The following is a 68820-nucleotide window of genomic DNA, read 5'->3' as shown; positions in this document are numbered from 1 at the left end:
TAATTTATTGTAAATGCATTTGACTTGTATCAAACCGGAGCGCCGGAAACAGCCACTCCCTTCCTCTGTCCCACTCACGGCATGCCCACCGACAAGTGCTAGGCCAAAACCAAAAGTATACTTCTTTTGAATTATTTTTTTATTTTTTATTGATTGAACTAATTAATACTCTACACATTTTTTTTTTGTTGATGTTGTTTAAATATTTTTTTTTTTAAAAAATTTCTTATCCGATATTTGGAGTTCACAAATTCTCCAAAAAGGCAGGTAAACGTTAATATATTGTAAAACGAGTTAAAGATATCTCAAAAAAAAAAAAAAAAGTTAAAGATACCTCAAAAGTATTAAAGTTATCCTTTATATATACTTCAAAAATTCCAAAAATAAATTTTATCTTACAAAAAATAAGAATGTATTAGAATAATAATAATAATCATATTAGCCTTTATAGTATGTAATCATGAATTTATAAAAAAAATAATAATAATAACACATCAAAATAAAATTCAACCCAACCACAAATTAAAATAGTTATATTAATCTTCAAACTGACCATCTTACAATAATATTAACGTACACTTGTCTTACACAACACTTATTTTGGAAACTTTTTTTTTTGGAAGAACAACTTTTTTTTTTTGGAAGAACAATAATTTGGAACTTTTAAGTTTAAACTGATTTTTATAGATTAAAATTGGTTTAAACCAGATAAGTACTACAAGTATATCATAATTCTAATATGAGTTGATTTAGACCTTAGATTATAAAATTTTTAACTTCAGTACAGTAAATCACTCTCATTTCACATTAAAATGACAACAAGAATATCAATGTTGACACTAGTCTTTCTCATATACTTTAGCTCAAGTAGTTAGAGCTTCCCTCCCGATTTCAGGAAATCCTGAGATCGATTCTCACCCCTACTCTTGTGGCTTTCTAAACACCAAAACAATAAATAAATAAATAAATAAATAAATAAATAAAGAAATACTTTGACTTCGATGGTCCGCACATTATGGTAACAATAAATGTTGACAATTTTACTGACTAATACTTCCTCCGTTTTCTTTTAGATGCAACACACTCTTTAGCACGGTAATTAAGAAGGGTGGGGTTTATATGATATAATAAACTTTAAAATAGGATGAGTGGTTGTTAGGAGTGTAATTTAGTGGGCCATGTGCTTTAAATAAGGAAAATAGTATAGTTTTTCCTAAAGTAACTTTCCTTTTATAGTGTGTTGCAAGTATTGTGACATTTCCTTTTTAGGGAAGTGTTGCAAGTAAAAGAAAACGGAGGAAGTATCTCAGTTTTGGTGATTAATTATAGCACTGTGGTTTAATTTCACTTGTGCTCGTGTTGTTCGCTTACAACAGTTTTATCACATAATTAAGTGCTGTCAATTTTTCGTGAGAATTAAATTGTGTTTGAGATTTTCTGAACGAATTAGGTGGCCGTTTCACAAATCCTTACATGACACACATTTAGTGAGTAATGTGTTTATGAGCAGTTTCCTTACCTGACTGAAGCTTTCACCCTCTATTGTGGTAATTAGAATTTATAAGTTATTTCCTTTTGCCTAATTTAGGGATGTCAAGGCTCAAATTGAAGAAAATTACTCTGCATACTGTTGTAAAACCTTTGAAAGAGGTGTGGGTCGTAATTTGATTTGATCTAATTACTTGATTTAACTAAACTTTGACTTTTTATGTATGCTAATTTCGCAAGTAAACATGTATCATATGAGGTAGAAAATTTTTAAATTACCAACTAAAAATGTCACCATTTTCGAATTAACCACCCGTTTAATTTTTTATTTTAAATAACCATCCTTAAATTAAATAAATGCTCAGATTACCATCCATTTCAAAAATCCGGTGGATTTTCCGCTTGTGGGTCCCACCTAATGTTTAATTTGACCATTTTGACTTATTTTCCCCCAATTTCTCTCTTTCAAAACGTTCTCTTAACTTTAATACACATTTCCTTCACCAAATTCTACCAAATTTCACTATAATTAGGGTAAATTGGTAGATTTGGGAATTAGGGTTCATGGAATCTTGAGATTTCGGAGTGCTCTAAACATTGTGTCTCTTAGATGATATTGAATGAAAATCGAAGCGACCGCGGAGCGCTCGCTTTGAATTCAAATCGAATTGGGGCTAACGAAATTGAAAGTTGCGGCGACTACGATTCACTCTTGCCAGAACTTAGCTGCTACAATTATCTCCTTTTTGTGGGCTGCAGTTACGGTTGGAGAGGGGGATGTGAGTTGTTGCGCGACTGTTTGCGGCTGCAGATGAAGTGGGGTTGGAGGTGGGTTTTGGCTGGGTTGAGAGGTTCGGTGCTGCAGAGTAGTTAGTGTGTTGAGTTGTTGTTGTAATAATGGATTAAATCAATGAAGGAAGCAGCACGGAGATGAAATTGCTAGCGAATGAAGTAATCATTGGATCTCATCAACAGCACGAAGGTAATGGTCAACTTCATTGCGGTCACAGGAGAAAATCATCTTATCATCACGTGCTTCCTCGGAAAGAGTCGGTACTACAAAAAACCCTAACAAGTCGCCTTAAAGGCGACTCCACAGCCACCAACACAATAGCTTCCAATTTTAGGAGTCGCCTCTGAGGCGACTCGATAGGTTTTATATAAGTCGCCTATTAGTCGTTAGATGCTTTGTTGCCTAATAAGTATGAGGCGACTCGATAGGTTTACGCACCTTATGTACAGGTGACTCTAAAAGTCCGACTTATTAAGGGGCTTTTTAAAGTAGTGAGTGGAATCCATTTGGAGAATGATCTTCTCCGCCGTCTCAACCACCTTCTCTTCGCCAAAGCCGCCATCTTCAGCTTCGCTTCGTAGCGGATCGGAGACTCCATTAACAAAGCTTCAAATTCTTCAATTCAAAGATTGATTGAAGAATAAATTTGAATTTGAGTTTGAATTCTGGCAATTGTGGAGAGAGAAAGAGGAGAAGAAGAAAGAAGGTTTTTAATAGTGAGGGGAGGAGAGAGAAAATGAATGAGAAGGGTGACAGTGTAATGGTGGTGATATGTTTGTTTTTTGTCTGAAGTTGTAAAATTTGGGGGGTTTAGAAATGAAATTAAATTGGTGCGTTGAATTCAATGAAAGAAATGATGATAAATTTAGTGAAATATATTAGTGAGAGGATTTAATCAAGAGGAAAAAAATATAGGAGGGAAGTTAATTAGGTAGGGCCCACAGTTACCGGATTTTTAAAATAGGTGGTAATCTGAGCATTTATTTAATTTAAGGTGTGGTAATTTAAAATAAAAAATTAAACGGGTACTTAGTTTAAAAATGGTTACATTTTTGGGTGGTAATTTAAAAATTTTCCTATGAGGTATTATTAATATATATTTATGTGTATTTTTTGGATATAAATAATTGAAACATTGATAAATTAAATAAATTATTCATTTATGGACAGTTTAACTATGATTTTGTTAAATGAAGATTCATATTTGATATTTTAAGTATATGAAATTGACAAATTTGAAATGTGCATTGCATGCAATGTACACTCATATAGATCCAATTAAAATTCAACCACTGACAATTTTATTTAGGTAATAATAAATAGTATTACACAGTAGTACTAGTGCATAAATCAAGTACGTCATCTGAGACTTGTTTATTTCACTAGCACGTATTACATACGTAGTAATATATTTTGATGTAACTTATTATATAAGCACACCAAAAATGGCTTCTTATTCTTGTTCATTTCCTAGAAGCTTTTCGAACTTTTGAAGCTTCATAGTAGGGAATTCACAGACCATTTCAGTAACTTGCGCATGATACTCGTTAGTCTTGCAATCATCAGATGCCTCCAGATTAATATAGTACGTCATGCTACCAATCATGTTTTCTCGTTCTGCTCTTACAACCTTCTCATACTTCAGGTTTGTCCCCTACAAATTACAACGAGAATTAAATAAACATAGTAAACCAGAATAACACACGACATGCATGTTAAGAGGATTAAATTCTTGTAAAAGACGGTTTGATAGATTTAATTTGTTTGACGTGTACTCAAGTATATATTAGTTTTACAAAAACTTACATGTTCCTTGTTATACTCAGCAACAGCCCAAGCAGCAACCTCTTGGATCTTTCGATCCTTTGCGTCGACAGGGTATCGACCTTCAAGGGTGTTCTCCTGTTGATCAGAGGAACTCATTTTTGCGTATGATTTTGTGTTATGTAGGGTGTGTATCGTTGTATTGTATATTTTGTATGTATGTGTTGTGGTTTTCCATCTTTTGCAAACCCTCTCTATTTATAGGATAGGATATGGAAACAATAATTTCTTTTTTAATTCGATAAGCCTATGTGGCATATTGAATGTATTCTTGTTAATATGGACTACCTCCAACATAAAGTCTTTTTTTAATCACTTCCTATTTTGATTATACATGTTGCTTCCATGATATGAGTGCACTTCATTTGTTGTTTAAGCAAAAAGATAAAATATTCTTTATGATCTGTTCAACATATAAAATTCTTCCCCTTTAGTTTTGGTTATCTATTAAATATTGGCATAAAATTATGTTGATTGTATTGTAGTTAAGTTGGTTTAGTTTCATTCTTTTTGTGATATTTCAATATAATACCTCCGGTTCGTATATATACTTCGTATTATATATATAAAAATTCAAAGTTGCATATAATACGAACCGGAGGCAGTACTATACTTCGTATAATATATTTTATGTGTGAGATGTTACAACATGGTTTGGCCCCACTAATATAAATTTTTTGATTCCGCCACTGCGTACATCATCCAAACTATTTTGAACATTCAGCAAGACAGTAACGAAGGGACGAAGTACCATTTTTTTATACTTTTCTCCAACCCTTTGAGTAAAGGCCAGCAGGGTAATAAAATGAAACCATACTCTAATTCTCTACACTAGTATTAGAAAAAGAAAGCATTATAAACCCTCAAAAAATAAAGGACATTTTGTGAAAAACTACCTTATAAAGCACTTTTTTTTACGAGAAACTACCTAATAAAAAAAATGTTGTAAGAAACTACCTTATAAAAGGATAAATGTTGTAAGAGACTAGCCTTGGTCGAAAAATCATCGTTGACTTTTGTTTTCCGGCGTTGATCACGTCACGTGCCAATTAAGAAAAAAGGAGGGAAAGGGTGAAGTAAAAGTCACGTGATTGACACGTGATGTGGTCAACGCCGGAATTTGAAAGTCAACGGTGACTTTCCGATTAATGGTAGTCTCTTACAACATTTACCCTTTTATAAGGTAGTTTCTTACAACATTTTTTTTATTAGGTAGTTTCTCGCAAAAAAAGTGTTTTATAAGGTAGTTTTTTACAAAATGTCCAAAAATAAACAAATGATGACCCTCCATCAATCAGCGCAAGACAAGCTATGTTTGCCTATTCTATATATATTATCTCAACTATAGACTTAACCAGATTTCAATTAATAGTAATATCAACTTGATATATAAAAGAAGTAAATTGAAATGTCTCCTTTATTATTTTAGTGTAAGTTGATGTATGTAAAGACCTTTTTTTTTTTTTTTTCGTGTATGTTCATATGATGAACACAGCTTTAAGAGAGAGAAGGAAACTTATCTGGTAGCCAAGTATTATTAGACGGCAGACACTATAATACTTGCTGGCACGTTGAGTAAGATTCGAAGTGGGTCCCACTTTTAGTAATTAAATTCAATATACTACAAAATATCATTGAGAACTTGGTACAAATTATTATAACTCTGTATTTATAATCACTGCTTGCTTGAATTATAATATTACTTCCCAATTTGAAGTAAACACAAATTTTGCATAGAAATTGTTGACAATATCAAAGTCTTTGAATTACCATTTAATTATGTGTAAAATATAATAGTCAAACTCCTAAAAGAGTGGCTTCATCATGGTGATTTGTATAAAATAATAGCTAAAATCACAAGAGTATGTGGCTTCAGCTTTAATTATTTTTGACATTTGCTACCACTAAAAACGTCTCTCTTCAGATTCACTACCAATTTAAAAAAAAAAATTTACTTTGCTACCACCTTAAACAGAGTTTGTTAAAAATAACTACCTTATGCCTTACACCGTAATAATTTCCGTCACTTGGGTTGTACCACCGTCTAGCCACCTTCTTGCCACCCTCCCACCTTCCAGCCTCCCTGCTACCACCAACAGCGACCCTTGTCTCACCACCGCACACAACACCTCCCTCCACCGTCACCACCGCAAAATCTTGCAGCAGCACCCACCTTCATCGTCGAGGCAACACCACACACCGCACCTCCTCCATTAGCACCAGCATCGCAAAACACCACCACGCACAGCGGCACATTCCCCCTTAGCAGCAGCACCAACACCGTCACCAAATTGCGACCAACCACGAAGCCAACCCCCCCCCCTCCCCTTGAAAACCCGATCCAAGCCCCGATCCCAGCCCCCTCCCCTTGAATTGGGTTTGAGATTTGCTCAATTGAGGTTTTTGGCTGGGATCGAGGCGGGTTTTCGAGGGGAGGGTTGTCGGTGGTGGTGGTCTAGGTTTGAGGGTTAGGGTGGTGTCGTGGTGGTGGTGAGGTCTGGGTTCGTGGGTTTTGGGTATAGGGTTGTCGGTGGTGGTGGTCTGGGTTTGGGGGTTTTGGTGGTGTCGTGGTGGCTCGTGGGTGAGGAATAGAGAGGGGGGTGAGGTCGCCGGCAGGGGGGGAGGGGGAGGGACGGGTGGCAGTTTAGGGGAGGGGGTGGCAGTGGGCCGGGAGGCTGGGTTTTTTCTTTTCTTTTTTTAATTTTTTTTTTTTTAAAAATAAATTTAACGGATTCCGTTAAGTGGTAGTTATTTTTAACAAACTCTGTTTAGGGTGGTAGCAAAGTAAAAAATAATTTAAAATTGGTAGTAAATCTGAAGAGAGGCGTTTTTAGGGGTAGCAAATGTCAAAAAATCCTAAAATATATACAAGTTTGTATTTTTTTTCTACCATATTAAACCAAACAGTTAAGTTGACTTGTATCAACCCACAGCTAGCGCCGGAAACAACGACCCCATTCCTCTATCCCACTCACGGCAGACGGCAGCTTAGCCTTCCTCATTCCCCATTCCCACTTCCCTCGACACCGACAACTGATAGGCCAAAACCAAAAGTATACTTCTTTTGAATTATTTTTTTTGTTTTTTTGTTGATTGAACTTATTAATACTCTGTACATTTTTTTTTTGATGTTGTTGTTTAAATAATATTTTTTAAATTAAATTTCTTACCCGATATTTTGGGCTCACAAATTCTCCAAAAAGGCGGGTATACGTTAATTTATTATAAAACGAGTTAAAGATATCTAAAAAAAAAATTTAAAGATCGGATATCTCAAAAGTAATTAAGTTACCCTTTATATATACTAAAAATTTCTAATAATAAACTTTAGGGAAATTCTCTCTGGTAACCACAAACTTATATTTTTTCTCAGTGGTAAAGTCTGAAACTTTTGATTATCAATGGGAATCACAAATTAATATTTTTAAACAAATGGTAACATTAATGATATTAAAACATTATTGAATAATTAATCATGGTTAATTTTGGTGAAGTAATAATAGATTTATATTAGTACCCTTTAAATATTTCAATAAAAAAAAACAAAAAAAAAAAAAAATCCAAACCCTCCCAGCCACCCACCAACCGCCAGTACTCCCCCTATTGCCGGCGCTCGGTTCGGCCCGGCTGACAGCGTCTCAACCTCTTCCCCCGCCAGAGACCACACCACCGATACCCCAATCCCAAAACGAACTCTCTTCCCCTATTCCCGCCCTCTCTCTCCTCTCATCACCACCAAAATCTCTTCTTGGGGACGCCAATCAGCCATCCTCCCTTACGCGATTCCCTCTGATTTTTTTTCCCGATTCCCTCTTCTTCCCCGATTCCCTCTCTTTCCTCGATTATTGGATGAGATTTCTAGGGTTTTTGGGGGCAAAATTACCAGCAATTTATATCCAATTGTTGTTTGCTTGATTTAGGGTATTTTAGGGGGTTTTGGGTCGATTTTTGCTCAAAAATCTGAAGATTTGGCTTGGATTTACTCGAATATTAGGGGTTTTTGGCTTAGATTTGCTCGAAAATGGGGGTTTTGGCTTAGATTTGCTCAAAAATGGGGTTTTGGCTTGGTTTTGCTGTTAAATCGATGGGGTTTTGCTGATTTGGCCGTCTAGAGGTGGGGGAGCTAAGGCTGGACACCGATGCGACGGTGGCTGGTGGCTTGATGAGTGGAGGGAGGAGGTCTGCCGCTGGGGCGGGAGATGTGGTGCAGTGGCTAGAGGTGTAGTGGGGAGCGGGAAAGAGAAAGGAAGAAGAAAGAGTTGGTTGGGGGTAGTTGTGTCTTTTTGTAGTTCAATAGCTAAAACATGGTTAAAGAATTAATAAATTGTTTAACTTAAGTTACCATTGGCTTAATTTATTAATTCGTGATTACCATTGATAATTAAAAAATTCAGACTTTACCACTGAGAAAAAATTAAGGTTTATGGTTACCAGAGAGAATTTCCCTAAATTTTATCTTACAAAATAATTAGAATGTATTAGAATAATAATCATATTTGCCTTTATAGTATGTAATCATGAATTTATAAAATAATGATAATGATAATAATAATAACACATCAAAATAAAATTCAAACCAACGACAAATTAAAATAGTTATATTTATCTTCAAACTGACCGTGTTACAATAATATTAACGTACACTCGTCTTACACAACACTTATTTTGGAACCTTTTATTTTTTGGAAAGAATTATAATTTGGAACTTTAAAGGAAAAACTGATCTTTATGGATTAAAATTGATTCAAACCAGAGTACTAAGTACTATATCATAATTCTAATATGAGTTGATTTAGACCTTAGATTATAAATTTTTAACCTTGAGTACAGTAAATCACTCTCATTTCACATTAAAATGACAACAAGAATCAATGTTGACACTAGTCTTTCTCACATACTTTGACTTCGATGGTCCGCACATTATGGTAAAAATAAATGTTGACAATTTTATTGACTAATTATAGCACTTTGGTTTAATTTCACTTGTGCTTGCATTGTGTTCTTCATTTAGGCCCTGTTCTCTTCACCTTATTTTTGCTGAATTGAAATTATTTTTACTGAAACAAAATTATATTTGCTAAACTTAAATTATTTTACTGAACTTAAATTAATTTTACTAAACTGAAATTATTTTTGCTGAACTGAATTTATTTTACAGATTTTCTATTATAATTCTTTTTTAAGAAAACTAAATTTCACTGAACTGAACTTATTTTTACTGAACTGAAATTATTTTTACTAAACTGAAATTAATTTTACTAAACTGAACTTATTTTTACTGAACTGAAATTATTTTACTTAATATTATTTTCTTAAGGTGAAGAGAACAGGGCCTTACATGACATATTAGGTAACCGTTTCACAAATCCTTACATGACACACATTTAGTGAGTAATGTGTTTATGAGCAGTTTCCTTACCTGACTGAAGCTTTCACCCTCTATTGTGGTAATTAGAATTTATAAGTTATTTAATTTCCTTTTGCCTAATTTAGGGATGTCAATGCTCAAATTAAAGAAAAAAATTCTGCATGCTGTTGTAAAACCTTTGAAAGAGGCGTAGGTCGTAATTTGATTTGATCTAATTACTTGATTTAACTGAATGTTGATTTTTTATATAAGCTAATTCGTAAGCAAACATATATCATATGAGGTATGAAAATTTTTAAATTACTACCAAAAAATGTAACCACTTTCGAACTAACCACCCGTTTGATTTTTTTATTTTAAATTACCACCCCTTTAATTAAATAAATGCTCAAATTACCACTCATTTTAAAAATCAGGTGGATTTTCAGCTTGTGGGCCCCATCTAACGCTTAATTTGACCCTTTTGAGTGATTTTTCCCCGATTTTTCTCTTTAAATACGCTCTCCTAACTTCAATTCACATTTCCTTCACCATATTCTACCAAATTTCACTATAATTGGGGTAAATAGGTAAATTTGGGAATTAGGGTCCATGGAATCTTGGATTTCAGAGCGCTCTAAACATTCTACCTCTTAGATGAAATTGGATAAAAATTAGAGCGACAACATCTTAATTAGGGAGCGCCCGCTTTGAATTCAAATCGAATTGGGGCTGACGAAATTGAAAGTTGTGGCGACTTCGATTCACTCTTGTCGGTGCTTAGCTGCTGCAATTAGCTCCTTTTTTGTGGGCTGCAGCTACGGTTGGAGAGGGCCGAGGATGCGAGTTGTTGCGCGGCTGTCTACGCCTGCAGATGAAGTGGGGTCGGAGGTGGGTATTGGCTGGGTTGAGAGGTTCGGTGTTGCAGAGTAGTTGGTGTGTTGAGTTGCTGTTTTAATGGATTAAATCAATGAAGGAAGCAGCACGGAGATGAAATTCCGAGCGAATGAAGTGAGTGTTGGATCTCATCAACAGCACGGAGGTAACGATCAACTTCATTGTGGTCGCGGGAGAAAATCATCTTATCATGTGCTTCCTCGAAAAGAGTGGAATTCCATCGGAGAATGATCGTCTCCACCGTCTCAACCACCTTCTCTTCGCCAGAGCCGCCATCTTCAACTTCGCTTCGTAGCAGAGACACCATTAACAAAGCTTCAAATTCTTCATTTTAAATATTGATTGAAGAATAAATTTGAATTTGAGTCTGATTTCTAGAAATTGTGGATAAAGATAAAGGAGAAGAAGAAGGAAGGTTTTAAGTAGTGAGGGGAGGAGAGAGAAAATGAATGAGAAGGGTGACAGTATAAGGTGGTGATATGTTGGTTTTTTTATCTGAAGTTCTAAAATATGGGGTTTAGAAATGAAATTAAATTAGTGTGTTGAATTCAATGAAGGAAATGATGATAAGTTAAGTGAAATATATTAGTGAGAGGAATAAATCGAGAGAAAAAAAAAAGAAAGAAAAAAAAAGAAGGAAGTTAGTTAGGTAAGGCCCACAGTTACCGGATTTTTGAAATGGGTGGTAATCTGAGCATATATTTAATTTAAGAGGTGGTAATTTAAAATAAATAATTAAACTGATGGTTAGTTCAAAAATGGTTCAATTTTTTGGTGGTAATTTAAAAAAATTTCTATGAGGTATTATTAATATATATTTATGTGTATTTTTCGGATATGAATAATTGAAACATTGATAATTTTAATAAATTCTTCATTTATGGACAGTTTAACTATAATTTAATTACAGTTGAATTTGTTTTTTTTAAAGGTTGGATTAATAGTTAAGCATATACCCTTATTTTTTCCATAATCAAGTTTTCAATCTTTTGCCTTGGTTTTCGAAAAGTTGTACTTTGTTGCAACTGAGAGCCTGTTCAAATTTACTTAATTTCAGTTCAGTTCAGTTCAGCTCCAATCAATTCAGTTCAGTTCAGCTCTTAATTTCTCTCTCACATAAAATATTCATTTCAGCTCAATTCAGTTCAGTTCAGTTCAGCTCCAATCAGTTTAGTTCAGCTCCAATCAGTTGAGTTCAGTTCAGTTCAGTTCAGCTCAGTTCAGTAAATGTGTATAGACCCTAAATTGAACCAGAGGTAGTATAATAAATTGGCAAATTTGAAATGTGCATTGCATGCACACTTATATAGATCCAATTAAGTTCCAACCACTGACAGTTTCATTTAGGTAATAATAAATAGTATTACACAGTAGTACTAGTACATAAATCAAGTACGTCATCCAAGACTTGTTTATTTCCCTAGCACGTAATACATACGTAGTAATATATATTTTGATGTAACTTATTATATAAGCACACCAAAAATGGCTTCTTAGCCTTGCATATATATTGTTGAAGATTAGTTTGCAACCGGGGTGGGTTCATTTCCTAGAAGCTTTTTGAACACTAGAATCTTTCTAGTAGGGAATTCACAGACCATTTCAGAAACTTCCACAAAATAATCGTTAGTCTTGCAATCATCATCAGATAACTCCAGACCAAGATAGTACGTCGTGCTACCAAAATCGCCTTCTATTTCTGCTCCTAAAATCTTCACAACCTTGAGGTGTGTCCCCTACAAATTACAACGAGGATTAAATAAACATATTAAACCAGAATAACACACGACATGCATGTTAAGAGGATTAAATTCTTGTAAAAACGGTTTGATAGATTTTTGTTTGACGTGTCAAGTATTAGTTTTACAAAATCTTACATGTTTCTTGTTATACTCAGCAACAACCCAAGCAACAATCTCATCGATCTTTGGATCCTTTGCGTCGACAGGGTCCTCCAAGGGTGTTCTCCTGTTGATCAGAGGAACTCATTTTTGCGTATGATGATATTGTTTATGTAGGGTGTGTATTGTTGTATTGTATGTATGTGTTGCGGTTTTCCTTCTTTTGCAAACCCTCTCTATTAATAGGATAGGAAAATGGAAATAATAAATTTTTTTTTTAATTCGATGAGGCTCATAATTTCTTTTTTAAGTCGATAAGCCTATGTGGCATATTGAATACATTCTTGTTAATTTGGACTGCCTCCAACTTAAAGTCTTTTTTTAATCACTTTCTATTTCAATTACCGAGCAAAGCTTGTGGAGTTGGTGGGGAACTCATCTTATGACTTTAATAAAAAAAAAATTAAAAAAAAAACTTCCTATTTTAATAATTATACATGTTGCTTCGATGATACGAGTGCACTTCATTTGTTGTTTAAGCAAAAAGATAAAATATTCTTTACGATTTCTTCAAAAAATAAAATTCTTCCCCCTTAGTTTTGGTTATCTATTAAATGTTGGCATAAAATTATGTTAATTGTATTGTAGTTAAGTTGGTTTAGTTTCATTCTTTTTGTGTTATTTCAATATACTACCTCTGGTTCGTATGATATGCAACTTTAGTGTATTATTTGTGAGAAAAAAAATATATTCAAAGTTGCATATAATACGAATCGGAGGTAGTATTATACTTCGTATTATAATATGTGTGAGCTATTACAACATGGTTTGGCCCCACTAATATAAATTTCCTAGTTCTACCATTGCGCACATCATTCAAACTATTTCGAATATTCAGTAAGACAGTCACGAAGGGATGAAGTACCATTTTTTTATACTACTTTTCTCCAACCCTTCGAGTAAAGGCCAGGGTAAGAAAATGAAACCATACTCTAATTCTCTACACTAGTGGTTAGAAAAAGAAAGCATTATAAACCTCAAAAAATAAATAAATGATGACCCTCCATCAATCAGCGCAAGACAAGTTATGTTTGCCTGTTCTATATGTTATCTCAACTATAGACTTAACCAGATTTCCAAAAAAAAAAAATTGTATGTTCATATGATGATCACAACTTTAAGAGAGAGAAGGAAACTTATCTGGTAGCCATATTATTAGACGGCAGACGCTATAATACTTGCTGGCACGTCGAGTAAGATTTGAAGTGGGTCCTACTTTTAGTGATTAAATTCATTACATTACAAAATATCATCGAGAATTTGGTACAAATTATTATAACTTTGTATTTATAATCACTGCTTGAATTATAATATTACTTCCCGATTTGAAGCAAACACAAATTTTGTATAGAAATTGTTGACAATATCAAAGTCTTTGAATTACCATTTAATTATGTGTAAAATATAATAGTCAAACTCCTAAAAGAGTGGCTTCATCATGGTGATTTGTATAAAATAATCGCTAAAATCACAAGAGTGTACGTGACTTCATTACGGTTGCTGGCGGAAAATTTCCAGTTTCTCTTATTTAAAACGAAATCTGTTTCTCATGGGGGCATTCTTATAAATAAATCAACAACTTTTTCATTATACAGGGATAAGAAGCCATTTTTGGTGTGCTTATATAAGTTACATTAATCCCTCAAAAAAAAAAAAATTAAGTTACATTAAAAATGATTTCTTAGCTAAATAAACCTAATTTTTTTGGTGTTTAGAGAGCCACAAGGGCGGAGGTGAGAATCGATCCCAAGATCTCTTGAAATCGGGAGAGAAGCTCTAACCACTTGAGTTATCCCTCACTCTCAGCTAAATAAAACTAATTAGTTATGCAGGGCTACGTATGTATTACTTCCTCCGTTTCTATTTAGTTGACGCGTTTGATTTAGGCACATATATTAAGGAGATGAGAGAGAGTGATAGAGAATGAAAAGGCAAGTGGGGTAGCTTGTAAATACAAGGTAAAAAATTTACCTAAAAAGAAAACGTGTCAACTAAAAAGAAACTTCCTAAAAAGGAATACCCGTCAACTAAAAAGAAACGGAGGTAGTATGTACTAGTGAAATAAACAAGTCTTGGATGACTTGATTTATGCACTAACACTACTGTACTGTGTAAAACTACTACTACGTATTACCTAAATAAAACTGTTAGTGGTTGGATCTTAATTGAATCTATTTTAGTATGCAAGCACATTTCAAATTTTCAATAAGTACTCATTCATTGTTCATTTATTCACTTCTGGCTGGTTTAATCTTTCTTTGGTGGCACATTTTTGTTGTTAGTATGTGCTCCTAGTCTCCTACGAATAAAAATTATCCATACAAGAGAATAAGTGATTCTGCATACAACGATACAGTACGAGCTCTCCCTCTTTTTTTTTTTTTTTTTTTTTTTAGAACAATATGTTTGAGCTTTTATGTTTAACACAATTTACTTTTGTTAATTTTTTGTAACTAATGTAGAAATATCCTCAATCCCTAATGTTATCTTTTTCTCTTTTTTTTTTTTAATTTTTATTTTATTTTGAAAAAAACAAAATCTTTAGACTTTTAAGCAATTTTGCCACAAGTTAAATAAAGTCTCCTTTGAATATGTTTCCTTCTCATTATACTTTTTTTTTCTTTAATTCTTTAGTCTCAAGGAATTAATTTTAAATATCTTTGTTTATGGGAAAATCTATACTACTTTTCCCATTTCTTTGTAGTTGCAACACATACTTTATCATAATATTTAAGACAAGCGGACCTCACATGATATAATACATTTAAAATGGACTTAAGTGTTTGTTATGAGTATAATCAAGTGAATTATGAGCTTTAAATATATACCATAATACAATTTTCACCATAAAAATCTTCTATTTATAGTGTGTTGTGATTATTATGGCATTTCTATTTTAGGAAAGTGTTGCAATTATAAGGAAACAGAGAAAGTATATAATAAACCAATTACTAAAGTTATCACGAGAGATTGTTATAAACACCCGGGTGAGCGGTGCACCCAAGGGTATTGTTTGCTCATTTTAATGATTATTGCTCATTTAATCATTAAATGAGCAAAAAATACCATTGGGTGCACCATGCACCCGGGAGTATATATATATAGTTATTTTCACAAAAATACACGTGTCGTATCCACAATAAAAAAAATTCCTGCCATTAATGTTATACTTTACAGTTAATTGATCCAAATTTACATTCTTATTAATCAACAACTCAAGTTTAATGTTATACTAAATTAATCCCTAAGTCGTTGCACCTCTGGCCCACCCTCATGGCTGGGCTGCAAAATAAAGTTCTATAGGGGTCAGTTGCTCATCACCAGGGGGTACGGTCAGTGGCCGACCAAGTGTAGCACCATGTTCATGAGCCATGGGCATAGTCTTGGACGTAGGGATGCCTACGTGGGCTATAGCACACTAAGAAATGGCTAGGGTGGAAGGATTCGGGTGAACTCGAGGTCTTGTGGATAAACATAGAAGGTTCGATAAGGTTAAGCATGTGGGTTACGGTTGTGATCATGAGCACCACGTTAGAGTATCCACTAGTGCATTGTTCGAAAAGAGAATAACACAAGAGTACCACATATGTTACACATCATATATATATTACACATTATATATGTTACTTTCCCACATATATAACACATAATATATTACATTAGCACATAATAACAAATATGATAAATTACATAGCTAAATAGAATTTGTCCGCTCCGCTACCACATAATATATTAATAACACATAATTAGTCCGATAATAATACACCAAATAACATAATTAGTCTGATAATTAAGATCCTGTTCCCTTACGTTGAAATTCAGTGTAGTTCACTTCAGTTCAGTTTAGCCAATGAGAACAGGCCCTGGCCTAAGTGTTACATCAAAGAACTATTGACATATCATCGCCATGTAGTAAAACGTTAAGATTTTATCAAAATATTGAAGCGGAAAACGTTTGTCACCGAATTTCCCGTAACAGTGAGCCTAGCATAATAATTTACGTTGAAGTAACTATTAAAAGTTACTCAAGTGGCATAAATGAATGAAAAGGAGACAACCATACCCTTGGGTGGTGGGTTTATCACTTCTCCAACTACTCATATACTTCGTATATAACATTCTCTTTCTTTGTTTTACTTAAAAAAACTCTATAATTCAATTAATTCAAATAAGATCGGATCAGTTTTTACAGTTTATGTAAAACTATCTTCAAATAAATAGACAGTACTTCGTATAGTTGTAAAAATATATATTTTATGGATCCGGTTGTGGATGATAACATATGAAATTTGTTAGATCTGTAGTAGCCATACAAGCTAAGCAAACTCAATTGAAAGCTTGATTGATTGGATTTGTATGAATAATGAAACGACTTAGGGTCTGTTCTCATTGACTGAACTCAGCTGAACTGAACTGAACTGAACTGAACTCAGCTGAACTGAACTGAACTGAACTGAACTCAGCTGAACTGAACTGAACTGAATTTAGCTGAACTGAACTGAACTGAACGGAAATGAATATTTTATAAGAGAAGGAAATTAGGAGCTGAACTGAACTGAACTAAACTCAGCTGAACTGAACTGAACTGAACTGCACTGAATTTCAACGTAAGAGAACAGGCCTGAGTGCTTATTTTTGGTTGCATTTATTTGACATAGGCAATAGAATGAAATTCCTAGCTAACAAGTTAAGTGGTTAGATCCCTTGTTGTTTGGTTAACTTAACAGGATATTTGCAAAATACGGAGTATATGAATTGCAAATCCCAAGGAAATTTGAGTTACCGTGCATTATTGCATTCAAATAAGGAGTATAAAGAGAAAATTCGATCAAGTTTATCTAGTAGATAAAAACTAAAATTCAATCTTTTATAATACTTCAGTCTTTTTTTTATGTTTGGCTCATTTAAATGTTCAATTTCAGTAAAGAGAAAAGTTTGACCGTGACTACTCACCAAGTCACCAATAAGGAGTATAAAACAACAAAGTTATGTATCAAAAAGATTTGAAATCGGCTAATATGAACTATAATTGAAAACCTACCGTGAGAGGTAGTGTAACTATGTAAATGTATTGAAAACCGTGAAAAAGTCAAAGAAAGACATTAATGGTGCAAATTGATGAGTGCATTGTATTCTCGAACAATATAATATATCTACAAGAATAAAAAAACTTGTTACGCGATCAAATGATCAATCAGTATAATTAGACGAATATATGTCACTAGGCCACTAACGCATAAGATTCGAAATATAGAGCAAAAATGTGATTCTTGATTACAAATCTTATCCTATATATTGAGAGGGTTGCTACTGCAACACACACTACAACAACAATACAACATACACATACACACATATATTACATCGTACGAAGAATGAAGAAGAGATCGATTTGCTCGGCTCAACCGAGGAAGAATCTTGGAGGCCTTGAGCCTGTTGAGCCAACCAATCCTAAGATCCAAGAGATTGCTGCTTGGGCTGTTGAGGAGTACAACAAAGAACAAGTAAGCTTTTTTTTTTTTTTCCTTCAAATATGGGACTAACATGACTAGTACAGTAGTACTCCCTCCATTTTTTGCACTATTCATGGTTTCCCATAAGAAAATATATAGTCTCGTGGATACTTGCTTGTTGGAATCGTCTCAATAAATAATTTTTACTTATTTAAATATTACTCGTATTAGTTGAAGTTATGTATTGACATAGGAGTGTTCAGAAAAAACATTTCACATAAATATAAAAATAAAAAAACAAAGGGAGTAGCCTACACTTTTAGAGGATGATGTTAGGTTGCCACCTAACTAGGTGACCTACAAAGTGAACTCCAAGCCTTGGGAGGGTCCTCGAGATGGAGTCGATCCGAAGCTCAAGTCAATTACCATGGATGATTAGGCCTCGTAAATTGTATGGGAAACTCACCTTGTAAGTTGTAACTTATTCAAGCCCCAACTATTTTCTGCTTATATGTTTGAGAGTCGGGAATTCCTTTATTTAAGAAGGGCTGATTTGTAAGAGATGTTGTTACTTCTTATAAAATAAAATAAAATAAAATAAAAAACAAACAAACTTGGTCGATATCTTCAGGGGAATTGCTATATTGTTAAGGGATGACTTGTTTTTACAACATATGTGTCTCATATATATGTGTAATTTGCAGGGAACATGCCTTGAGTACGAGAAAGTTCTGAAGGCGGAACAACAAGTGGTTGCTGGTATGATGTACTACATTGAACTCGAGGCGGCTAATGGTTGCTTGATGAACAAGTATTTTGCTAAAGTTTTTGATCAGTCATGGACCCAAACTAGAAAGCTCGAAGAGTTCAAGTGTATGAGCCAAGACAATGAACGTATCGCCGTTGCCAACTAATCTTCAACCACTCAATGTCACACGCATTCTAAGATAATGTGCAATATTGCAAGTTAATAAATAGGACATAGGAGTTTGATATATGTACTTGTTACATCAAAACTACTATGAACAACTTCTATTTCGAAAGTCGTCTTGCATGACCTAATTATGTTAGGTAAACTAATATGAACAATCTAATTATAATGAATGAACCATCTTTGCCATGAAGTATTTTTTCCGTTGCTTGTTTGGTTGTGGATTTATCACCTACACTAGTGATGTGGTCAATTGTAATCAGATCAACTCTAGAGAAGTTCGGTGTATAACTAAAATGTTAATCAATTTAATTAATTGTATCAGATAAGTAACAGTTTTATTGGTTATCTTTATTATATAATAAGTTAACTCTTGAGAAGTTTTATGTCTACTTAAAATACATAAAAGACACCTTTTTTTTTTGTACTACTCATAAAAAAAAACTCGTACAGTGTAATGTTTATATAGAGTAAAAGTAAGAATTATGGGATCTTTATCATGAAATACAAATGAACAATTCTGCAATACATTCCCTAGATACTAACATCCTGCTCTCCACCATAAACTGTACCTTTTGCGAGGCTGTTTTCTGATTCTGAACTCAAATGAACATGTAGCCGAGGCCCTCGGTAAATTCTGCAATGCGCTTGCGAGCGTCATTTCATTTGCTACTGAAACTCTTTGGTACCCCTTGCTTAAGATCAATTGCTCCAACACAAAAGCATGTCTCAACAAAAACTGTATCAGATTTACTTCCAGCTCCCTCCCATAGTAATCATCAATCTCAATTCTTTTAAGATGAGATCTGCAACATGAAGGAATTACTGCAAGAGTTTTTTTGAAAAACTCTTGTTCCGCGAGTGTCCCCTTACAAATACAAGGCTCGCCTTCATTCAATCTGCATCCTATACAACAATTTTTTAATCCCTGCAAAGTTGATTGCAACCAAAATAAACTTCGTTACACCATTATTTGAATTGAATTTATTCGATGTACGCAAAATTAATACCAAAGTAAAGTAAGTCACAGACTAACCGCAGGAAAAACAAGTGTTTCTAACACCGGCGAATGGTTTAGAAATGCCAACACTACATTATTCCAAGAGTTACCGTAATAACCCAGCTCCAGATATTTCAAATTATCAAACATTGGCAGTTTATCCTCTACACTACAAGCCTCGAATTCCTTCAACCAAAGGTGCAATCAGTCAATCTCACATTACATAATAATACGTAGTACATTTTGTTTTTATATACTCCCTCCTTTTGCAAATGAAATTTAAATTTTTTTTTAGGATCCCTCATGTCTGTTTATATTTTCTGTACTTGAAGCAGACATGAGGGATCTTGTGCAAGATTCCAAATGAGACAAAGAAAAGAAACAAGGGAGTATATAAAATAAAATAAAAATAAAAAAAATCTGGGAGCAACTAGAAATTTAAACAAACCTCTGTCCAAATGCCTTGCAAAGATAAATACTGGACGTTATTGAAGACTTTGATAAGGCTAAGCATTAGTGGAAGAGAATTATCCATCAAACCAGTGATATCTCGGATTATGAGTTGTGCTTCAACCAGATGATCCATGTTTGTAATAGAATGCTGTGCTGGTAATTTACCAGCATAATGAAGATACTCTAAATTAGGAGTATCAATATGCAGAAAATCAGTGTTTCTACGTGTATCATCAAGATGAAGCACAACTAAACTCAACCTCCGAAGAGAAAGTGAAGAGATGTTTAGGGTGAAGCCATGATTCCAAAATACTTCCACTCTGAGGTCTTCAAGTAAAGGGCAGCTTGAAATTAATCTTGGCAGAAAGCCATGATCGTTAATGACAGTGCCAAAGAGGTGTAGTAATTTCAAGTTTGGAAGACGAAAGGATGGCATAGTGGAAGCTTGGTCAAGACCAAGGTTGACATCAATCTTGAGCACCTCCAATGTTTCACACATGAAGATAGCTGGTGGCAGCTCACCCGGTTCCCTTATACGAATTCGGAGATGAAGCTCCTTAAGGCCAATACGGGTTATAGCAAAAGAGATCCACGCATTTATTTGTGTGGACTTCAAGTCTGGGAAACAGCCTTGAACACATCCCTGAGGACGATGTTTGGAAATAGTATAGTATGTGTCGATGAAGTCCATGCCTAGTTGAAGTTTAAAGGTGGTGAGATACTGAGAGCGGTGTGAATGGAGGACGGTATCAACAAAAGAGACAAAAACAGGGAAATGTTGTGTTGCATATGGATGTTGCAAACAATTAGATATAGGTGAATCACTCAAGTATAGGGTCGTAACCCAAGGAAATGCACGTCTAATTCTTGTGGACAACGTTGAAGTAGCAGCAACATCCTTGGTAGGAAGCATAGAAAGTATCCGTATTAACAAATCAACAGGCAAACTGGATAGTCTATCTAACACGACTAGGCTACTATCTTGTAAGGTGTTGCATCGTTTCGAACTGAAATCCATAGTCCTGAAACCAAAACATCCCTGCTTATCAATCTAGAATCAATGACTTAATTTACCCAAATCTAACTTGTAGAGATAATCACAATACGCTTGATAAAACTTATCCCATAAAATCGAAAAAATAATAACATAACAGGTTCAAATTAGCCTAAAGCAGATTAAAAGTTACCCTGATATTCGATTTAAAACCCATCAAAACAGAAAAATACTAACTTAATACAACCTTGAATCCTCAACTAAAGTAACCTACTAGAGTATACTCCTAAATTAATCAAAACAGAACAGAAAAGAGGTGTAATTTCATAGTTCAATTCTAACATTAAAGGGTGGTGCAATAAATTAGCAACAAAATTTGATTCGAAAAAATACATAATTTTAGGGGAATTTGATTCAATTATGATATTAAGCTCATAATTTTCTTTTATTTTGGTTATGATGGTTGAGTTTTCGAACCCTACACATAATGCACTGACAATTAAACTAAATTAAAACAAAGATAAACCCCATATTGTGATATTGATATGATGATAACAAAAACAAACAACTTACCTCAGAAGCTGCTTCAATAGGGGATACAAGTATTCGATTGAAGTGCGATTCAACGGAGAACGTCAACTGCGCTTCAATGGAGAACGTTGGACGGTGACTGTGAGAGAGGCAGAGTTCCAACAAGAAGTAAAATAATGGATTTTTTTTTTATATGAAGTAGTATTTATAGGTAATGTGGGGATAGAGGTCGTCAATTGTGCAAGGTTATATACTCCCTCCGTTACATATTACTCGTAATAAATCGCATCAAAAAAAAAAAAAAAACATATTACTCGTAATAAAAAAATAGTTTATGTCTCACAAATAATACCCCTTTGTTACGAGTAATATGTAATGGCGGAAGTATTTGCTTAGTGTATCACCTCTTTAATTCTTGGGAAATTGTTCGGTGTATCCTTGAGGTTTAGAAAAATGCATTGTGTTTTAAAACCTAAAAGTTTAGGCTTTAAAATGATCATAAAGTACAAAAAATTGATGTAAATTTTTTTTTTTTAACCAATTTGATGTAATTAATGCTTTTAAAAGATTTTATTACTATATAAATATAGAGTATTAAAAGGAAGTTAGTGTGTGGACATGATTTTAGTTTGATAAGTCAATAATATGTGCATTTTTTTTTTACAAACCTCAAGGGTACAGGGCACATTTTTTCTAAAATTCAGGACTACACATAACAATTTTCCTTAATTCTTTTTTAGGGTTGCTGCCTTATCTATTGTTAGGCATAGTAGAGGAAGTCGATCTCTGGGTGACTTGAATGGCAATACGAACAACTAGGCGCAACAAGATGATCAAACAAGTCGAGTGAAACATTGAACAAATAACTGCCAAAGCAGGCATTTATATAAGATAAGATGTGCTTCTCATATTCATAGTGTAATATTCCGTAAATTTCTGTTGGAAGCCCTAACATACTTGAGAATCTGACAATATACAAGCAAAATGAGCAACTTTACTTGTTCCACCATAAATTTTCTTGCTCACTTTCACGTTAATAATTTGCAGAACGCAAAGATAACGAATTCACAATTGGAAATTGTTTGCCAGGTCAATTCATGTCATAAAAGAAGCAAGTACATATTCAGATGCTGCACTAGATGCGAATTCTGGTTCAGCTGGCTTCTGGACATTAACCCAGGCCTCGAACATATTGGTCTAGAGTAGAGTTGAACAGCTCGTACCTAAGAAATTGAGGTGACATGTTAGCATGATTAGTAGCAGATAACAGTCATTTTGACAAATGCAAACTTAATTATGAAGATAAAGAGAAATTTGAGTGGGTATATAAAGGCATATATATGGAAGGGTAAGTAACAACTTATACTAAAATTCAGCACCAGGTTAATGAAGGCTAAAAAGTGACCAAGGCAGAGGATAAAAAGCAGAAAATAATGCTTTGATGAAAGAATACAATCATCAAAGAATACATCGAGCCTGTGATATACATTCATATTTCGCTTGTGGCACAGATCAACAAACCTAGAGGATCTTTCTATGCCCTCTACCTTATAGGAACTGCAATTTTGAGGCTCATTTCAACCCAAAATTTAAAAAGTTCACATGCTCCTCACTGACGTCTAGCACAAGTTGTTAATCAAGCTTGCAAAACCTTCCACATACAAAGTACTGAACTGATCTATGACCTATTCAATTATAAAGTTACTGAGCATGCAAGCAAATTAAGGTTTTAAAGACAGAACTAGAAAAGCCATGAGTTCCAGATTGGACCAGATGCCTTCTAGCTAAGGAAATTTTAAGTTTTTAACAGCATACCATCAGCTTTACAGAACAGTTCCACAGAAAAGAAAATGTTCCATATTTAATAATTGTGCAAAAAGAGACTATGTACATAAAAGCTTTAGAATCAGAGTTGCTTAATCAATTGACTCACGCACTAGACAGCTCATGTCTCAAAGAGGCTGGACCGGCGGAGGTTTCAAGTTCATACAGAAAAGCATAAAAGTATAAGCTAAAAGGGCATAGGACTAGATAGCTGTTCAGAAGGCCCTGTTTCTGATGTGCTGTTGGATCAATACTACTGTGTCTGCTGATTTCTTTTGTGTCTCCAAGGTAATGGAGGCAACACCTTGCACTTGAAAGAAAACGATTCCAATTCCCAAATCTTCCTCTTTGGCTATCAACTATCCTTTAGAAAACCAAATCACTAAATTTCATTTTCAAGTAATCCGTTTTTTTATGCCTTATCCTAAGATCATCATATATACAGCATTACAGCTGAAAGCCTAAAGTACCTCTTAAAGATAAAAAAAAAAAAAAAAAAAAAAAAAAAAAAAAAAAAAAAAAGGGGAGAAGCTTAGAGGAGGAACAAGGCCTAGCTAAGATTTTTAACAAGTTAAAGCTTCTTCAATATCAGTTTTAAACTTATTTGTAGACATCAACTACCAAGCATTGTTAATTAAGTAAGAGTGAAACCAATCTAGAGTTCTAGACATTTTAAACAAGTCATTATATATGCAATCACAAAAGCAGCTAAAATATTCAAGGAAAAAGTCTGAAAACTGCAGAGAAATCATAGGTCAAGGAATGAAGTGGATCATAAAATTACAAGAAAGTTGTGGATATACAGAAAAATTTATTCACAGACAAGTCAAATTCATAGCTCTATCTGTAATGTTTCTAAAATGTATATCACTCACTTGATTGGAGTTCCAGGAGTATAAAGTGGATTCTTGACAACATATTCAACATACAAGTTGTAAATATACTTCAATGATTCTCGTAGATCACCAGTCCTAGGGTTCGTGACCAATATAAGCTGCCCACATAGAGATATAACGAACAAAAATTAGTACGAATATAAGAATCACAATATATTATATCGAAACAGAATTAATAATTGTTATGCAATTATACATCAGTTACGCAACACCCTAAACTACAAATATATAGGTAGAGGTCCTCAAAATCAAGTACAAATGACCTAATCTAAACACAAAAATCAATGTATAAAAGTAAGTATTCAATCGAATGTCCTTTTATGTTGCCCTTGACTTTTTATTAGTTGCCATGAAGCAAACCTATCTATGACTTTCTAATCAAGGGAATCATGGAAAAAATAGTTGCATAAATATTGTTTCAAATGTTTGACCCCACTCTCTCCATCCACCATAGACAGAAGCCTCTTGAGTAGAGCTAGGGTAATGGTATGTGAAAACAAAAGACTAATATGAAAGTAAACTCAAAAGAGCAAGGACCAAACACTAACCTTACAAAAGCTACGACCAGAGAAAAGTTGCAAGATGATATAAATTAAGGTCAAAGGAGGTATTTAAGCACTGAAAACGACTTCTAGGGGTTGATAGTCAATATTTCCTTCAGTATGCATTTGCAAAGTTTATTCTTTGAATGCATGATATATACAACTGCAGTTCAGACTAATCTGATCAAACCAAACACGTATATTAATTTGATCAAACCAAACATGTATATTAATCTGATCAAACCAAACATGTATATTGCTTAAAACCGAAACAACTAGCACCCATGAAAGGTTCCCGATCTCAATAACTACTTGTACATTTGATGACTTGTAAGCGGCATCTGTTTTTATTATCATTTTCAATTTTAGATCCCATACTCTGCTTGGCCATATTTGATTCAGAACTTTTATATATGCTAATAGTCTAAAGAAAAGAAAATTATAACTTCGTATGTATGTTACAAACAGTATCTCCAGGAGGTCAAGACAGTAAACAGTCACATATACTTTTATAGTCATTCAGCAAGATCCGGCTGCGTTGACAATGGTGGATGTTGACTCGTTATAAGAGCAGAGCACTAGCAGGTTTTGAGTTAAAAAAGTAGCCCATTGACAATCCTTTATTTGTGTTCTGCTCCAAAAAATTAGAACAAAACCTCTCAAGCTAATGGTATCAAAAGCTAAACAATCTAAGGACTATGCCCTGCATGAATGGAGCTATATTGCCTATATATATGGGGTTTTCATTAAATATGATGAAAGATGCACAACAAAGTAACAAACTAATATTGCAACAAAGATCAACCAGCTAACATTAAAAAATATTTTCAAAGAAATACAAACAAATTATATACTCCAAAATTGCAAGTAAAAGCATTATAATTTACCTTTATTCCTGATGGAGTTTCCATGAAACTAAGTTTGTATGTATTGGTGCGGAAACTGTGAAAAGAACACCCCTGGCCAGGCAATTGAGGCACCCCAAGGTTAACCTTATCGGCACTGTTCAAAGATCACAAAATTTCAAGCATCAATAGCCCCACACACAACATAGTCCCATCAATCAAAATGCAACAATGAAATCGAGCACGAATCCTCCAGGGGGGGGGGAGGAAGAAAAGGAAACCCATTAAGAATTTAACATTGAAAGTCGGCACTTCGAATAATAACTCAGGTTAACATTCTCCACAATACTCACAAGATCACATCACTATAATCAAACAACTCTTCTACCATAACAAAAAAATAGTTTGGCTTCACATTCACCAAGTAATAAAATCAACAATTATTCATAATTTAGCTTCTGGGTTGTTCTCTAACCAATCAAATCAACACCAAATAATCAAAAAATTCAACAAAAATTCCTTAAAAACCTAGAAATTAAATTCCAAAAAAGGGGTAAAATTTCACCTAACAGGATCCATTTTAGCAGTGAGAGATTTGAGGGAAAAAAGGAGACCAAACATGAGCTTCTGATCTTGCTGAGCATCCAAAGTATGAAGTGAACGATTCCATTCTCTGTAAAGCAAACAAACCCCATTTCTATTGAAAATGTACATCATGTGCGCATTGTTTCCAGACGCTGTTACCGCCGGAGGTGATGGGTTTATCTCTGTTGTTCCAAAAAACTGCATTTTCTTTCTCCTGAAAACCTAAACAATTTTGCCCTCGATTTGATTATGATCAAAGAAGATCACAAAATTGTACCTATTTTCTAATGATTGGGGAAACAAATTGAAATGGGGATTGATTAATTTCGCAGAAATTTAAAGATATGGGAGAAAGAATTAAGCTTTCTTACTTACCAGAATAGTACTAGTTGACAATGGAGTTGAGCTAGCCCAGATGTGAGAGAGAGGAGGAGGAGATGATGAGTGATTTTCTGTGTTGATGTATTTGGAAATTGGAACCAAGGTTGGCTCAAGATTATAGAGCCTTAGGGGTGACAAGCATCAACCCACCCGAAACATATGAACCCAATACCGTACTCGAAACTAGATAAATTTGTTTCTACCACAGGTACAAAGTAACTCGATTTGATTTGAACGCATCAATTATAAAAAAAAAAAAAATGTTACAGACTAGGTTTTATTGTGTCAAAAAAAAAAAAAAAAATAGATAAGGGATTTTATTGGATCGGAACTTTTTATAGGTCAACTCGATCCAGGTTAGACACTTTAGGAGTGGGAGAAGGGTGAAAATTGGGAATTTTTTTCGCAAAGTGTTAATAGTGATTTCAAATTGAATATAGTTAGGTCGTAGTTGAAGTTCGTTGAATTTGAATTGACTTGTCGGGAATAAGTTGGGCTTAAATTTAATTCAATAACTTAACTAGCCCTTCAAGATTTGATACTTCATGTAGAGTTATATGCCTATAATACACACATTTTGAGGTAATTTTAAGGTTTCGGGGCCCGGTGGCGAAAAGCCATGAAACCCATAGAGATACATCTCGGGGTCATATAATGTCGTTTAAAACCATATTTGATCATTATAAGTTGTCGTAAACGTACGTGGTAGGCTTGAGTTTACGAAATCAATGCAAGTTGTGAACAGATAAAATGACCGTTTAAGGGCATATTTGATGGTTCCATCGACCCAATTGGACACCCGGAGGGTATTAGAAACCATGGTAAACATCTCGGCAATTTTTATTTTCAGGCGAAAAAAGGTAAAAAAAAATTACAAAATTGAAGGCTATAATACAAGTTTTTTGAGGAAAATTTGAGGTTTTGGAGCCCGGTAGCAAAAAACCTTGAGACCCTATGGGATACATCTCGGGCTCATATAATGCCGTTTGAAACCATATATGATCATTATATGTTGTCATAAACGTTCGTGGTAGGCTTGAGTTTACGAAATCAGTGCAAGTTGCGAACGAGTAAACTGACCGTTTCAGGATATATTGGATGCTTCCACCGACCTAATTGGACTCCCGAAGGCTATTAGGGACCATGGTAAACATCTCGGCAATTTTTATATCCGAGCGAAAAAAAAAGGTAAAAAAATTACAAAAACGAAGGCTATAATCCACGTTTTTTAGGAAATTTTGAGCTTTCGGGACCCAGTGGCGAAAAGTGTTGAGACTCTAGGAGATATATTTCGGTGTCGTATAATGCCGTTTGAAACCATATATGATCATTATATATTGTTATAAACGTCTGTGGTAGGCTTGAGTTTACAAAATCACTATAGGTTGTAAAAGAGTAAAATCACCGTTTAAGGGCATATTGGATGTTTCCACCAACCCAATTGGACTCCCGGAGGGTACTAGGGACCATGGTAAATATTTCGGCAATTTCTATTTCCGGGCGAAAAAAGGTCAAAAAATTACAAAATTGAAGGCTATAATCCACGCTTTTTGATTAAATTTGAGGTTTTGGGGCCCGGTGGCAAAAAGCCATGAAACCCAAAGGGATTCATCTCGCGGACATATAATGCCGTTTGAAACCATATATGAGCATTATATGTTGTCATAAACTTCCGTAGTAGGCTTGAGTTTACGAAATCACTACAAGTTGTGAACGGGTAAAATGACCGTTTAAGGGCATATTGGATGGTTTCATCGACCCAATTGGACTCTTGGATGGTATTAGGGACCCTGGTAAACATCTCGACAATTTTTATTTCTGGGCCAAAAAAGGTCGAAAAATTACAAAATTGAAGGCTATAATCCATGTTTTTCGAGGAAAATTTGAGGTTTCGGGGCACGGTGGGGAAAAGCCTTGAAACCCTAAGGGATACATCTCGCAGACATATAATGCCGCTTGAAACCATATATGAGCATTATATGTTGTCATAAACTTCCGTAGTAGGCTTGAGTTTACGAAATCACTACAAGTTGTGAACGGGTAAAATGACCGTTTAAGGGCATATTGGATGGTTTCATCGACCCAATTGGACTCTTGGATGGTATTAGGGACCCTGGTAAATCTCTCGACAATTTTTATTTCTGGGCAAAAAAAGGTCGGAAAATTACAAAATTGAAGGCTATAATCCATGTTTTTTGAGGAAAATTTGAGGTTTCGGGGCACGGTGGCGAAAAGCCTTGAAACCCTAAGGGATACAACTCGGGGTCATATAATGCTGTTTCAAACCATATATGATCATTATATGCTGTCATAAATGTCCGTGGTAGACTTGAGTTTACGAAATCACTGTAAGTTGTGAACGGGTTAAATGACCGTTGAAAGGCATATTGGATGGTTCCTCTGAACCAATTTTACACTTGGAGTGTATTAGGGACCATGGTAAACATCTTGACAATTTTTAGTTCCAGACAAAAAAAGGTCAAAAAAAAATTGAAGGCTATACCACGCTTTTTGAGAAAATTTTGCGGTTTGATGGCGAAAAGCCTTGAGACCTTAAGAGTTACATCTCGGGGTCATATAATTCTGTTTGAAACCACATATGATCATTATATGTTGTCCTAAACGTCCGTGATAGGCTTGAGTTTATGAAATCACTTCAAGTTGTGAACGGGTAAAATGACCGTTTAAGGACATAATGGATGGTTCTACCGACCCAATTGGACTCTTGGATGGTATTAGGGACCATGGTAAACATCTCGGCAATTTTTATTTACGGGCGAAAAAAGGTCAAAAATTAAATTACAAAATTGAAGGCTATAATCCACGATTTTTAAGGAAATTTTGAGGTTTTGGGGTCCGGTGGCGAAAAGTGGCAAAATTGAAGGCTATAATCCACCCCATAGTTCGAGTACAGGCCGGGTTCAGATCGTTGTCTATTAAGGTCAGGTCCTCGGGTCGGTTCAGTTTTTGACAGCTTTAGGGTCTCAACTCTCAACACTTTTCGCTACCAGGCCCCGAAATCTCAAAAAAATTCTCAAAAACTATGGATTATTTAGCTGTCAATTTTGTAATTTTTACTCGTTTTCGTACATGACTCGTGTATTGGTTATAAGCTTTCACGGGGCCTTTACGTTGCCGGATAATGGTCATATATGGGTCCACACAATATCATATGATCCCAGGATTCATCCCATAGTGTTTCGTTAAGTTCAAACACTAGCTCCCGACACCTCCTAAATCGCTCCGATTTCGTGTATTATACTCTTATATGACTTATATCACAATGTCACTTATGTTCCATTCACTTAACATAACCCCAATTGTAATTTTTTATATTCAAAACTTGAGTCAAAATTGAATTGACTTCTCGGCCCAAACCGAAATAATTCATGTCAAAAGATTAATGACATATACCTCATCTCACCTAAATCAAATTGAGCCGAACCAAACTAAACCTAACCCGAACAACATGTTTGTTTGCCGCTAGTCCACCACGGTGGGCTTACAGGCCGAAAAGATACGGACTTGAAGTCCCCTAGACAATTGTAATTGCAATTTGCAAACAGTTTAAGAGTTCTGTTAACTCAAGAAGACTTGTAAGTTGTTATTGCGTTGGTTTGTTGTTACTTTCGAACAGTTCGCCGCACCAATCTCTGTGCTCAACTAACCTTAAACCCCTTCTCTCCCCTAATCTCTCTCTCTACTCTGATTAACAAACGCAGTCGCCTGGAATTGCAGGCTCAACAAAGGTGATACTTTCTCTCTTTCAAAATCACAAACTAATTAATCAGAAGTGATTTGTCAATTTAATTTCAGTGATTGTTCATGCTATATTTAGTTTTTTCATGTTCAATTTGTTATTTTGTACCAGAACAATTTTAGGATTGACCCCTTTTTTGTTAATTTGATGTCATATGGATGTATAATATGAAGATTGAAAAGTTATTGTAATCTTGGAGTAAATTGAATTATTTGTTGGTTTGTTACTGTGAAATTTGTTAATGGTGTTTAATTACATGAAATTATCTTATTTTTGTATCAAATTTATCAACTTTGCACTATGAATTAAATTGGTAAAACGTGTACGGGATTTGTGATAGCCAAATTATTGCTAAAATAGACTTTTTGTGTGGAGTACTTGTTTGGCTGTTAAGTTTTGTTGAATGTGAAATTATTAACAGTGGTGCTGAAATATGACACCCCGGGATCAGGATTGGTTTTTAGTAATTAGTATTATGCTTCTTAGATTTATTGTTGCAAGATTTTGAACTTTGCATAATTAAATTTGTTGGCCTATCAAAATATTTGAATAGGGAGCTAAAAAGGTTCAAATTTTACAAAAGGTGAACATAAATTGTAAGTTTACAATGTGTCTTGTCCAATTATCAGTTGGACAGTTCAATTGTTGGTAATATTCGTCTGTAAGTTTACTACGTTTCAACTTATATTGGCTGTGGAATAATTGGAGTCGTCGTTTTAAGTGCCTATGTTGGATCCACAAAACTCTGACATGGATATGGACACTTGACACTTCGTCAAAGATGAGGAATATTTTCTTAAATAACTAAGTCTGATACTAGGATGCCGAGTTTGAGTAAGCTCTGCAACAATGCCTTCCTAGGGCACTAATTACTATAATTACCTTAAGAGGTTTTGTTCTCTGCAGGAGTGAAATTTTAGTATTACTTTGTCCATGGCTGTAGCAGAAAATCATGGGGGCATATCAACTGCTCTGAAGTTGGTGGACATTGAAGGGAAGGGAAGGGGTCTAGTTGCATCTCAGCCGCTTAAAGGAGGACAAATTATTCTCCGAGACTCCCCAATCCTCACCTACTCCTCTTTTCCTCTGAAACAACGACAAGGGGTTTACTCTCGATATTGTGGTCATTGTTATAAGCTCTTGGTCCCAGGAAATGGGACATTGGCATGCCCTTCATGTTCTCATCCTGACGATGCTGTCTTTTGCAGCTCTAAATGCCAGTCCTCGGCCCTAGGCTTCTCACACACACCATGGGTTTGCCAATCTCTTAGCTATTTAAGAAATTGCCCTGTACTGGTTGACCAACAGCCTGAGGATCGCCAGATCCAAGCTCGTTATTTGGTGGCTGCATTCAATCTTGCTATGGTTTCTCCTTCCTCCTTTCAGACTCTGATAGCACTTGATGGAGGTGGGCCCCAGGGTGCAGAGAAAGATTCTAATGCTGCCATTTTTCTACACTCAATCATCTCATCGCTACCTTTTCCTGAGGGTCTATCTGCTCCATCAGTAGAAATTACTGCTGCTCTATTGTCCAAGGACCGGTGTAATTCCTTTGGACTCATGGAGCCTTTATCAGAACATGGAGAAAGATCTGTGAGAGCATATGCTATTTATCGAAATGCTTCATTCTTTAACCACGATTGCCTGCCAAATGCCTGTCGTTTTGACTATGTTGATGGTGGAACTGAGGGAAACACTGATATGATTATTCGAATGATACATGATGTTCCTGAAGGCCGAGAAATTTGTTTGAGTTATTTCCCGGTCAATTTTAGTTATCCTCAAAGGCAGAAAAGGTTGCTAGATGATTACGGGTTTTCTTGTTTTTGTGATCGATGCAAGATTGAAGCTAAATGGTCCCATGAGGATGAGGATGAGGATGAGGATGAGGGTGGTGAGGATGAGACGATGGAGGAAGAGGAGGAAATGTTACCGTCAGATGGGGAGAACAATGAGATTCAGGACGATGGGGATGATGATTTTCCTCATGCTTATTTTTTTGTGAGATTTGTGTGTGACAAAGAAAATTGTGGAGGCACTTTGGCTCCTTTGCCACCCTCTAACTATAATAACACAAGTAATGTCATGGAGTGTAATGCGTGTGGCAGTTTGAAGAAAGAAGAGTTGTAGTATGATGAGAGCAAATTATTCCGGAGAGGTATCTTTTGTTTACCCTTTTCTAGTTTTTTTCTTGCAAAGATTACAGTATGCTAATGTTAGTTTCTCAATACAATGTTGACAACAATGTTTACTCCCTTATCCCTATCATGGTTTTTTTTGTCCACTCTTGACTCGGTTTCTTTTCTTTTGTTTATTTAGTTTGTGTTTTTCTTGCTGTGCATTGCATCAAAGATTGCAAAGACTTGAAAAAAAAATTCATATATGACAAATTTGTTTTGCGGCCATAAGAAAGTTATGATGTATTCATAGATTAGCTGGATGCACCTTTAAGATTATTCTGTGTTCTATTTCAAGAATGATTTAGCTAAGCAAAATTATATCTATAATGCTACTGGAGTACAGGGTGACTGATATATGCATGATCAAATATTTAATTACGTACTTATGCTGTTCTTGATGGGAACTTCGTGAAGATTCGTCTTTGTTAAATTCTTTTGCATTCAAATTTTCTCATGGTAGAAGACCATGCTAATTACAAAAGCAGGTGTCATTGTGATAAATCATGTGTTGTCTCACCTTTTTTTCCCCTCATTTGGCCCTGTGATCTATATGAATGAGCAGGTTTTTTGGAGCGGACTTTGTCTCACATTGCAAGACTAGGAATGTATGTTGGTCTAGACCGCTGCATCTTGGCACTGCATGCCCTAGGACAAAAAGTTATTGTGAAGAACCTGAGATTGAGAATTGCAGCTTTAATCTTGATTTTCCAGCCTATTAACATGAGCTAGTGGCTCCCCCTTATGAGGCTATAGAAGTCTGAATTTATTGTTTGCTTTATTTTTAGTGGTAAGAACTTAGAAGTCTATGATCTTATATTCAACAGTGTTAATTTTGTATGCATGGTAGTTGAAAACTTGAAATTGATACAGTGAGTTTTTCATGAATATGACAGTATTTATAGCTAAAAAATCAGTTTATTCTGAAAAACAACGCAGATGAAAATTTATTTTCACTAATATCATCTGGGTTTAGTTCCCACTATTGCTCAATACATTTTGATTTTTACACATAGCATTGAAATATCAATGGAAATAGCCATTTACGAGAGATTGTTATATACACCCGGGTGCACCGTACACTCATAAGTATTTTGTTCTCATTTTGATGATAGTGTATGGTGCACCGGGGTATATAAAAAAATCCAGCCAATTACAGCATTGATATATCTCAATGGTTACTCATACATTCGGATCAAAAAAAAAAGTATACTTCTTATGCGAGACGTTAAATTCCCTTCAGAAAATAAAGTCACACTCAAAATGGGAAAAGACACCTAATTTTAAATGGCCTCAAACAAAAACTAGGGGGAAAAGGAGATTGCATAAAAAGTAACACTTGGGTAACCTCCTTGTACTGAAGCAATCACAAAAAAGAGATGGAATAATAATCATCAAGCAAAGGATACATATATCAGATTCTACTGAAGCAACTACAGGCTTGTATGTAAACTAAGTATGTAGAAGCTATACACATCGAAATAGGCACACGCAAATCCCAAAAACACCCAACATTTAACAAGATTGATACATAAGCTTCAATTCTCAAAAGGCTGGGTAAAGAACCCTACTGAAACTTTTAATAAACTGTAATAACAGCATCACATTACTGCTGAGCACACTGAACTCGAGGTTCATCTTCTTCTTCATCATATGCCTGCTGATGCCTTTGATGCTGCTTGCGTCTCATCTCCTCCTCCATGTTAACATCATGTAGTGTGGTCTCCTCACACTCGTCCAGCTCCATGTCCGAAATCTGTTTCTTGGGATTCGGTGGTAAGACTTTCTCCAAAGCTTGGGATTGGTCAAGGGGTAAGGAATTGGGAAATTCCACAGTGAAGTGGACATATAATCGCCCCTTCATGAAGGGCCTCTCATGATGTGGCATACCCTCATCATTGATTGCTTTGTATTGATCGGGCTTGATGACCTCTCCAGGGTTAGATTTTATCAGCAGCTGTCTGCCATCAAGATGAGTCAGGACAAACTGGAAACCGCAAAGTGCCTCAGTCAAACTCAGCTTATGTTCAACATAGAGATCATCAAACTTCCTCTTGAACCTAGGGTGTTCCTTTTCTTGCAACACAATGACGATGTCCCCAGTGACTGTATCTGGCTGCATCATCAGAGTAACAAATAATTTAGTTATACATCAAAGTCGTTTTATTTTATCCAAATCCGAATGATCACAAAACAACATTAAGCGTTCTTTTGAGTCATTGGGACAGAGTAAAAATTTTAGAAAGAATGCCAGTATACTGTATTTCGCTTTGTTGGCCTGACTACCACTTACAGCCTCATCTGCTTGTCCCTGGAATACAATTCTCTGACCATTCTTCATCCCTTTTTCCACATGCACCTCCAAAACCTTCTTCTCAAGAGAAACTTTGTTGGCCTTGCACTGTGGGCATTTGTCCTTTTGACTGATTACCTCCCCTGCATTACCAACATGACAACATATGATATGTAAGAGGGCCCTATGACATGTATGGACATAAACGAAACGTTTTCAAGAGGATGAAACATATACCTGAACCTCTACATTCTGGACAGACATGCTGCATTTGCTGAATCATACCAAGCCCAATTTGTCTAGAGCTAATTTTTATACCTGAACCTTGACAGCCATGACAACGACTAGATGCCCCACTTTTTGATCCTTTCCTGCAACATACCAGATCATAAGATATGAAAAAATGAGCTCCAATTCACAATTAGTATAACGCTAGTGTTGCATCAAAGTACTAAGTTATTGACTGTAACCGAACCGTTATTTAAATAATTAGCACACACAAATTTACAGTTTTACGTAGCTTAATAGACAGAGCAAAACCTACAAAAGAGCAAGCTGTACAGTGTCAAAAAGGATTTTACGACTAGTATAAGAGGTTACTACAAATTACAAATATAAATGATGATTATATGCAAAACAAACCAAGACCGCATCCAGGTACAGTGTACTTTTACAGAAAAATTAATCTGGCATTTCAAACCTATTGCAGTAAACACTTGACCACCACTCTTAGAGTGAACACATTTTTATGCAGTCAAATTGGCCTTTTCAATTATGAAGTTTTCCCCCTGCATTTGAAAGTAGGATGATTTATGTTATGCGCAAATAGAGGTACCTCTATCTCTGCTCCACATCCCACCAGATACAATGTTCATATGTCCTTTTTTCACAAAAAATAAAATCAAAGATCTAGACTGCACCATCAAACCAGACTTATAAAACTAGAAAATGGGGGTTGGAAATAGCGTAGAAGAGCCAATAGGACTTTCATTGCACCAACACGCTATATGGATCCTAGAGAAGGATAAATCAAGATATATAGCCTTAACCCTAAAAATAGGACTTAGGACTTTTTAGCTAAACAAATAAAATATTACCCTGAGATGTCACATTTCGATTTCATCCCAGGAATCCAAATCTATTTGAAAGTAAATATTTGATAAGCAGATAAGCACCATACCCTTTACATTTAGGACACAGAATATTCCTAGAAAGTGATAGTTTCTTTGAGGTCCCATTGTACAAGTCCTCTAAGGAAACCTTCAAAGTTTGAATCACATCTTCACCTTGCTGCTGCCTTCTAAATCTTGAACTGCTACCACCACCTATGAAAAGCATATGACAGAATCATCATCAGAGGGCTTCATGTAAACCTATTTTCCCCTTTATTTTGGAGGGGCTTTGTGACATGAATACACTATGCTTAGGGGGAAAGGAAAAAAAAAAAAAACTACTCACCTCCAAAACCTGAAGGATTAAATAATTGTTCAAAGATATCGAATGGGTTATGAGAATGTCCGCCACCACCCATTCCTTCCTTAAGAGCATCTTCCCCATATTGGTCATAGAGGTCTCTCTTCTCCGGATCGTTAAGAACTTCATAAGCTTGAGCCACTTCCTTGAACTGATACAGGAGTAACCAGATGTAAGAAAAGACAGGAAGGGGCAAATATTATTAGAACAATTTATCAAGAAAACTCATGAAAAGGAAATCTAACAAGTAAAAGTTGACAAATGAGAGTATGATATTGACACCTAAGAGGTCATCCCAAAATAAGAATGCAAATGAAACAGAGAGATGAAATAATATATATCATCTTGAGCTCCTCCACGATTTACATCCTACACTATTGGTCTCAATAATCTCTCAAAATATGAAAAGTTTTCAAAGTTTTTACCATACATAAGGCCATAAACTCCATACAGGGCATATTGTGTATATAAATATCCTAATCCCTTCAAAGACTGGAAGCTTTGTCAATTGGGTGTTGATATGAATGGAAAAATACATGGTAAAGTCAAAACAAGCCCTCAAACTGTAGGTTATGAATCGAAACCTAAGCATTCTCAATAAATTTTTTCCCACAAAATATAACACTACAGAAGCACTACCCCTCAAATGTATTAATATTTAAACAGCTTTTAACTCATTTTAAGTAATTGAACAACTAAAACAACTGCATAAGGATATGGGATCCTATATCTACATAGCAGTTCGCACATTAATAACCATCACAGATTGATTACTGCAGGAAAGCAACAAAAAACTAACAAGCCTACAGATGTAGGACACATTATCCAGAATCACAAAGAAGTATGGAACTATGGAAAAAACAAAATATCCATAAAAGATATTAGTACTAAACAGCAACCTTGTAATAAAACCACAATTAATTTACCTTCTCTGGATCTCCGCCTTTATCCGGGTGATTTTTTATTGCAGCTTTTCTGTATGCCTTCCTGAGTTCATCTTGAGTGGCTTCTTTTGAGACACCAAGAAGTTCATAGTATTTGGTGTTATTGCTTTTCTTCGGAGCTCGCCCAAACATGATTATACTTTACAACACTCCGAAGCTCGCTGCAGTAGGAAAAATAATGAAATTAGATGCAGTAATACCAAAATCTACCAAAATCCTTAAAACATTTACGGTGCAATAATAGCCTAGTAGGTCACTATGAAAATGTTACAAAGAAAAGCATTTAATTCTAGCAATTAGCATCTCCACTACAGCACCACCAAAATACTCTGAATCCTATTGATATAAGACTTAACCAAAACAATTAGAACCCCAAATTACACATTTAAATAACATCAATGGACATTACCTATAAAACCAAAGCCCTTAAGTCACAACAATCATACAAGTCCACAATTGTAAATGATAAGCTTGCCAATCATATCCTTTTAGGCATTTATCCAATTTCCTTCTTGGGTCAATTCACCCACTAAATCAAACCCCAAAAGAAAAGCCAACAACGGAATGAAATTCTATAGGTCATTCTAGCTAAAGTATACGAAGTATAAACCACCTAATCTCACCCCTGAATCCGAAAATAAAATCTTTTGATTTAGGGGTTGAAATCTAGTCATTAAAGCACTAAAGATACACCTTTCGGCGGAACAAATTAAACTGCCTGCAAACACCTAATTCATTCATAATTATATCCTCGCATTTGAAGCAATTTTTCAGCAATTGAGGCACTAAAATAACTAAACCCAAATTTCTCATCCTTCTTCCTGATTATAACAGTAAAGTCTCCTCTTTCTTATATGAAATTAAAAACCTATGTTAGATAATAATCTTGTTATCATCTCTTTAAAATTTACAACCTTCCCACAAACATAAAACCCTGATTATAACAGTAAAAACTCATCTTTCTTATATAAACCTCTGTTAGATTGTTAATCTTCTAATCATCTTTTAAAAATTTAAACCTTCCCACAAACATAAAACCATACAAATCCAGAAAATGACCCATTAAATCAACACAATAAAATAAATTCCTGATCAAATACATAAATATGGATAAAAATTGCAAGGTCACCAGCGCACTGTTACATACCCTAATTCAAAAAAAAATTATAAAAAAAAAAAAAAAAAAAAAAAAAAAAAAAAAAAACCCAAAATAAATCAATCAATTAAAACAAAACAAAAATAGGAGAAAAGTCCAATTCTTGCGGAAAATAAAATAAACCCAACAAAATCAGATAACAACCAAGAAAAGATCTAAGCTTAAACAATATACAAGAAAGCCTAATTAATCAACAAAAAACATAATTAATCAATACCCAGAAAAAGCGGAATCATACCCAGAAAGAGGAAAAGATTAAATCTTTAAACTCACCGAAGAAATTCGATCAGAAAAATTGTTCCAAGTTGAAGTAGATGGAAGGAGAAGATAGAAAGAGGGAGACGAAAGACGTCTCTGCTCTTTGGTTGAGTAGTTGGTGCGCAGCAGCTGAGAATTAAGGTTTGAGGGGTTCAAAGAATTGTGGTACCCTAACTTTTTATAGTTTCACGATTAAAGAGAGGCTCCTTTGATTTTACTCGAGAAATGACTTGTGCTTGTGCAAGATTCCTAGTGAGTCGAGTTTAAGTATGTAGACGACCTTTTGGCTTTTAAAAGTTTGGTTGTTCCAACCTCCAAAAGATAAAGTGACGTAAATAAGGTTCGACTTTATGTATTCTTGGCTCGAGTTTACGTGTTTCATACTCTATTAATTACTTATTAATTATTACTAATACGGAGTAGTAGGTTTAATATCGCTTAACACATCCTCATTATTATAGCTATATAAATTATCCATTTAATCAATCGAATCCTGGAATGTATACTTAATAAAAAGATACTCATACGTAAATCGTAACAAGTTCATAGATGCAAGGCCTGCAACCATTATAGGTCTCTATATACACATATATGACTGCAGACAATATGACATTTTTCATATAACCAAATTTATGAACGATATTTTATCAAGTGGACTGTAAACCAAGTGTACTAGTAACTTTTATGTGATAATGGTTATGTCGTTGGGGGTGACCAAGAAGATGGTGTTGGTTAACAGTGGGGTGGAGGAAACTTTAAGGAAAGAGGATGAAGTAGTTAAAATGAGGACAGAGTTAGGAAACGATATACCAGTTTATTCCCCTTCCTTCTTATTCGACATTTGATGTATATTCTCCGTTTTTATTTACTTGCAACAAACCTCTTTGGCACGCATTTTAAAAGAGATATTATATTTAGTAAACGGGTAAATTAAATCACAAAATTGACCATCGATAAGTAGAAATGGATAAGTTGCTATGGTTAAAATTCCATAGCTTAATTAATTCGTTTACCTAATTTAATCAAATCATCGAAAAGTGTAATAAAAGGTGTGTTACAACTATTAAAAAACAAAGGAAGTAGATATTAAGGATATGTTCTCATTGACTAAACTCAGCTGAACTGAACTGAACTGAACTCAGCCGAAGTGAACTGAACTGAACTGAAATGAATATTTTATAAGAGAAGGAAATTAGGAGCTGAACTGAATCGAACTGAACTGAACTGAACTGAACTGAGCTGAACTGAACAGAACTAAATTAAGCTGAACTAAATTTCAACGCAAGAGAACAGACCCTAAATGAGCTGGCATGCCTGACATTAGCAACATTGTTACTCATTATTACTAAACAACCACTTGATTGGCAAACTTGGTTGATCTAATAGATCAACTGAGGCTCCCTCACGAGTTATCTTTTTTTTTTTTTTTTTTTTTTTTTCTTTTAAACTATTTGTTTTTACAATGAGTATAATTTCGTATAAAGGATAGAATAATCACACTATATCATATAACTATAAACAAAATTTGCATTGTATTGACCATAGGCTACTTTTCATATAACTAATTTATCTTTATTACTTCCTCCGTTAATGGTTATTTGCAACAAAGGAATATTTTATATCTCACAAATAATATCCCTTTGTTGCAAATAACCATTAACGGAGGAAGTATGATTTTCCTTTTTAATGGCTTTCTTATAAAGTTATAATAATTAACAACCTAATCAATAACTACTTCATACTATTCGTATCATAACACATTTTCATATAACCAAATTTATAAACAAAATCTTATCATGTGGATTGTATATATGTGTACTTGTAAGTGTAACCTATTTTATGTGCACAAAGTCTTATATGTGGCTGGCCACACCGTGTGGCCAGCCACTATAGGGGGTTACTTCACTAGTGAAATGGCGATTACTTGGTCAGTGTTAAAGGGGTTACTTCATCATTATTATAGAGTTACTCGGGTTGTGTTATAGAGTTACTCCGTCAGTGTTACAGGGGTTACTTAATCAATGTTATAGGGGTTACTTTAAATGGCCACACGGTGTGGCCAGCCGCACACAAGACGTGCTGTTTTATGTGTAGTGTAACATATTTTATGTGTTTAAACGACCATTTTAAAACCAATCCGATAAGGCCAATATTATTTTATGGACCCACAATGGCATATCATAAGAATTTAATTATAGTACTCTACTTCACTACTTGTCTTTTGTCAGGTATCAAAACAACCAATGAAACTAGTACGTCTTATCAATTAAAAACGAAAAATTCATAAAAAACGAGTGTCAAATCAGTAAAATTCGTAGCAAATCCCATAAAATAATGAAAAATTCAATAATTTCCCAACTTTCGCCCAGATTTCCTCTTCCTTTCTGTTGTCAATTCCCAACTGCCCCTTCAAAAACCAACCTTTTCCCCTTCTTTCTCACTCCTCAATTCACTCTAACAACAAAACCCCATTTTAGGAGAGAGAAAATGAGCTCAATTCATGGCGCCGCCGTCGTCGCCGGCGCCGGAGATGGTTCCGGCGCCGTTTCCGGTGGTGGGTTTGATCAAAATGTGCTTGTGATGAGACACGGTGATCGGATGGATAACTTTGATCCGAAGTGGGTTACTACGGCGGAGCGGCCGTGGGATCCGCCTCTTTTTGATGAAGGAAAAACTAGAGCGTATAAGGTTGGTGCTGAGTTTCGAACCCGGGTTGGGTTTCCAATTCATCGCGTTTTTGTTTCTCCGTTTCTTCGGTGTATTCAGACTGCTTCTGAGGTTGTTTCTGCTTTATGCTCTGGTGGGTCTGATGGTTCTTCCTCCTTTGACCCTTCTAAAGTTAAGGTATATTTTTTTGATGATCTTTTTGACTTTTGTTGTTTTTTGGGTAATTAAATTGATGGATTGAATTGTGGGCTGTTTTATTTTTTAATGATTTGGGTTTTATTGGGTGTAATTTAATGATGGGTATGATTGACTACTGTCTTGAAAAGGAAAAAAAAAGTTGGAACTTTTTTTTTTTTTTGTTTAATGGGTGCTACTGTTAATTAATGTTTAGTTTAGCTGAAATATGGAATTGAATAATGATTACAATGACCTTTGTGTTTATATAATTGGGTGATCAGTATGAATAGATATGATTTGAAATACTGATGTTAACTCATGGGAAAGTAGATGGTCTGGTATTTACTGAATCAAGATGTAAGCAATTTTGATTGAGGTGCTGGTTAAATGTGTGTGCTGTGTTACGGAAGATTCGATTTTGGGATGAATCCTAATACTGGATGTGAAAAGCTTTGTGACATATTGAGAAATGAGGGACAACTTTTTCGGATTGGAGATGTAGATTGATGAAAGAAGCTTATTTGGTGTTTGGAAATTGGGTTTACGAATTCCAAGAGGAATGAGAGTTGTGACTGCATAAAGAGTGTGATATTGAGGGAGAGCTAGAAGAAAATTTTGGAAGGAAAAGGGTGGTGGAGCCATGGAGGTGTAGAGATAGACAGTAAGACTTGTAAATGTGGAGAATGTACTCTAAATTTGTAATCATGTGGCCTATCATCGGATATCAGTAAAGCAAAATGGATTGGCTTAGTTCTTGAAAGGCCATGCCATAGATGTAGATGATACAACCTAGGAAATCAGGAAGTTTTTTCTCTTTTTAAAGGGTCTTGGATATTGTAGGTTGTTGCTATCAGTATCGCTAGAATAAAATAGAGACTGGGAAGTAGGGTGTCAGTCCTGTCGGATGTAAATTAAATGAATATTTTGAAGGTTTATCTCCTGTACAACTTTAGAAAATGACAACATCTATATCAAAATGATGTGTTTTTTTTTGTATTGGCTAATCAAGAATTTAGAGAAATTCTTTGGTTTTATTCTCAATAAGTCAATAGAAAGTTACATTAGTCTGTCACCTTCATTATTATTTTTTTAAGAAATTGCTGAAAGTCATCACCGGAGCATTATATTGAGAAAAACTAAACAGACAATTGGTTCATTGGTGAATAAATATAGCAGGAAAGGATGAAGGCCCCTACACAAAGTGGAATTACCACTCTATATTTCCTCTCTTAGTTCTTTAACGAACTGATTCTTTGTTTAGGCAGACTCATGGTCTTGCATATTCTGATTGGCACTCCTAACAAATACCAATTATGGAACTTTGTAGTTAATATCTGGGAGTTTGGGTCCTGGGCTGTTTACCTCTGCTTGTGGCATTGATTAGTTTTAGAGTTGTGCATATAGTATGGACAAAGAGGGCCTAAGAGGCTGTTTTGTCAATTTGATCATCTTATATATCAGTAATTATTCCATTTTTACTCTCTCTTTGTTTCCTCTCACCATCATTGAACTTCATTATCATCATATATTTTAAGATCCCTAAAATGTGCCTCTCTCACTTGCATTAGCAATATTTTGTTCGTGTAATGGTCTGATCCAGACATGTCGGCCTTGCCTTATTTGGCTATCTTTTTCTTTCTTAATCACAATTTTCAGCATAATTAAACTTAAGTTATATGTGAATTATATTTTTTAGTCAGTTGAAAGGAATGGTGTGCAGCCCTTGGTGTTTGATTAGTGTCATGGTACAATATGTTCAACTAGGTTTTGAAGCTGCTGAAGTGATAGTAGCTGTTAAGTATTACTTAAATAGTGGTTCTCCGGCTTCTCCCTAATCATCAAAAAGATTTGTTCTTCCTCTTTTGCCTACTCTGCTTTGGTGACAAATTTTAAAATTTTCCCCCCCTTTTTTTTTTTTTTCTAGACTGAGACTGAGATTTGTGCGGGAGCATCATTATAGCAATTGTATTTGAGTAATGATTGATGAACCTGCTTTAATTATAACTACGCAAGTATTTAACTCTGAAGCGATCATAAACTGTAAAAATAGAGGGAACATGGATTTGCCATTCGAGCTAATTGTGTAATTCCTCCCAACACCTTGCAGGTTTCTATTGAGTATGGGTTGTGTGAGATGCTGTGCAGAGAAGCTATAAGACCTGAATATGCTCCTAAAGATGGTGTTTTTCGCTTTAATATTTCCGAGCTTGAAGCTATGTTTCCTGCTGGAACTGTAGATAATACTGTTGAAAGAATTTATCAAGAGGTAACTAACCATCTTTCTTTACCTGGGAATGATCTACTAAAAGTATATTTGTGAATACACATAATTTTGTTCTCACTTGAACTCTCTCTTGGATCAAATATAGATGCCACGGTGGCAAGAAACAGTTTTTGGTTCTAGGAGCAGATACGAGCATGTCATCCAGGCACTTGCAGATAAATACCCTAGAGAAAATTTGTTGCTAGTTACACATGGTAAGCTTTATTTGTTGCAATTTTTTTTTATTAAATTTTGTATGTTTTAAATGGCGTACCTTAAAAGGCTGTATTTTTACTAAAAGTTGACCATTGCTATGCACAAACTACTAATGGCAAATTGGTATAAACTATGAAGTATATTAAATTTAACCAGAAGATATTTCATAATGTTGAAAAGTCCTGTACTGCTTTTTCTCTTGTTCACGCCTAGTATGACACGTTCCTTGTCTCGGATGTCTCCCCGTAATACTCTCTGAAGAGGCCCAAATGATCTTAGGTAGAGTACATAGTGAGCTAGGGTGATTGCACCTTTTCTGGTTTAAGTGTGAAGTGAAGAGAGTTGAAGGGGCCTGAGTGTAATTGGCATGCTTGTATTCATTTCTGTTACATTTCTGCAATTCTTTTTCATAATTGACAGTCATTTTCAGTGAGTTGCTGAGATCTTCACTCAATCACTCATGCATAATTGCATACTTCTGAACGGAAGTTTCTCACTATTAGACTTATTTTTTTGTTGATATGCAGGGGAAGGTGTTGGAACATCAATTTCAACATTTAAGAGAGATGTTACTGTTTATGAAGTAAACTATTGTGCTTACTCTCATGCAAGAAGACATATCACCTTTGGAGAAAACGGGTCAGTTACTGCTGGAAGCTTTCAGTTGCTCACGGAACCACTCGTAACTGGTGTTGGTTACACGCCATCAAATAGCTTGGCTGATGGTGTATGATCCATTGATCCCAACATAAGGACTCAGGGTGCTATGATTTATGAATAATTGTTTGCCGCTACATTCAGTCTGGTATACGGAAGACTTGAGCCATTCATTGTCATCTGTAGCCTTTTATATTACAGTATATTTCAACAAAGCTTCAGATTACCAGATGTACAAGATGTTGGTCTGAAGCATCATTGTACAAAACATTGAGATTATAGGTTTACACGAGCAATTTGTTTCATCTTCTTTCTTCACCCTCGACACATAGTTAGAATTAGTTCTTCAAAGTCTCAATCATAAGATTCATAACCTATTTAGAATTAAAATCATCTTAACTAGATAAAGAGAGTTCATAAATCAGATGCAGATGTTTAGCACTGAAGTAAATAAATCAGACTATCAGAGTACAAGATAAGTCAGGAGTGTCTTTGAGGAAAAAAAAAAAAAAGGTTAAACTACCAGAACTACAGGAAATCTGCTAAATTTTGTCAGAACATAAGCTACAGGTTAGCTGAACAGATGATCCTATCTACCAGCCAGGAGGGCTTGATAATGGCTCTATCTCATCAAACACATCTGATGGGAAGTCATCGAAAAAACTGTCAGGTGCTGCATGGTTGTCCTCCCGCTTGACTCTTGTTTCACCATTCATACCACCTCCACCAAAGCACGAAAAAAGGTGAACCCCATCATTGATGAGTGCAGGCTCATTTATGTATCCAAAGGGTGCAAAAAAGCTATAATCAAGCCTATCAATGAGCTCCTGTGTTTCTCGAAGGAATGGAAAGTCTGTTTGGATGGGTGGAATCGAGAGAAAAGAAGGCATTTCTAGTAGTTGCAACTCCGTATGGTTGTAGTATGTGTTCAAGGGAATTGGATCAAGAGAATTTCCGTTGTTAGCTTCAAAACACGGACAACTGTGGTCAATTGAACCAGGAAACGGTATCAGTTCCATGGCGTTCTTGCCTGTGCTGCTGTTAGAAGACGAGTTAAGAGATTGTGCTTTGGAGGATGATTCTCCCTCCATTGAAGAATTCTTGGAGACCTGAAAATCAGAAGAAAGTCGATTTTAAACTTTAATACATGTGAATAACTTCAATAAAACAACATGAAGTGGTTGTCTGATAGAACAACTCTGTCATACTCAAACATCATTAGAGTAATCACTCTATATATTTACATAATATCCATAATTTAAAAATGATTATGGAAAATTGATAAAACTATTTCACACCATCATATGACCTTGTTAAATTTTAAAAATTTAATGCTTTATAAACATATAAACAATCAATATTAAACACAAGTTTACAAAGTACTTTGTAAAAATTACCATGCTTCGAATCATTTATATACTCAACTTAAATTATGTCAAATTAAGTTTCACTATCAAGTTCATCCTCTTTCCACCACTCCATTTAATTAAGGATATGTTTGATCAATATTAATACCAAACATTCTAACAGGCATACACGTGACATTCTTATATTTTATATAAGCGAAAAAAAAAAAAAAAAAATCCGAAGCACGGATAACAAACGTAATAAAAGAAAAATGTTTACCTCGCGAAAGTGAGGAGGATCCTTGGAAGTAGAAGCAGAAGATTTGTGCTTCTTATTAAAACGATGAGTAGGAGATTGAGAGTGCAAAAGCCTAGCCAATCTCTTTTGCCTGCTACTCCAAAAATTCTTCACATCATTATCAGTTCTTCCTGCTAAATATGTCGCGATTTTCGCCCATTTATTCCCAAATTCTCCCTGCAATTCTGTCACCATTCTTTCTTCTTCTGCTGTAAACTTGCACCCACTAAAAAAAATATTAATCGATCAGAAATTATGGAACACATATTCAACAAAGATTACACCAAAAATTAATCAAAACCGATTTGAATTAATCAATTTAATAGATTACTAGAAGAAATTAACAAATTTTTGAGACTGGAATTTGGATAGAGGATGAAAAGTACTGAAAACAAAACTTACTAATTTATGAAATACTAATAACAGTATTTAACATTACACAGTAAAAAATAACTTTTTCTCCAAGTAGTTACTCTTCTTTTAACAAATTGAACTCAAACAATATATCGAAACAACAATATGAACCATATGAATATGGGAAAATGTAAATGTAGAAAATAATGGGATCAACTACACGACCTGAATAAAGCCTGCCCAAAGGATTGCTTCACGACCTAAAAATATTACCATGAACACAAACTTGTACGTTCATAACATTGAAACATTAAAAAGGACATACATGATCGTTAATTCGTTACACTAGATACAAACTACAAAGGAATAAAATAAAATAGAAAGCATACGTACTTTTTTAAGTTGGGACGAAGTTTATTAACCCAACGAAGACGACACGATTTGCCAGTACGTTGAAGAAGACCTTTGGATCGAATGGAGCTCCAGTCACGAGGACCATAATTCTTAACATGGTTAATTAAAACTTGATCTTCTTCGGGTTTCCACGGCCCTTTTCTAATCATTACGCCTAAACCACCTTCAATCGTATTATTAATACTACTGTTGTTTTTGTTGTTGTAATAGTAGTATTTCTTGGATTTGCCGTTGAAATTAGTACAGTCCTCCATTTTGTTGGAGTATGTATTTGAGTTTGAGAGAGGATAATTGAAATTGTGAAAATGGAAAGTGACGGTTAAAGTGTTGGTTGATGTGCTTATGAGAGGGTGTAATTGTTGTCCCACACTCCCACATTCCCCTATTTTTTCGCTCCTCTTCAATCCTCATTTGAGTCATTTCTATTTTCTATTGGTGATATATTCTTGGATTCTTTTTTTTTTTTTTTTTTTAAATTTTATTAATTAATTTTAATTTTAAGAGGGACGTGGAAAATGAGACTTTATTTTTATTTAATTTTTAAGTGGCTTGAAATATTTGTCAAAAAAAATGTGGCTTGAAATATCTAAAAAAGCCAAACGTGGGCTTGAAGTAAATGTCATTTAAGCCCAAATTTATAAACAATTCAAAAAAAAAAAAAAAAAAAAAGTAAAGCCTAAAGAAAATGACAACAATTCATTCCTGTATATAAAAATAAAATGATGGAGTTTAATATAAAACTTTTGGAATTTGATTCTAACTTCAACTTTTAGGACCATTTGAAACATGTGTTTTGGTCTGAAATTCGGGAATTTTAACAAGGTACCCTATGCTGTTCAATCACCGGTTTATTGCCAAGCTAGTTAAATAAGAACTTGGCTAGACTCTTTGTATCATAATTAAGAACATCATTCATGAAATAAGTATTTTTTTTTTTATTTTTCACTTCTTGGCTTAAAAGATGTGAATGACATAAAAAGGAATAAGACACGTATTATTAATTAAAGCAAACAAAGCACTCTGATTTGGCTTGTGAGACCTTCTACATTAACCCGTGATTTTTTTTTTTTTGAAACACCTGTGTGTTTTTATTTTGTTGCCGATTAGAAATTCATTTGCATCAATGATGAGCATTCAATCATCAAGTATATCAATATATTTATTTTGTTGCCGATTAGAAATTCATTTGCATCAGTGATGAGCAATTAATCAATCATCAAGTATATCTATATATTTATCATAAGAAAAGTGAGTGTTTTTTTTTTTCTAGAGATATTACAAATTATAAATTGAGACGGTCCAATAATGTTACTCCATGATTAATAATATATAATAATGAAATTGTATTTCTAATTTCCAAATTATAAAAGAGGGTTGTTAAATATCGCCCTCAAATATCTTACTAACACCCGCAAAATAAAATTAAATTACGTAATTATCCTTATAATAACGATTATAAAAATAATTAATTTTACCTCATTTACCATTCTCTTTAGTGGTCAACGGCCACCAATGCTCATCGAACAACCACCCCTTCCACCGTGAGTTTCAAAATTAAAGAAATTTTTTAAATTTTGCAAAATCAAATTCATTAGATCTTATGGACAACGACGAAATACAAGAAACACAACCTTAGACGCTCGCTGAAGGGTCATCGAACCGTACGAAATCAGTACGTCGCGATAATTTTTTTTAAAAAAATTCGAAACCTAGGAAACGCCTAGTTTTTTAGAATACCCTAGGCTGAAACGCCTGGTTTTTTCGTTTCAGCCTAGGGTATTATAATAAACTAGGCGTTTCAGCCTAGGCTATTCTAAAAAACTAGGCGTTCCAGCCTAGGGTATTCTAAAAAACTAGGCGTTTCACCTCAAACGCCCAGATTTTTCATACAACCACACGGTTGATTGCACGAACTAGGCGTTTTAGCCTCAGACGTGCGAAAAATTTAGGCGTTTGCCGCGAATTCAAAAAATTAAAAAAAAACACACATTTTTCTCTGCCGGCGACCGACTTCCCTTTGTCCTTACTCGTCATAACCGCGGCTGTTTAAATCGTGAAACCGGAGGTAAGGAGTTGGTGGTTAAAAGAGGAGGAGGAGGAGGAGGAGGAGGTGGTGGTGGTGGTGGTGGTGGTGGGTAGTATGAAGAGGGGGTAAATTGAGAGGGTAAATTTGTAATTTTAGTTTATTTTGCGGACGTTAGTTAGGTATTCAAGGGCGACGTTTAGCTTTCCAATATTAATGAAAAAGGAATATTATAAATATTTTTTTTTCCTTCTCACGTATTAAAGCTTATAGCGGTATTTCTTGTATTGTTGAACACAACCCGGATCTAAATCCATCGAAAGATAAGAAAAATGGGATTGGGAGGTGTAACTCTGAAGCCCTCAACTTCACTCAATTATCTCCTCTTTAACCCGAATCCCTTTTCCGGGTCTACCCGAATTTGCCTCAGAAGATCATCTCCTTTATTTCCTGCTTCTTTCTCTTCTTCTTCTTCAGCTTCTGCTTCTGCTTCAATCGTCACCCATAATCAATCCCTTTCTCTTGGCCACTCCACTCGCCCTGATTTTCCCATTCTTCACCAGGTTTTTCTTTTAAAGATTTGATTTTGTATATTTTTTCTTTTTGTTTTGGGTGTAATTTAATTCAATTATCATGTCATTTGGTATTTATTTATTTACTTTTGTGGGGGATACTTTGATGAATTATGTTGCAAATTTTTTTTTTTTTTTTTTTTTTTTTTTTTTTTTTTTTTTTTATTGTTTGTGGGAGTCGCAAAGGTAATGATGTAGACGGGATTTGATCCTATGTCTTGGGTGTCGCACCCGGCACCCGAGACTTTATTTTCAACTAAGCTAGATTAATTTGTTAATTAAGTGTGTTAGTTGTGTCTAATTGGCCATTTTTATGTATTTGGAAATTGGAATTAGTGTTCTGTTTCTGGGGTATGATGTTCATGGTGTCATGATAGCTTGTGGTAGTAAGTAAATCAAATGTTTGATATGTTCAGAGGAAACGGAATGGAATAGTATCGAACGAGATAGAGTGAAAGTAATGATATGTTTAGTGTTGTAATGAAATGGAATGGAATCAAATGAGGGAAAGAGGGAGATTAAGGAGGGTAGCATGATGTTTTTCCATTGGGTTAAGGAGGGTAACAAGGGTTTGGAATTAGTTACTCTCAATTTAGGAAAACATCCGGAAATAATGCTCGGGTATCGTATTGATATTGTAATTTGGACTAGTAATGTGATCATTAAACCGGTATATATAGAGGGAGAATCATTTCCTTGGGTTGGAGGTAATTTGAGGGTGAATAAATAGCCTAATTTTATGGTATTTGTGGTTTTCAATATTTGGAATGAGAGAGGGCAATGAGAGGGTGTTTGTTTTTATTTTGGTAGTCGTAATATGAGGACTTGTACAATTATTCTTGTTTCCATGTCAAGGATATGAGGTGGGATGATTGTACTCTATCAGTGATTATACTTTTATTGCAAGTTGACATAGAAGGAATTAATCCTTATTTACATTGTACTCTATCACTGATTTGCTATCAGATTTCTCGGGCTTATATGGGTTTTGACTCTCTTTTATCTGTGTTCAAATAATATATATGGTGGTGTACCTATTGTGATATACAATGGATTGTGATTTGATTCTGATGAGATTAGTGGATTGTTGTGAAAGTTGTTGTAATGTTGGGTTACTTCACTATGCTGCAGGAGGTTAATGGACGAAAGCTTGTCTACTTGGACAATGCCGCAACTTCTCAGAAGCCATCAGCTGTGTTGAAGGCTTTGCAAACCTATTATGAAGAATACAATTCAAATGTGCACAGAGGGATACACTTTTTGAGGTGCTGATGCCTTGCTTAGAGCTGTTCTTATCACAGTCTTCTTTCCCCTAAGAATTTAATTCTTCTTTGAAAATTCTGATAAGCAGTTGAGGTTCTTAAAGACAAGGAATTCATTAATGTTGGCTATGTTTCCTTTCCTGTCTTCGATATTGGTGCTAAATTGTTGAATCTTATATTTCAGTGCGAGGGCAACGGATGGATACGAGCAAGCGAGGAAGAAGGTGGCAACATTCATTAACGCCAAAGAGTCTAGTGAGATTATTTTCACGAGAAACGCTACAGAAGCAATCAATTTAGTGGCTTACTCATGGGGCCTCTCTAATATAAGAGCTGGTGATGAGGTATGCTACTACGTCCATCCTTAAAATTTGTCTGAAACTGATGACTTGGCAATTCTTGATGGTAAACATATTTAGTGTGAATTATGTCAATGATGTGAGCTTCGTTGATTTCCCCATTTTCTTGATAGGAAAAGTGGAAACTATGGCCTAGTTTATGGTACATAGAGAGTAACTTCCAACAGAACAAACTAAATTTTTTTAAAGCAGTCAGAGTTTTTAAATTGGAAAAACTTATATCTGTATAATTCTTTGGAAGTAAGCGAGAGTGGATATAAGTAAAGTCGTTCCCTTCCTCAAATTCTATTCTACTTACTACTAAGACAATGATAGTGGCATAAGTGTCTAAACTACTTGAGAGTTGAGGAGTGGGGACAATGATAAATTTTGTAATATAAGTCTGATTCTATTTCTGCTACAAATTTGCTTGCAGATCATCCTTACTGTTGCAGAACATCATAGTGCTATTGTTCCATGGCAAATTGTAGCTGAGAAAACCGGTGCCGTTTTGAAATTTGTGAGTTTGACTGAAGGTGAAGCTCCTGACGCCATGAAACTATTGGAGTTATTGTCAAAAAAGACAAAGCTTGTGGTTGTTCATCACGTCTCGAATGTGCTTGGTATGCAAAGCTAATTTGAGCTTGATGGTTCTTTTGTAACTAACAATCTCAGTTTTATATTTTTTAAGGTAAGAAAAAATACATTAGGATTAGGGACCTATCACTAGGGGAACACTAAAACTATGTTTGGATTGAAGGAAATGGAGGGAAAGGAAGAGAAGGGAAATAAAGGGATGGATTCTCCTTTATTTGGATAGCAAATGAGAAAGGAAGGGAATTGGAGGGGAGAGAAATGGAGGGAACTCAAGGTTGAGATTGTAAGAAATTAATCTATTTAACAATGGAGAGATTTGGAAGGAAAACTCATCTTTCTTCCCTCCCCTCCCCTTCTCTTTCCTCCCCTTCACCTCCCTCTCCTTCTTTTCTTTCCCATTTCTTTATCCAAACATACCATAACTGGGATATGTAGTTAAAACTGATGTCAGACAATTATCTTTGTTTACACTCTTTGGTAATAGGCTGATTATTGAGTGGCAGCACTCTTGTACACTATTGGGAAATATTCACTAAGGTCCTTGAGTTTTGGTGTATTTTCAGAAAGAATACTCGTCTCTGACTTAGCATTGATTTTGCAAGGCTCCCTATGCACAAGTGTGCAACTGAAGATCGAATTTTAGTGTTGGAAGATTTTTTGTCCTTTTCCGAGATACACAATCATTGTACTTGAGCATATATCTGTGAAGACTATTGATGACATAAACTTTTATTTTTAAAAAAAGTTTACATCTTGTAGTGGGTACCTGATATAAAAAAAATTCTAAGAAGGTTCCTCAATTACAAACTTTGAGAGTTGGAGTATCTCTATCAAATTATTGCATAGATTGAATCATGGTTGAGGACTGAACAAAGTGTCTTTTTTTATTTTTTTTATTTTTTTTTTGTTCTTTCTTGCATAAGGTTCCTGATTAATTGATACTTTTCAATTCATCTCTTGTAGCTTCGACTCTCCCCATAGTTGATATAGTGCGTTCAGCCCATGGTGTTGGAGCAAAGGTCTTAGTAGATGCTTGTCAAAGTGTTCCACATATGGTAGTTGATGTACAGAGCCTTGATGCTGATTTTCTTGTTGCTTCTTCTCACAAGGTTTGGTTTTTCCTTATTTACATTAGCAATCATTATTGAAATCTATTTAAACAATGAGTGAACAATGCTTCAGATGTGTGGACCTACAGGTGTTGGATTCCTATATGGAAAAGAAGAACTCTTGGCAGCCATGCCTCCTTTCTTAGGTAGGGGTTTTGTTTGTTTGTTTGTTTGTATTTTTTATTTTATTTGTTATTTTTTTTTTATGCCTAGTAAATAATTAATTTCTCTTGACACTAGCTACAGCTAGAGCCTAGAGGCACTGTTATTCTTCTTACTCTGGTTAATTGCCTGAATATGAATCCACTAGGTGGTGGCGAAATGATTGCTGATGTATATTTGGACCACTCCACCTATGCTGACCCGCCATCCAGGTAGGTGTCTTTTTTTAGCGAATAATTAGCAGCAGAAGTATATAGAGTTTCCAAGCCAAATTAAAAGCTCTTCGTAACATTATTTTTGCGCTCTTTTGCAATTGCTACCATATCATATTAACCTTCCTAGCTTAGAATGCTGATTGAATATTTGAATAGCGGGTTTCTTATAAGTAATGCATCTTGATTTGCCACTGAAAATTCGGTTTTATGCTCTGCATGAACATGCTTAAAAAATGTGAGATTTTCCTAGCTTAGAATGCTGATTGAATATTGAAATGTAGCATGTTTCTTATAACTAGTGCATCTTGATTTGCCACTGAAAATTTCAGTTTTATGCTATACATGAAAATGCATAAAATATGTGAGATTTTCCATTTGGCTTGTGTTGCCGATATGAATTGTTATGTGCTGGTTCTAGGTTTTGTTCTGATAATATGTTTCTATCTGTCTGAGTCAGATTTGAGGCTGGAACACCAGCAATTGGAGAGGCTATTGGCTTAGGAGCAGCTATAGATTATCTGTCAGAAATTGGCATGGAGAAGATACATAATTATGAGGTTTGTTTCAGTATACATCTTTAGTATAACACCCTTATGGCATAAGTTTTTTTTTCCCTCTTTACAGCCTTGTATACTTTCATTGTTATATGAGTTACTAAAGTCATGCGACTCATGCCCTGGTCCAATTGGGAATTTCATTTGAATGCATGCCTATGGAGTTTCAAAATATTAAAGCTACTGAAGCCCAAATTGAGTGAAGCTTAAAGTTTCAAGGGCTTTCAACTTTTAATCTTTGGTGTACGAACTTTATATGGACAAATTTTCTCTCTTTGATGGGTTTCCTAGTAGCATAGGCTTCTAACTATAGCTGTGCAAGGTGTTATTATTGATTATGTCAGTAGATGGCTATAGCTAAGCTGTTCCCAGTTCCCACAACCCTCTATATAGTGTTTTCTTTGTCGATGGTTTAACTAATGGAAATAAAACAGTTTTAACTCCTTACTTAAACTATATGATGTGGAGGCCGGAGGCTCATATTAGTGAAGCTAGTAAATGAAAAAAAAAAAAAAAAAAAAAACTTCATATTCTTGGAGGGTAGTGTAATGATTCGTCCCAAAGTATGCAAGCGATCCCAAGGGTAATAAGGAAAGGTTAATAAATTTTTGCCAGAAAGCAGCTTGTGGCAGGTTTGTTAAAATGCAGTGTTGATGCAGTGAATGGAATAAAAGGGAGAGCTCTAGAGAGAGTGTTAATTGTGTGATGCTATGTCTTTTCTTAGGAGAGAATCTAAGCCTCTCGAATGCTTAGAGCCCCTGTCATCTTCTTTAATGAATAACTAATGTAAAGTTTTCCCTCTTCTCCTCTAAATTCTTAATATTCCCTGCTTACTTATTGCCGCGTTTAATTCACCAAAGGTAGTAAGTCAAATATTCACTTGAGTAATCTCAGATATTATTGACGATTGAAGCTTCAATATCTTATGGTTTTGTAAAATGCAATGTTAATACTGCGTTACTTATCTGAAGTTTCATAAATTTCTCCAGGTGGAATTGGCTAACTATCTATATGGAAAGCTAGCTTCTGTCCCTAAAGTTCGGATATATGGCCCTAAGCCATCCCAGACGGTCCAACGAGCTGCTCTATGTTCATTTAATGTGGAGAACATACATCCAACTGATATTGCCACGTTTCTAGATCAACAGGTACAAAATATTTATCCTTTATTTCAGCAATTCAGCCTCATCTCATGTGATGGAAAACCCTTTTTGAGCCATTTTACAACGAATCAATCTATGCCTCCTTGTAACCTTGTAATTGGTGATTTCCACACTAGTTCCCCTCATCTGATTGGCCGTTGTCATCATGAGTTCTCAAGTGTCTTTTTAGTTCTCTTAAATCTTATGCTCTAGTGAGAGAATAACCGAGGATCATCTTGATTCTCAGCACATTTTAACTAATCTTAGTAGCAAACATGATGTTTTTTCTGAAGCCTGTATGATTTCCTTCTTCTCTCCCTTTATTTTTTTGCTATTGCTGTAGCCTGTGTATTACTGAAAAGAACAGAAAAATTTAAACTTGTGTTTCTCATTTTTTCTTCAGCATGGAGTGGCCATCAGGTCAGGTCACCATTGTGCGCAGCCTTTGCATCGTCATATAGGAACAAATGCCAGTGCTCGTGCTAGTTTATACTTCTACAACACCAAGGAGGATGTTGATCATTTCATTGAAGCACTCGATGACACAATTACATTTTTCAGTTCGTTCATGTCTAGCTGAAAGCATTTCTGTTCAAGCATGTTGTCTGTTTAGATGGTTGTTTGATCATTTTGTACATTTGGTGTGATTTTATCATTTTTAACATTCAACACATATTTTATAATGGTTTTGAGTAATTATAAGATTGTTGAATAAGATCTCGTGGGTGAAGATGTGATTAGCTAATGTATATTTCTTCTAAATACTGAGGTCCTGCTATATATTTGTGGCACTACTTGGTCTTTCTTTTCCGAAGGTTTGTTTTGCAAAATCAGCGCTAAGTTTGGTTGCTCGGGATTCCAGGAATTTCGGAATGTTATGTAAGGACTTACATAACATTCAACACATATTTTATAATGGTTTTGAGTAATTATAAGATTGTTGAATAAGATCTCGTGGGTGAAGATGTGATTAGCTAATGTATATTTCTTCTAAATACTGAGGTCCTGCTATATATTTGTGGCACTACTTGGTCTTTCTTTTCCGAAGGTTTGTTTTGCAAAATCAGCGCTAAGTTTGGTTGCTCGGGATTCCAGGATTTTCGGAATGTTATGTAAGGACTTACAACCGAAAAATTCTTCCAACATACGGAGTACATGCGAATTAGGAATAAGTGGTCGATGATATATGAACTAGGAAACTATTCTAATACAACTATAGTACTACCTCCGTTTCATATTAGTTGCAACTTTGGGGTATTATTTGTGAGATATAAAATATTCCAAAGTTACAACTAATATAAAACGGACGTAGTAACTAAACTTTGTTTTTTCAGCTATCCTACGGAGCATCAATCTTTTTTTTTTTTTTTTTTTTTTTTTTTTTTTTTTTTTGTGGTAGGTGGAAAACGACGTTAAAGTGAGATAGTAAGGTGGAAAATACATTAAATGGAGACCGTAGAAAGAAAACAAGACAATCTTTTTGAGACGCACCTAATGTAAGATAGGACAAACTTTAAGGAATGAACTAAATAATTGTTGACCATATAGTCATTTGATGCATGCATCTCGTACTTTTAAATTAGATCATAGATTTTATTAGTCCGACCCGAAGCTACTAAGAGAAAACCGAACCCAAAACCATCCTGATTTGATCCAAATATCATTTATAATAACATTAAGTTATAGTATTTTTTAACACAACTCGAAATCTAACTCGAACCGGATTTATGAACCCAAATTAGACCTATACTGTACAAACAATTTCAATTTTAACAACTGGTTTACTGTAGTTTTTTGGTTTGTATAAGAAAAACTTTTACACAAACACAAGAAAGGGGTGGTGGCGCAGTTGGCTAGCGCGTAGGTCTCATAGCTTCTGAGTAATCCTGAGGTCGAGAGTTCGAGCCTCTCTCACCCCATTTTCCTTTTTTTTTTTTTAATCCTTTTTTCGCAGCATTCATTAACTACTTCGTAATTTCGTATTACCTAACCTATCCACCATTTCAGTATACTCTTTTCGTTTTTACGCCTACTTACAGTGACACAGTCCTCCATTGAAGCGCCTTTTCAGCTTTCTCTCTCCTCCATTAAAGCACCTTCTCAGTTTTCTCTCTCCTCCATTCAACCGCCTTCTCAGGTAATTTTTATTTTAATCAAATATAAATTTCAAAGTTTTAAATTCATGCTATTGTTAATTTAATTATTAGTATAATCAACTTAGGGTTCTTCTAAGATGGATTATTGAACTTTTTGTTTATAATTACTCAACTTATGAAAGCATATAAGGAGCAATTTTGTTGCTTGAATTCTGTTATGTGCAATTTAAGTTGATATTCTTAAAAGAGAAAAAAAAAATTATGGAACTTTATAGCCTAATTTGATGATTAAGTGAACTTTGATTGGTATTGTGTTGCAATTTTCGAGCCTAATTTGATGATTAAGGTAAGTTTGATTGCTGTTGTGTTGCAATTTTCGAGCCTAATTTGATGATTAAGTTGATTTTGATTGCTATTGTGTTGCAATTTTCGAGCCTAATCAAACCCACGACTCGAGTCGGGAAATTTTGAGGCTATAGTGAGGTTTGAGCTTGAGTCTATTCCAATTTGGGCTCGGATAAGAGGAGGAAGGTGCCCCTTTTTGTAGGGAGGGCATGTAGGTATTGATTGCGGAGATATTATCTGATTAGTGATGTATTTGCTGCAGATGGCTAGATGGGATGAGATTTTAAATCTTCCAGTGCAGAGTCCTCCAACATTGGAGTTTAGTGCTTCGGATATAGTTTGGTCGAAGGTTGAAGGGTGGCGAGATAATATAGATAGGGTTGCTCTTATACCGTTTGCTAGGGTAGATGATTTTATTAGGGGTGAATCATCGAACAAAGATTGCCCGACTGGATTTCATGTTGAGGCTAGGAGGCATAGAAGTGCAAAGGCGTCGTACAAAGTGAAGGTTGATGGGGTGCTTGAGTATATCTTGTGAGTTTCACTTTCCTTGTTCTTTATATGGTTTACTTTTCTTCATTCCTTGAGCATTAACATTATTTGTTGCTATATCGTTTACATTTGAATCTCACATTTGGAAGTTAAATTAATCTATCTCTATTCATTTCAAATTTTGTATGCTATTGTTGGTTTTGCATTTCAAAATTCAAGTCTTACATTAGGAAGTCATATTAGATTAAACATTTCATATTTTGTATTTTATTGTTGACTCATGGACTACATATTGCCATGCTGCTAGAGGGATCTCTTTCTTATAAGGCTTCACATTTTACTTTCAGTTTTATTTCTTATAGGCTTTAATTAAATACTTGAACAAAGGAATTCTTTAATTGGGTTAACCTTCTTTTAATTTCAAATGTGGTGACAAAAAAATCGAGTGAGATTTGATTAGTAGTGTACAGTAAAAATTGAATTATTTCACCAAAGTTGCAACAATTTGGAGCCAAAATATTCACCATAAGTTTTTATCATGCTTGTAGCCTTGTAGGAATGTTTCATTTATCCAATCATACATTCTTCTAATTCTGACTTCATTATGACCTTTTCACCCTATAGGTACTGGTGTTCCTTTGGGCCAGATGACCATAGAAAAGGTGGAATTGTACGGCCAAGTAGGAACACTTATATCCCAAAAAAGAAATCTGCTGGACGTCCAGGTACAAAAAGGGGTTGCACCTGTCACTTCATCGTGAAACGCCTCATTGCTCGGCCTTCCGTTGCACTTATCATATATAATCAGGAGAAACATGTTGACAAGAGTGGATTACCCTGTCATGGTCCACAAGATAAGAAAGCAGCCGGAACTCGTGCTATGTATGCTCCATACATCTCTGATGATCTTCGTCTGCGTGTTCACTCCCTGTTATATGTTGGTGTACCTGTGGAAACCATTATGCAGAGACACAATGAATCAGTAGAGAAACAAGGGGGTCCTTTCAATCGTGATGATCTTCTAACGCATAGGTATGTAAGAAGACAAGAAAAACGAATAAGGCGATACAAGTATGAGCTAGATGCTGATGATGCTGTTAGCCTTAGTCTGTGGGTAGAAAATCATCCGACATGCAATTTCTTTTATCAGGACTTTTCAGAGTCTGAGCCATTCACAGTTGGAATTCAAACTGAGTGGCAGTTGCAGCAAATGATACGATTTGGCAATCGTGGTCTTCTAGCTTCTGACTCAAGATTTGGAACCAACAAATTTAAGGTTTGTTCTGTTTTCTTTGTTGCTATTCCCTATTTCTTATTCAATGTATCCATACAATTTTAAACTGATTATGATTACCCTTCTAGTGACTCTGTTGGTTTATGTAGTATCCGGTTCACAGCCTTCTTGTGTTCAATTCAGAGAACAAGGCTATTCCAATAGCTTGGGTAATCTCTCCAAGGTTTACAAGCAGAGATGCATTCAAGTGGATGAGGGCTCTACACAACAGGGTTTTAACAAAAGATCCTGCATGGAAGTTAGCTGGATTTGTTATTGATGATCCTTTAACTGATACTGAGGTGATCAGGTATGTCTTTTGGATCTAAAAAACTATTCTGGACCTGGCTGATATGTCAACCTTGTCTTATAATGTTATTTACTGGTAATTGCTGTGATTTATTAAGTGTCAGAGAGCAACAGTAAAATAATTATCTCACCTTTTTCATTTAATAGATCCTTGCTTCAAATTCTTATTATTATTTTATTTTACTTTTTTGCTGAGAAGGGGTGGGAGTGGGGTGTTCACTTGTCGGACAACTTAGCATTTGACTTGATGCAGAGCGCATTAAATTAGATTATGAAATATTGAGCACAATTGATTCTTCCTTGTATTATAGACCATAACTACATGTTTTCTAGTAGACCAACAATTTGTTTGGATTGAAGGATATGGAGGGAAAGGAAGAGAGGGGAAATGGAGCCATGAAGGGATGGATGTCTTTCATTTGGATTGAAAATGAAGGGAATTAGAGGGGAGAGAAACGGAGGGATTAATCAACAATGGAAAGATTTGGATGGAAAACTCATCATTCTTCCCTCCCCTTCCCTCCCACCCCTTCCCCTCTCTCAGTCCAAACTCCAAACACAATGTAAAGAAGTCCCACATCTCTCTTATCAACCTCTGAATTATTGGGTGCATTATCAGTAAAGGTTTTTAATTCTGGAATGGCACCAACATCTTGTCTGATGTTACTGAGTTAAATTTTTAATTCAACTGGTCTGCAATTTAATTGAGGCCTTGGCCCCCCTCCCCAAATGGCACTACCTGTAGTGCTATACCAATTGAATTTTGGATTAGTTCTGAAGCACTTTTCTATTTGGGTGCGGCTATGGGCATTGCCGTACTTAATAATAAATAAAGTTTTTTTGTTAAAAAAAGAAAATTGGGAATTCTTAAAATGAGACCATTTGAAAAGTATTGACTATCTTGGGAAACAAAAAATTTCACTGAAGGACCACAAAAGCTGGCTTTTACTATGATGCTTAAAGTATTGCTTCTAGGTAGTGTTATCAGTTGATACGATGAAGTGTGCATCTTGCTCATACATATGGTGATTTGCTCAGGGATATATTTGAGTGCTCTGTGTTGATATCTACGTGGCGTATCCGTCATGCATTGCATAAAGCCCTAATGAAGAGATGTTCTCAAACTGAAATGCGAGTTCAAATAGCACAACGGCTTGGGCAGGTTATTTCAGAGATCTGCACTGGACAAGGAGATGTGACTTTGTTTGATGGTTTCATGGAGGATTATACGAGTAATACTGAGTTTATGGAATACTTCAAGGCTGTGTGGTACCCCAGAATTGGTTAGTCAAGAACTTTTTAGTGTATAATTCAAGTATTCAACTTTAGAGGAATGTGAGGGCTAGGTGGCATCATTCTTTATATGTTTGTCTACTGTATTTTGTTTAGTATACTTGTGCTGATTGCCTAGCTGAGTTTAACCTTGCTCAAGTATGTATTTTTTCTTGTCTCTCATTCTCTTGTTGTGACTTATGAGTGCTTTTACCTGCTTCCTTAACAATGGTTTTCCACCTTCCAGGGTTTTGGGCTACTAGTTTACAAACCCTTCCCCTTGCCAGCCAGGAGATGAGTGCAGCGATTGAGTTTTATCATCGTCAGATGAATGTTAGAGTATTAAATGAGATAGATCACAGTGCATATCAACGTTTAGATTGGTTGGTTGATAAACTGACCACCCAAGTACATTCTTACCTTTGGCTTGATGAGTGTCCAGCAAAGCATGATTTTGCCCGATATTGGAGAGATGAGTGGATGGATGGGTTAACATCTTGGCGCAATTCATTGAAGATCCCAGACTCTGATGTTATTTTAGAAGGTCAATTTGCCAAAGTCATAGACCAACAAGATCAAGACAAAATGTATCTGGTATCAAACCCAGGTTCTGAATTTTCAATTTGTGATTGCTCTGTGTCGGAAAGTGGTCATTTGTGCGAGCATGTTTGCAAGGTTAGCTGGTTATGTCGTAAAAAAAAGTCTTCAGTACCTTCTCTCAGTTTGTACCAGTACAAGCAGGCATTGATCAAAGTGCCGTGTTGTACGCCTCATGATTCCTTGATTCGTGATCATGCTGTTTCTCTATCGGCTTTTCTACAGACACAGCTAAATGCTTTAGCAGATTTTGACAGCAGTGAGAGAAACATCAATGAGATTGAGAAGCAAGCAGGATTTGCAGTGTCTTCGGATAATAATATTAGTTTGACTGTTGGACAACAAGGTCAGAGTGGGGATTTAAGCAATGCTAATAGTAGGTTGCTAAGCAAAGGGTCTGTTGAAAAAGGGTCATGTAATGATGGTGCATTTCACGATGAAATGGAGATTGACCCTTCGTCTATATGTATCTCACCTTCTGGTTTATTTGCTATGCATGGAGTTCTTCCGGCTGATATTCTGTCGGTAAACGAGGACAAAACTCTTCTGTCAGATTCCCGTGGTCTGATAGATGATGAAGCTTCCAAGGATTGTGATACCTCAGATCAAGTTGATCCAGATGACATGATGGAAGAGTCTCTATCTATAGATATCCCTCTCTCTAAAGAGTCCCAAGATCTGTGTTCAGTTATCAATCATGATTATGAAGATTGCGGGGACAAAGTTGCTGGAACAGTCGATTCTATCGATGACAACACTGTTCTAAAGTTCTATAAGAGGTCAAAAACAGTCGGGCGTCATCCAGCAAAGAAACGGAAAACCACAGATAAAGAGGATATGAGGAAAGAGATATGACCACTGTAATAGTTTACATGTTTAACTGAGAAATAATGTGCTGACTTTTTTGGTCAGAAGCAAACAGAGAGTTTTTTTTGCTGCAAGTCTAGTTCTCATGTTGAGGTTTTTGACTGAGGAAGACCCTCAATGTGGTTATTACTGCTTTTGAGGAGGTTGAAGATCTCTAAATCTCTAATATATTATGATAGGTATGCCTGCTGACGACATTGTTTAACCATATTATGTCTCTACAAGGAGCAGTTATGAGAAGTTCTTGAAGGCTCAGCAAGTCCTGATGGGTTCTCGAGAAGAGGGGTAATGCAACCATGGAAACCAAGCAAAATGGCATGAAACGAGAATTGTCTTGTAATTTCTGAGTATATGCCGTGATTTGAGAACATGATATAGGAATTTTGGTGTTTACTGTGTGAATAGAATAATTTGCACTTTTAGATGTTTGAATGTAACTAAAATGAAAACTTGGTTATGCTCAGCAAAGCAGTAAGATGTTGAAAATCATTACAATTTGGCTATTTTGCCACCCTTTCATGGAGTTAAATTTCTGTGGAAATCATTTTGGACATAAAATGCTTGTTCAACTTTATCCTGACATGCATGAATGCATGATGCTGTTTTTTACTCTTTATTCATGGGAAAATGCATTAATGCTTAAGTGTCCCAATCTTGGCTGTAGCTAAAAAAAAAAATTCTGATATTCTACATCTTCAGAAGTCATATTCCATCATTGATAAGCATCTAATCCATCAGCACTTCAACAAGTACTGCAGATATGACTGATCACTAAGCACTCTGAAGCTAAACTCTGCCTTGCATATAGGATAACATTAGCTGTCATAAAATTAAGCAATTATACAACTATAATGCTGTAAGGATGAAGTAACATCCAAAACGGTTAGAAACATACAAAATTGTAAAGCTAAACAATAATGTGCAAGTCAAAATACATTGGGAATTCACAGAAAGCATGATCAGAATAAATTCTAGAGCGCAGGTATAAGCACTAGAATCAGCAATGTGAACAAACAAAATCAGACTTGTTCGTTTCCATCAGCCTTTTCTTCCTTCCCAAGAGCTTCCATCTTCTTGGCATTGATAAGCATCTAATTCATCAATACTTCAACCAGTACTGCAGCTACGACTGTGATCACTAAGCACTTGAAGCTAAACTGCCTTGCATAGTAGAGGATAATATTAGCTGTCATAAAATTTAGCAATTATACAACTATAATGCTGTAAGAACGAAGTAACATCCAAAACAGTTAGAAACACACAAAATTGTAAAGCTAAATGATAATGTGCAAGTCAAAATACATTGAGATTTCACAAAACACATGATCAGAATAATTCTAGAGCGCATGTATAAGCACTAGAATCAGCGATGTGAATAAACAAAATCAGACTTGTTCGTTTCCAGCAGCCTTTTCTTCCTTCCCGAGAGCAATAACAAGTTTCTTTAAAATTGCTTCAGTAGGCTGATGAGCATTCTCAACTGCTTTTGAAATAGATTGCCATTTCTCACCATGCTTAGGCTCTGCAGCAACGCAACGTTTCAGCACATCCTTCTGCAAGTCCTCAGTTCCATGCTGAAGTTCAAATTTGTAATACAAAGCCCAGAAATCCCCAACATCTGGAGCAAGTGTTACTGCCCTGTTGAACCAGCTCCTTGCCTTGTCCACCTTCCGGTCATGCCAAAACAGCTTGGCTACAGCAGCAAAGACATTGGGATCCTGGTCACACTTAGTAAGGGCATCTGAACTCTTCGCTTTACGTTGAGGACGAGGAGCCATCTCAATTTGAATCGCCCATAATATACCACTGTTTGGACATTCTTGTAGAGCCTTTGCCAATAAGTTATCAGCTTCTTTCTTGTTGCCGTGCCTAAGTTCAGCCCTAACAGCAGCAAGCCAGAGCTCAGGGCTATGAGGATTCCTTTTCCTAGCCATAGTTAGAACTGCTCGAGCTTTGCTCAGTCCAGTCATCTTTTCTTCAAGTTTTGCAAGTGAAAGCCATAGAGGAATACATTGTGGGCAGTTCTTATGACCAGATACATAAGCTTCTTTAGCCTTCTCTAGCTCTCCAAACCGTTCATGAAGCTGTCCAAGCATCAACCACAACTTGAAGAATGATGGGAAGCGTTGCAGGCCTTCATCAAGCAGCCTCTTCTCTTCTGCAACATTACCAAGTTCTCTCTCAGCAATGGCAGATTTCATCCATACTCTTTCACTGCCGCCTCTTTCTCGGGCCTTAGCAAGGAGTATTTTTGCCCTCTCGGGTTCATGGTTTTCAAATTCAAGTTTGAAAGCAGCAAGCCAAATCTCCTCAGAGTTGGGAATAGCCGCGTAAGCTTCCTGGAGGATTGCTCGAGCAGCAGGCACATCACCAGCAATCCATTTTTCTTTAGCACCCATAAGCCAAAGAACTTCAGCTTGGGGCACATAAGTAACTGCTCTCCGTAACAAAGCATCAAGAGAATCCTTAGTTCCATGACTCTTCTCCAGTTGTGCTGCTTGAAGCCATATACTCTTCTTTGTCAAGAAGACAGAAATAGCATGAGCATATATAGCCCTTGCAGTTTCAACAGACCCTCTCTTCTTGCATTCTTCAGCATCAGCTACCCATGTTCTCTTCCTATCTTCTTCCTCAATCCCAACACCAACAGTGTGTTTGATTATAGCTTGGCAGGTGACAACAGACCCAGCACGCTCAGCAGCCTCAGCTTCTTTCATCCAAGCTTCTCTGTTGATGACAACTCCCTCTCTTTGTAGGGTCCTGATACCCCTGTCTATGATCTTCTCAACCATTGCAATATTACCATTAGCTTCTTCCAACTTTGCTGCAGTAATCCAAATAGCTGACTCTTTTGGGAGATTCAACCTGGCCCTGTTTAGCACTTTCTTCGCCGTATCATATGTTTCCAGCCTAGCAAGAGCAAGCCAGAAATCCACATTTAAGGGGCAGGACTCCACAGCCCTATAAAGCAACACGGTAGCTTGCTCCTCATCAGCAAGCTCAATAACTGCCTTCCACAGCCTCACAGAATCAGGTATATGCTCAAGCCCCTTCCTTAGCACCCTACTCTTTTGTACATTATCTTGCTCCAATTTAGCAGCCTGAAGCCACAACTTCACAGAATTTGGAATCATTTTAACTCCTCTAGCCATCACAGCCTTGGCGTCATCAGGGTTTGCCAAACGACAGGCCTCCAGCCAAACATCCTCGTTCTTGGGACACTCCTCACATCCCTTCTCAATTAACAATCTAGCCTCTTTAATCTTGCCAGCAACTTCCTCTAGCCTTGCAGCTGCTATCCAACCAGGCGGATGCTTTGGATTAGTTTGTATGACAGATTTTAATAGCAGCCTAGCCTTCTTAATATCTGATATCTCTGCATCACTAGTAAGCTTCATACTTTTAAGATCAGTCAAATACCCTTTAGGATCAACAACCGTCTGCCCTGACACAGAATCAGATAACCTGTCAAGCTTCAGTGATAACACCGTACCCCTACCCTCACCAACAGCAGTCAAATCCGTAACAGGGGTCTGAGCCCAAGGTGTCTCTGTCCCACCAACACCCCTACTCTTTGGATCAAGGGCCGTAACATGCTCTTTCTCCTGCCTAGCCTTCTCAAGAAGTGTATCAGGCACAGGCACAAAACTCTCAAACCTCTTCTTCTTATTCCTCATTGAATAATCCCCAATCTCAGGAAGATTGTCCCACTCCTCCACTGTCACAGTATGCAACTTCCTCTTCAAATCAGCAAACTGCTCAGTAATCTTAGGATTTGAAGCCCGATACTTCTCAATCTCCTCCTTCAACCTAGCCTCCCTCCTATCCTTCCTCCTTGAATCCATCCTCTTATCAATGGCCTCCCACACTGCATCCGCCTCCTTATCATCCTCATCATACTCTGCCGAGGCAAACAAACCAACATCATTCCCCTCAAATTCATCAAAATTCTGATTCTCATCATACCCTTTATCCTCCCCTTCCTCCTCATCACCCTCTTCATCAGCTCCCTTCCCCCTCCCCTGCCCCTGCCCCGGAACCTGCCCTCGTCCCCGCCCCCGCCCCTGCCCCATATCCGGAACCGCCACACTCCCAATCGGAGCAGCAGAACGGTCAGGCATATCCATAACCGGTCTAGAAGGCCCAATATCAGACCGGGTCGTAAACCCGGTAGCTCCACGACCCAACCCAGCAACATAATTTGATGGGGGTTTCAAATACATAAAATCAAGATTACTCTTTGATTGCACAGGAGCTTGCATACCTCCACAAAAAGGGATATACAAGGATAAAGTTGAATTCAATCCAACACCCAAATCAGCAATTAAACAATCAAAATCCCCAATTAATCTTTTCGATGATGATAACAAACATTGTCGTTCAATTGGGAGGCCTAATCTATCAAAAATAGTCTGGTGAAGATTTCCTAAAGTAGTTGAATTAGGGTTTACATGAAGAACTAGGGTTTTGTTGTCTAAAGTATTGAGATAAACCATGATTGTAAAATTGCGAACAAGTACCTGGAATTGGAGATGCTACTTTAATCGTTGATGAACTCTTCGATTTGCAGAGAACCACTGTACTAATGGCGGTTTTTCGATAATCCAAGTAAACTTTATAAAGATATGTTCAATCTATTTTTCATTTTTTCAAGTTTTCAGGGTAATGCTATGTGTAAAATGCTATAAATACTACCTCCGTTTCTTATTACTTGCAATAAAGAATATTTTATATCTCACAAATAATACTCATTTATTGCGAGTAATAAGAAACAGAGGTAGTATTAAATAAGTATTTAATAGGGAATATATATGATTTATTTCTATGTTTTCCAATTCTTTTATGTTTTTCAATTTGATGAGGTTATAATTAGAAAACTAAATATATTTAAGAAATATAATTAATTTAGGATTATTTAGGCTTGGAGAGCAAGTAAAAAATTCTAATTGATTATATAAGTGTTATTGTCTTATTTTGTAAGAACGAAATATAAATTTCCTGTTAAACACTTGTCTCTTCTATTATCGTGTTTTTGCTATTTATTTTACACTGTGTTAGAAGGTGAGCTCCCAAATCGTTCCGTGCACACATCTGTTATAACTGAATAAATGACAAAATTAGGCGTAAAAAGTGTAATTACTCCTATGTTTTCATTTGAATCTTTTCATTTTAGTTTCTTATATGTAGCTTTAAAAACTATGTATCGCATTTTCCTTTTTATAAGCAAAATCAAGCCAAATCTTTTTACTTGTGTTGTAATGTTGTATGATGTAGCTCTGTGTGTACTAATGGATAGATTATCCTTTGATTAATATATGGCTTAGCTTGTTTTCAAAAAAAAAAAAAAAAAAAAAAAAAAAAAAAAAAGTGGTAAAAAAAGCTATGAAAAAAAAACCATATTAGAAAAATAAATGTGAATGTTAATCTAAGGAAAATTTGTTAATTACTACCTCAAAAAAGGGACCTTTGTGAATTACTACCCACAAAAAAAAAAGTTGTTAATAACTACCCTAAAACTAATTAATTCTATAGATTGCTACCCTTTTCCGTAATCAGCCCCTAATTAGGTGATTTAATCTATTAATGATATCATTATCCGCCTAATTTGTAATTAGTTACTTTTAAGGCATGATTAATTAATTAAACCCTAGAACCACCTCCACACCACCATTGCACCACCTCCGGCCACCCTCCACCCACCACCGAGCCTACCTCCTCTAACTCTCCACCATGACAACACCCCTTTCTCGGTCCCCACCCTAAAATCACCATCTGCCCACCCTAAAACCACATCCCTTTCAAAATACCCCCCTCCCCACCCGCGGCAGCCCTGACCCCGGCCCCTACCCCTAGCCGGAAAACCTTGCTCGACCATCCCAAATCTCCTTTATCTCTTTTTCCCCTAATCACCACCCTAGGGTTTCAATTTTAGGGCTTTAGGATTTTAATTTAGGAACTTTAGGGTGGTGATTAAGGGGGGGAAAGGGGTGGAGGAGGCTTAGGGAGGGCCTAATAGGGTTCTCTGGCAAAGGGAACGGGGTTAGGGTTGCCGGCGGGTGGGGAGGAGGGATATTTCGAGGGTGGGGGGGATTGTTGGGGGTTTAGAGGTGGTGCAATGGGTGGTTTAGAGGTGAGGTGGATGCCGGGGCGGGGGTAGGCTGCCGGAGATGGTGGAGATGGGGTAAGGGGGCTGCCGGAGATGGTTGGGATGGGGTAAGGCGGCTGTCGGAGGTGGTGCAGTGGTGGTTTATAGGTGGTATTAGGGTTTATTTAATTAATCATGCCTTAAATGCAAATAATTAGAAATTAGTCGGATAATGATGTCATTAAGAGATTAAATCACCTAATTAGGAAAAAGGGTAGCAATCTAAAGAATTAACCAGTTTTAGGGTAGTAATTAACAACTTTTTTTTTTGTGGGTAGTAATTTACAAAGACCCCTTTTTTAAGGTAGTAAT

The 68820-nt window shown here is 35.7% G+C and overlaps 8 protein-coding genes, 1 non-coding gene and 2 pseudogenes across 12 annotated transcripts; 6 read left to right on the top strand and 5 right to left on the bottom strand.

Annotated features, from left to right (window-relative positions):
* Positions 1–17561: 17561 nt before the first annotated feature.
* On the top strand, positions 17562–18827 carry LOC145615130 (cysteine proteinase inhibitor A-like). The gene is made up of 2 exons (XM_081670205.1): positions 17562–17754; positions 18408–18827. Exons 1-2 carry the CDS (start codon positions 17626–17628, stop codon positions 18615–18617), a joined length of 339 nt encoding a protein of 112 aa, XP_081526331.1. The 5' UTR covers positions 17562–17625; the 3' UTR covers positions 18618–18827.
* Positions 18828–19028: 201 nt separating this feature from the next.
* Positions 19029–21785, bottom strand: LOC145615129 (F-box/LRR-repeat protein At4g14103-like). 2 transcript variants are annotated; one of them, XM_081670203.1, is made up of 4 exons: positions 21655–21785; positions 20083–21109; positions 19671–19820; positions 19029–19562 (listed from the first exon to the last, which is right to left on the bottom strand). In XM_081670203.1, exons 2-4 carry the CDS (start codon positions 21103–21105, stop codon positions 19176–19178), a joined length of 1560 nt encoding a protein of 519 aa, XP_081526329.1. In that variant the 5' UTR covers positions 21106–21109; positions 21655–21785; the 3' UTR covers positions 19029–19175. The 2 variants fall into 2 exon arrangements, with proteins under 2 accessions (XP_081526329.1, XP_081526330.1); XM_081670204.1 differs by having other exon boundaries at positions 20083–21762.
* Positions 21786–22466: 681 nt separating this feature from the next.
* Positions 22467–26824, bottom strand: LOC145615171 (uncharacterized). Of its 2 annotated transcripts, none has more exons than XM_081670239.1 (5): positions 26680–26824; positions 26285–26526; positions 25762–25876; positions 24312–24430; positions 22467–22835 (listed from the first exon to the last, which is right to left on the bottom strand). In XM_081670239.1, exons 2-5 carry the CDS (start codon positions 26506–26508, stop codon positions 22784–22786), a joined length of 510 nt encoding a protein of 169 aa, XP_081526365.1. In that variant the 5' UTR covers positions 26509–26526; positions 26680–26824; the 3' UTR covers positions 22467–22783. The 2 variants fall into 2 exon arrangements, with proteins under 2 accessions (XP_081526365.1, XP_081526364.1); XM_081670238.1 differs by having other exon boundaries at positions 26676–26774.
* Positions 26825–30280: 3456 nt separating this feature from the next.
* LOC145615079 (histone-lysine N-methyltransferase ASHR2-like) lies at positions 30281–33617 on the top strand. Its single transcript, XM_081670152.1, has 3 exons — positions 30281–30434; positions 31352–32603; positions 33188–33617. Exon 2 carries the CDS (start codon positions 31379–31381, stop codon positions 32573–32575), a length of 1197 nt encoding a protein of 398 aa, XP_081526278.1. The 5' UTR covers positions 30281–30434; positions 31352–31378; the 3' UTR covers positions 32576–32603; positions 33188–33617.
* Positions 33618–33927: 310 nt separating this feature from the next.
* Positions 33928–38946, bottom strand: LOC145615078 (dnaJ protein homolog 2-like). Its single transcript, XM_081670151.1, has 7 exons — positions 38762–38946; positions 37315–37493; positions 36374–36539; positions 36096–36240; positions 35153–35286; positions 34916–35058; positions 33928–34738 (listed from the first exon to the last, which is right to left on the bottom strand). The coding sequence occupies exons 2-7, from the start codon at positions 37462–37464 to the stop codon at positions 34229–34231; spliced, it is 1248 nt and encodes a 415-aa protein (XP_081526277.1). The 5' UTR covers positions 37465–37493; positions 38762–38946; the 3' UTR covers positions 33928–34228.
* A 2036-nt stretch (positions 38947–40982) lies between these two features.
* LOC145614922 (uncharacterized) lies at positions 40983–45031 on the top strand. The gene is made up of 4 exons (XM_081669997.1): positions 40983–41590; positions 43698–43856; positions 43960–44068; positions 44597–45031. Exons 1-4 carry the CDS (start codon positions 41081–41083, stop codon positions 44800–44802), a joined length of 984 nt encoding a protein of 327 aa, XP_081526123.1. The 5' UTR covers positions 40983–41080; the 3' UTR covers positions 44803–45031.
* A 103-nt stretch (positions 45032–45134) lies between these two features.
* Positions 45135–47392, bottom strand: LOC145613541 (transcription factor DUO1 pseudogene; annotated as a pseudogene). Its single transcript, XR_014106985.1, has 3 exons — positions 47118–47392; positions 46353–46596; positions 45135–45835 (listed from the first exon to the last, which is right to left on the bottom strand). The product of XR_014106985.1 is annotated as a transcription factor DUO1 pseudogene (transcript).
* A 2057-nt stretch (positions 47393–49449) lies between these two features.
* Positions 49450–55826, top strand: LOC145613446 (cysteine desulfurase 1, chloroplastic-like). The gene is made up of 10 exons (XM_081668547.1): positions 49450–49724; positions 50865–50998; positions 51180–51339; positions 51770–51956; positions 52894–53039; positions 53113–53185; positions 53350–53413; positions 53874–53973; positions 54960–55118; positions 55516–55826. Exons 1-10 carry the CDS (start codon positions 49494–49496, stop codon positions 55690–55692), a joined length of 1431 nt encoding a protein of 476 aa, XP_081524673.1. The 5' UTR covers positions 49450–49493; the 3' UTR covers positions 55693–55826.
* Positions 55827–56946: 1120 nt separating this feature from the next.
* TRNAM-CAU (transfer RNA methionine (anticodon CAU)) lies at positions 56947–57031 on the top strand. Its single transcript is given in 2 exon segments — positions 56947–56984; positions 56996–57031. It is a non-coding gene; the product is annotated as a tRNA-Met (tRNA).
* An 87-nt stretch (positions 57032–57118) lies between these two features.
* LOC145614376 (uncharacterized) lies at positions 57119–62905 on the top strand. The gene is made up of 6 exons (XM_081669428.1): positions 57119–57249; positions 57816–58087; positions 58670–59321; positions 59429–59628; positions 60666–60910; positions 61147–62905. Exons 2-6 carry the CDS (start codon positions 57816–57818, stop codon positions 62349–62351), a joined length of 2574 nt encoding a protein of 857 aa, XP_081525554.1. The 5' UTR covers positions 57119–57249; the 3' UTR covers positions 62352–62905.
* A 239-nt stretch (positions 62906–63144) lies between these two features.
* On the bottom strand, positions 63145–67008 carry LOC145614806 (protein STABILIZED1 pseudogene; annotated as a pseudogene).
* Between the last annotated feature and the right edge of the window lie 1812 nt (positions 67009–68820).

The sequence above is a fragment of the Chenopodium album genome, chromosome 25 (assembly GCF_948465745.1).
Source record: "Chenopodium album chromosome 25, dcCheAlbu1.1, whole genome shotgun sequence".
Classification (NCBI taxonomy): Eukaryota; Viridiplantae; Streptophyta; class Magnoliopsida; order Caryophyllales; family Amaranthaceae; genus Chenopodium; species Chenopodium album.
The sequence above is the reverse complement of the archived record's forward strand: the minus strand, read 5'-3'. Positions and strand labels throughout refer to the sequence as shown.

What these genes read in the sequence shown, in the direction of transcription:
- LOC145615171 (XM_081670239.1), bottom strand. Translation starts at nt 26,508, where the DNA reads ATGCAGTTTTTTGGAACAACAGAGATAAACCCATCACCTCCGGCGGTA. An exon ending in GCTAAAATGGATCCTGTTAG is followed by an intron (nt 25,877 to 26,284) that starts GTGAAATTTTAC and finishes ATCTTTGAACAG; the next exon opens with TGCCGATAAGGTTAACCTTG. An exon ending in ACTCCTGGAACTCCAATCAA is followed by an intron (nt 22,836 to 24,311) that starts GTGAGTGATATA and finishes TCAATTTCTTAG; the next exon opens with GTACGAGCTGTTCAACTCTA.
- LOC145615078 (XM_081670151.1), bottom strand. Translation starts at nt 37,464, where the DNA reads ATGTTTGGGCGAGCTCCGAAGAAAAGCAATAACACCAAATACTATGAA. An exon ending in TAATCCTTCAGGTTTTGGAG is followed by an intron (nt 36,241 to 36,373) that starts GTGAGTAGTTTT and finishes TGCTTTTCATAG; the next exon opens with GTGGTGGTAGCAGTTCAAGA. An exon ending in CTGTGTCCTAAATGTAAAGG is followed by an intron (nt 35,287 to 36,095) that starts GTATGGTGCTTA and finishes GGTATGTTGCAG; the next exon opens with GAAAGGATCAAAAAGTGGGG.
- LOC145615129 (XM_081670203.1), bottom strand. Translation starts at nt 21,105, where the DNA reads ATGGATTTCAGTTCGAAACGATGCAACACCTTACAAGATAGTAGCCTA. An exon ending in TGCAAGGCATTTGGACAGAG is followed by an intron (nt 19,821 to 20,082) that starts GTTTGTTTAAAT and finishes CTTTGGTTGAAG; the next exon opens with GAATTCGAGGCTTGTAGTGT. An exon ending in AAACACTTGTTTTTCCTGCG is followed by an intron (nt 19,563 to 19,670) that starts GTTAGTCTGTGA and finishes TCAACTTTGCAG; the next exon opens with GGATTAAAAAATTGTTGTAT.
- LOC145614376 (XM_081669428.1), top strand. Translation starts at nt 57,816, where the DNA reads ATGGCTAGATGGGATGAGATTTTAAATCTTCCAGTGCAGAGTCCTCCA. An exon ending in ACTGATACTGAGGTGATCAG is followed by an intron (nt 59,629 to 60,665) that starts GTATGTCTTTTG and finishes TGATTTGCTCAG; the next exon opens with GGATATATTTGAGTGCTCTG. An exon ending in TGTGTGGTACCCCAGAATTG is followed by an intron (nt 60,911 to 61,146) that starts GTTAGTCAAGAA and finishes TCCACCTTCCAG; the next exon opens with GGTTTTGGGCTACTAGTTTA.
- LOC145613446 (XM_081668547.1), top strand. Translation starts at nt 49,494, where the DNA reads ATGGGATTGGGAGGTGTAACTCTGAAGCCCTCAACTTCACTCAATTAT. An exon ending in ATATAAGAGCTGGTGATGAG is followed by an intron (nt 51,340 to 51,769) that starts GTATGCTACTAC and finishes ATTTGCTTGCAG; the next exon opens with ATCATCCTTACTGTTGCAGA. An exon ending in AGAAGATACATAATTATGAG is followed by an intron (nt 53,974 to 54,959) that starts GTTTGTTTCAGT and finishes AAATTTCTCCAG; the next exon opens with GTGGAATTGGCTAACTATCT.
- LOC145615079 (XM_081670152.1), top strand. Translation starts at nt 31,379, where the DNA reads ATGGCTGTAGCAGAAAATCATGGGGGCATATCAACTGCTCTGAAGTTG.
- LOC145615130 (XM_081670205.1), top strand. Translation starts at nt 17,626, where the DNA reads ATGAAGAAGAGATCGATTTGCTCGGCTCAACCGAGGAAGAATCTTGGA. An exon ending in AGGAGTACAACAAAGAACAA is followed by an intron (nt 17,755 to 18,407) that starts GTAAGCTTTTTT and finishes TGTAATTTGCAG; the next exon opens with GGAACATGCCTTGAGTACGA.
- LOC145614922 (XM_081669997.1), top strand. Translation starts at nt 41,081, where the DNA reads ATGAAAAATTCAATAATTTCCCAACTTTCGCCCAGATTTCCTCTTCCT. An exon ending in TTGACCCTTCTAAAGTTAAG is followed by an intron (nt 41,591 to 43,697) that starts GTATATTTTTTT and finishes AACACCTTGCAG; the next exon opens with GTTTCTATTGAGTATGGGTT. An exon ending in TTTGTTGCTAGTTACACATG is followed by an intron (nt 44,069 to 44,596) that starts GTAAGCTTTATT and finishes GTTGATATGCAG; the next exon opens with GGGAAGGTGTTGGAACATCA.